This window comes from Larimichthys crocea, chromosome III (assembly GCF_000972845.2).
Source record: "Larimichthys crocea isolate SSNF chromosome III, L_crocea_2.0, whole genome shotgun sequence".
Taxonomy (NCBI): Eukaryota; Metazoa; Chordata; class Actinopteri; family Sciaenidae; genus Larimichthys; species Larimichthys crocea.
The window spans coordinates 27,654,553-27,724,577 of NC_040013.1; the positions used below are offsets into that span (position 1 = coordinate 27,654,553).

At 42.5% G+C, this 70,025-nt stretch overlaps 2 protein-coding genes across 3 annotated transcripts; both read left to right on the top strand.

The window, feature by feature from the left end:
• Nucleotides 1–3,663: 3,663 nt before the first annotated feature.
• setbp1 (SET binding protein 1) lies at nucleotides 3,664–38,598 on the top strand. Its single transcript, XM_019254916.2, has 7 exons — nucleotides 3,664–4,600; nucleotides 10,585–11,177; nucleotides 25,199–25,620; nucleotides 25,962–27,911; nucleotides 28,020–28,227; nucleotides 28,795–29,860; nucleotides 33,690–38,598. The coding sequence occupies exons 2-7, from the start codon at nucleotides 10,743–10,745 to the stop codon at nucleotides 34,193–34,195; spliced, it is 4,587 nt and encodes a 1,528-aa protein (XP_019110461.1). The 5' UTR covers nucleotides 3,664–4,600; nucleotides 10,585–10,742; the 3' UTR covers nucleotides 34,196–38,598.
• A 21,820-nt stretch (nucleotides 38,599–60,418) lies between these two features.
• slc14a2 (solute carrier family 14 member 2) lies at nucleotides 60,419–64,434 on the top strand. Of its 2 annotated transcripts, none has more exons than XM_010733676.3 (10): nucleotides 60,419–60,538; nucleotides 60,895–60,966; nucleotides 61,069–61,243; nucleotides 61,611–61,800; nucleotides 62,063–62,191; nucleotides 62,546–62,738; nucleotides 63,070–63,217; nucleotides 63,393–63,527; nucleotides 63,657–63,706; nucleotides 63,820–64,434. In XM_010733676.3, the coding sequence occupies exons 3-10, from the start codon at nucleotides 61,084–61,086 to the stop codon at nucleotides 64,210–64,212; spliced, it is 1,398 nt and encodes a 465-aa protein (XP_010731978.1). In that variant the 5' UTR covers nucleotides 60,419–60,538; nucleotides 60,895–60,966; nucleotides 61,069–61,083; the 3' UTR covers nucleotides 64,213–64,434. The 2 variants fall into 2 exon arrangements, with proteins under 2 accessions (XP_010731978.1, XP_010731977.1); XM_010733675.3 differs by having other exon boundaries at nucleotides 60,419–60,497.
• Nucleotides 64,435–70,025: the final 5,591 nt, after the last annotated feature.

The window sequence follows — 70,025 nt, forward strand, 5'->3', positions numbered from 1 at the left end:
CCTATATATAAATGTTATTTTATAGTGTAAAGCAGGGAAATACAAAAACATATGAAGATTACCAGTAGAAGATGTGTGCCATAATGCCATGGGTACAATGAATGTGTCTTATGCAACTGAGGGCAGCAAGGTGTTCAAGCCAACTGAAAAGTAAATGAGGGAGAAGAAAAGACCATCCTAGTTTATCTGAGTGTATCAGGAGGTGAAGATAGTCCCAGTGGTGTGATATCCAAGAAGTCATTTACTTCATTAACCCAGTCAGATCACTGAGGCCTCAGTAATCAACCTTGTCACACGTCCCATTAACTTTTCACTCCATCAGTACGGCCCTCGCTCCTTCCAACACACACTCACATATACACGAAAGCACGTTTGTTGCACGCCTCTGTATCCACAATGCACAAGTGCACGTTATACGTCACACACAATTGCGTGTTCCTTGCATGCTTTCACCGTCTCGCTCATCTCAGTGGAGACCTTTATGACCTGCACACACACACACACATACACACACATACACACTCCCTCTCCACCTCTCTCAGCTAACCCCATTACCTCTGTCAGTCCCAGGGGTCTTTCAGCTCTGATGAACCCTCTGCTGCCCTGTGAGATTAGTGGACTCCCTGAGAAAAGCCCTTCATTGATTGGACGTGAGTCTCTCCTGCTTGCAATGTCAGCTCAAGGTTAGCACATTGACTCTCAGTCAAGTGCTGTAGCTTTGTTATGAATATCAGTGTGTTATTATTATTCTAGCTCTGCTGACTCCACTGCTTATATTATTCATAAAGACAACAAACCAATTATTGACATTCACCTTCAGAATCTCTTTTCTTCCTCTCTCAGTCCATCTTCCTCTCCAGTGGTAGCACTTAAAACATTTGCCGAAGCATTTATTAATTGTTAAATCTCTTTTTTCTCCTCCGTCTTCACCTCTTCATCTTGGTCTCCTCTCTCTCCATTGATGAAACCACAGAGGAACTGTTGCCACATAAAAGCCTTAGCTTTTGGTAAAGTGGTTTCAACGAGGTTCACTTTTATGTATTGCAAATCAGGCACAGGGAAGCATTTACTTTGCGTTCCACTTGAGGGAATCTTCCAGACAAAAGGGCAGGGAGAGATGAAGGAATGGGAGCAGCTCTCAGTCTGTAATAGAGAGTTTAGATAAATGGCTGGATCAGGAAGACAGATTGATCTTTTTATGTTGAACTTGATGAACATGAATGATGCACCAGATTTCTTGTAGCGGTGAATAGAGATGAAAGGATTATCTAGATATTTAGATCATTCAGGCAGGAACGCTGCCCTGCACTGCTGTCTCTTTCCTCCCCATCATAATTCAATATTTACAGTTTAAGCTGGAAAACTGCTCCCTCTTGGCTGCCTGTATCTGGTATCCATGGCAACAGATTCGAGAACAGAGTGCCGTCTGTATGTGTCCGTGTGTGTGTGTGTGTGTGCGCGCGCGCATGTGTGTCTGTGTGTAATGTTTACTGATACACTGCAATTGATTGGTTGTTGGGGAGCAGCTGTTGACCCCTCACTCTCAGGGGTCTCTTTGTATTCTTCCACACATCCCAAATCAATAGACACACATTAATGTGAACACACACACACACCATACACACACTATTTTGGTATTCTATAATTGTGAGGTCTTAAATTATTTTAGAGTCAGATTCTATTTCTCTTTTCTAAAACCCTAAAGCCAAACCCTAAATTAAACCCAGCTGTAACTGTAGTCATTTATTGAACCTCAGAGAACTAAGACATAATTAACTTAAAAGCAAATAATAATGTTGTCATTTTAAATGTTTTTTTCTTTTTACTCAACTTACTATCATGTCAAGACATGTGGTTCTCATAAAGATAGATGTAAAATACACAAACAAACACATGCAGTAATATAATACTGGCCCCATAAGTGGAGATATTAGCAAATGGACAATAAAGTGTTGATATGAAAACACTCCCATTAAAACAGAAACTCTTGAAATACTATATATCTATATACGCACACTTACATGCACACACGCATGCACGTTACACATTTGTGAATCTAGACAATGTGCCACAGGAGGGGAAGTGAAAAGCAGAAACACCCAAACCACTGATGGTATTGCAGATTTTTAAATACAAGTTTGAAACTGTGCTGAGCACATAATCACAAATACTACCCTGGCTAATGAAATACTTCCTCGTGGGTGCTCCACACCCATACACACATACCAGGGATGAGTAACAGCGAGTAACTGTGGGGCACCAAGAGAGAAAGGTCACCTGACATCATTTGCATTGCTTGCTAATGTTAAAGGATGTTTTCCATACAGGGAAGGTCAAGGTTTGCATGGAGACACGATATAAACACAACTTCTGACAATGATGAATTAACGGAACAACTGTGGCTTGTTCGAGGTTGGTTGATGTGGGTTTTCCACTGTGCTGTAATTTGACATATTAAGGGGAAAGCACCAGCACACACAAATGCGAGCACACACACACACACACACACACACACACACACACACACACACACATGCACACACACAGATCCACACTTTAATCTCCCTTTATCCATCCACTCAGACCCACTCACACACCCACCTTGTCTTCCCTTGAATCAGATGTGTCAGCAGAGTGCGTTGTGGCAACTTTTGTCTCACTGAACACATGTTAAATTGGACTTCATTACACTGTGCCTGTCAAATAACATCATCACAAGTCATCCCAGTGGTTGTGGCTTATGGGCAAACCATTTCCTATTAAGACAAATGTGATAAACTTTATTTATAGTTTAGCCCACAGGTTTGCAAAATGTTTCATCTCAGAACTCCCCCGAGGATGTGCAATAGAGAAACATCTGATAAGATTTATGTATCTAGCTATGACTCAACACTGGTTTACATGGGTATAAAATGTAAATGAGGAGGATGAAACCGCTGATCATATTCTTTTTTATAGTTTAACTCTGTTCTCTTTGAACTGGAGGAAGCTGATCTAGCTCTCAGTGTTTCTAACAACAGGCCAGGCTAATTAGGATATTATTCATCCACTTTATGTATTTATTTTTTTTAAATGTATTAGGTTGATATCTTTGCAAGCTTATCTACTGCATTTTATCTTATATGGTCTCTTAAACTTCAACAGTATCTGAAGTTAAGTAAGGCACTTTCCTGGTTAAATAATAAGTACTAGTGGATTGTGCACATTTTTCTGGGATGTGTCTGGAATTTTACCATACCACCGATGTCTTGTACTACACTATTATCTGGTCAGTTTGGCAGCAAAGTGAGACCGACTTAAACCAAACTGACCGGGCTGAGTTGGTAGGCTCAACTGTCCTAAACAAACATCTAATATTATTTCTGTTTCTGCAATTTCAATTAAAAAAAATAAAAAATAAAAAAATAAGATTTAATATTCATAGATACACTTTATGTTGGAATAAATGTCAGTGTCATACTATAAAGGTTGTGCATGCAGTATCTAAAGTGCAAAACATTGTCTCTGTCCTTACAGCAGTGACTCAGTCAAAACAACAAACCTTTTGCCAGATGTTGTCCCCCCCCCTTTTTTTTGTTGCGTTACAGTCCCACAGGAGAAGGCCATGGGAATTAGGGGAAGGTTGCAAAAAAAAAAAGGAGACGCGCTAAGCGTGCGTGCTGCCAGGTGGAGGCGATGTCGCTCCTCCTCTCCTCTCTCCTCTCCTCTGACTGCCAGAGCTTTCAGTCTGCTGGGTGAGATCATTACCAGACACCAGGCTCCGGGACCTGACATTCACCGATCGGAAAAGCAGAGAGAGAGTGAGACACACACACACACAGAGAGAGAGAGAGAGAGCAAACCCTGATCCGATGCAACCGGCGAAGGAAAGCGACCTAAAACCACCGTCTCTCCTGCCTCGGCTCTCCAGTCTCCTGTACTGACGGCTGAACGCGCGGTCTTGTCGCTGACATTTTTTTCCCGCTGGATTTGGGCTTGTAAGTCGGATGCGGGCTTGTTTTGACTGCAGTAATAGTCCTACTCACCACCCCTCCTCCTTCACCTCCTCCTCCTCCTCCTCCCTTATACCAAACCGAGTAGCGGATTTGCAAAGGGATCTCAGCGCTGTGCAGCTCCCCGAGTGACCAGCGATCCTGCAAGGCATCGGAGACGCACTCTACACCGCCGCGTCTCTCTCCAACACCAACACCACCACCACCACCACCGCACGAGTCAATCCACCAGAGCCTCTGAAAGATCTTATTTCTGCGAGGAATTGGGAGAGAAGCGCCAAGTTTCCGATTGGATTTTTTTTTTTTTTTCCTGGTGCGGCTACCTTGCTTCTGTCATCAGATCGGCTGCAAATCCTATTTTCGCTTCTTTTTTTTTTTTTTTTTTTTTTTTTCCTCCTCTCCTCTCTTTCCAAAGCACCGTTGACGCCATTTTCCTCGGGGTTTTCTGTCAAAAAATATATATACATATATTCTGGCACCGTTTGACAGCTCCCCAGGAGGCTGTCATCCCATCCGTCGCTTGTGTAAAATGTGTCTAAATGGATTGTAAATGATCTTGATAAAATATTTACACGTTAGAGCCGAGTGTGTGACAACATTAGACATGGGTAAGTAGCCCCGGTTGACTGACCACATTCCACACCTGAATACACCTCTCCTGTAAATGTGTTAATGTTTTTATTAATTGTTATATTACTTGCAGTGTGTGTGTATGTATATCTCCTTTTCATATTTGCTTTTTGCATGCCACCTTTATAGATGTAGTTTCACAGATCATACCTGTGCTGTTTCTATCCTTTAATTGACATGAAATATGTGAAATCTCTTGCAGTCACATGCCAACAAAATCGACCAAACACACGCACATACTCCACACCACCATGCGCACATTCTGGCACGTACACACAGAATACCCCCAAACAATGCTGTACCACTCAGCCTGCATCCATTATTACTGTGTAATACCTTGGTAATTAGGTGGCAGTAAGATAAAACAGCTAATTAGGTCAATGGGATGAAGTGTCCACTACACATTGATCAAGGAGCAGCTAAACCACAGGCTGTTCACGCTCTTAGTTCAGATGTTTTTCTACTGGGGTGGACCTCCTGCATCTTCATTGACATTGATAGTCACACATCACATAGCATCACACTCAGTGACATGCATGCGGATGGTTGTTACGCCTTCAGTCTGGCTGGCATGAGTTATGTGAATGTATGGCTTTTTTTTCTGGTTGAGTTACAGAGGCTGCAGAGGGACACATGTTTCATGAAATGATGATGAAGTGCTGTGGAAGTTTCATGTTGAAGCACACTCAGTGCTGGAAGTGTGTTTCATTTCTCACTTTGACTTCATTCTACTTTATTTTTCATTTGTAGAAGCCCACACGTGCTGCAGGGATGCTAGAATACATGCAAATGTGGCTTTCACATTTTTATGTAGTGGGCTTGGTGGATGCCAGCGCTACTTCACTTTGATTGCATTTATCAATAGTTGATCGGTTTCACGTGGGTGTCAGTGTGGCCAAAAGTGATGGTCGTGCTTTGGCTGCATGTAAGGAACGTGAGGGCTGTAAGTGAATGGCAGTATGCCACTGTTATCAGCAGCCCCCAGAAACCTCAGTCACAAGCCCAACATCAGAAGATAAATAGACGAGACTGAATGAGTTAGAGAAAGTGTGGAAAAATAGTCAGGTCTCTTGGATATATGGGAATGAAGTGGAGTGGAAATGAGCACTGGATAAAAAAAACAACAACAAGGGCATGAGAAGAGAGGCAATTGTAAGAGAAGTGAGTGACTATGTGGAAAGAAATGGGGTTGAGAGATGGATAATAGAGGTGATTCAGACTCGGATGGAACCATCGATCTTGTCTTGTTAACAGGTTTGGGGGAGTGAAACTCTGGCAGCATTTTTGTGGCGTAAAAGTATGAAGCAGGCTATTAAAACCCCTATTAGGTAATGAGATGCCCATGCCACCTTTAAATTAAAGCATGAGAAATCGATTAGGTGTATCCCCTTCTGAGCTGGATACCTCGGGTCGAAATAGGATCACAGAGAGGGGGGAGGAGGGAATGTGAACGGGATCCAAGGACAAATCTAACTGTTGGCAGGCTCTCTTAACAGAATATCAGCACTGGAGCACCTTTTGGCAGAGCACACAGAAAGAGTGAGTGAGTGAGGGAGGGAGGGACGGAGGGAGGGGGGGAGAGGTAGGAGGTGGAGGGTAAAGGAAAGAGGTAGCACAGGGAAGAGGGGAGAGAACAGAGGTTGGGGGGGGAGGGTGGTGGGGGGGGGGGATGAGGTGAGGGGAAGGAGGAAGACAGTTGGGGAGAAGGGGAGGTGTTTTTGCTGACAGCCATTTTGTGGCTTCTGCTGCAGTTAAAATGGTTTAACATTCATCTGCTTCTGCGGGGTAGTTAGGTGAGGATGGTTTTTAGTGCTACCTGGCATATGGCTCATCCAGAGGAGTGTGTGCGTGTGGGACTGCACAGAATGGCTGCAAGGCCATCATTTTCTATTATAGCTGTCCCACACATGGTACTTTATGACTGTCCTTCTAGCTGCCCTATAGCTGAACACATGCTTGTGCCAGCCTTTCTGAACCGGAGAGAGAAAAGGTTTTATTATGTATTTTTATATCCAAATAGAAGAAAAAAAACGAATGCGCTCTTTGATATGGACAAGGTAAAAAGATGGCTGTGCGTACCTTACTCTGCTTTGAGGCAGAGGAGTAATAGATTTCCAGATTGGAAACTCATGCTTGCACCCACTGGATTTGGAAGTATTAGAAGGCTGGGGCCATGCCTTTTGATTTGTCTCCAACCAAAGATTGGATCATTCTAGAAACATTGGTTTACGTGATTGCCCCCTTCACTAGAGGGCTGGAATAAAAGAGAAAAGGAGATAAATGCAAAATGAAAATGGCAGACAGACAATGTTCACCATCCCTGTGAGATACTCATCTACAGCCAGGGATGGCCAAGCCTCTACTACGCTCTCACATCAAAGAAAAGGAGAAAAAAGACTCTTCACCTTGTGCAATCACACAGGCGTTCGGTGTGCTTGTGGATGTGTGAATATGTGTGTGTGTGTGTGCGCGCATCTGTCTGCATGTGTGTATGAGCTATTTGTGAGTCCACCTCAGGCAGTGGGCTGCTGGGTATGCAGCCTTAAAAGGTTGTGTTTCTGCTGCCATCCCTCTCTCTCTCTCTCTCTGTTTCTCACTCACATTCAGACTCTGTCTACCTCTGTTTTGTCTGTGCGTCTGTATCATTCACCATCTCTGTTCTGTCCATCTTTAGTCCATTATCGATGCTTTATCATAATTGTTTTTAAAGGACAAGGCAAAATGTTGGGAGGAGTGTCTCATTCACAGCCTTTCGCATCCAGCACAGGGAATGACCTTATGCTATTTGAGAGGGAAGCTGGTTAGCGCTGGTAGTTTTGAGAACATAATAAAGCTATTTATGCAGTGAGTCTGGCCTCTCACAATCACCCTGCTGTCTGAGGCTAGTCGAGGTGTGCATGTGTGTGTGTGTGTGTGTGTGTCAGTGTGTTTGTGTGTGTAAGAGAGAGAGAGAGAGGAGACAGTGAGGCTCAGGCTAGGCAAGGGAGGCCCGAGGAGGGGTCAGTCTTACATAAACTCTCAGCCTGTCTGCCAGTAACAGAGAACTAACACAGCTTAGGGCACCAAGCAGGGAGGGAGGAGGAATAGTCATGACCCAGCTAAGTAGTTTACACAGTAATGGCCCAGAATGAAGATTGTACTAATATATGACGCCATTTTGTTGTCATACTGTGTTATAGTTGTGAGGGGGCACTGACTCTTGAGAGCACCACCCAAAGTGGTTACTTTTTGATGAGTGTGTGTGTGTGATGTTGTAGTTGGCAGCTGTCTCTTTTTCCTGTCATTGTCCTCTGTCACATGACATACTGGGTGGCTTTCACACATGCCATGAGGGCGAGTCACCAAGCTGACATTAGGGACTGGGAGGTTCCTGGAGGGCCAAACATGGTCATGTGGGTACAGTATGATCAGGTCGTGACTAAGCCTGGACTCGCTATCTTTTCGTTATATTCCCCATAAAACTTTGAATACTTGAAAGAGAGACCAAAGTCACAGTGGTAGTTTTGCATGTTTTAGCCCATTAAATGCAAATTGTCTATACTGTACATTACTGCTGACCATGTTCCAAAGCATGCCATATGTTTTTCAATCAATGTTTTCTATTGATTCTAATAGGATATGAAATTCATCTTGCAGAGACTGTCCCGGGATAAGTAATCTATCAAGGTGCTGATTGATGCAACCCTTGTTGATGTATGATTGTATGCTAGTTAGTTAGTTAAAGAAGCCCTGTCATCTGGGATTTTCGACTGCTAAAAAGTATTGGGCTCAAAATCTCTGTTATCTTGAAGACAAACAATAACAGAGCAGAAAGAATAATGGGAATTTCTAGTTGTTGTTGGGAAGCTAACCTTAAAATTTCACTTTGGAAGATTTCCTGAAGGCAACAATAATTTTCAGAAATGTATTACCATGGGAGAATAATGTGACTATGACAATAAAACTAAAGCAGACTAAAGACTCCAGCAACTTTTTAAAGTTCCTTTTCATACCGCACTTAATGAATGAAAATCAATGACTTCCAGGAAGGTAGGAAATCAATCTGAAAACTTATTAGTGTGCTTTGGAAAATGGCTGGCAGTATACTGTTGGCTGTGTAGAGTATAAGCAAATTGGAGTTCATAAGCTTAAATATGTAAACCCACTGTTATGGTCCTTTTTCGTACTTAACCACCACAGGGATACCAGAACTTACATCAACAACCCTTATGAGTCAGCTTTGAAAGACTGTGGTTTCAGATTGGCAAACTTTACAGCTAAAGACAGGGTTCATAGAAATAGGCCTTTCATTTTTATTTAATCTTTAGAATGCAGAAGAAAAATATCTAACTAATGACTTTGACCTCATAGTTTGTGTGCAGTCTTACAGTTTGTCGCAATACCACCATGGATTATGGTTATTTAATCACACTGTAAGCATGGTGGTGCAATGGCATTATCTTCTCGCGGCGAGATGGTTCAAACCAGCAAGGGGTTTCTCCAGGTCTCCGGTTTCCTCTAAAGACATACAGGTTAGGCTAATTGGCGACTCCAAATTGCCCATAGGTGTGGTTGTGGAATGGTTGTCTGTCTGTGTGTCAGCCCTGTGATTGACTGGAGACCTGTACCCAGCACCATGCTAAAGGGATAAGCGGGTATAGCTGTAAGCATGTGCTGTACGGCATTATGATGGGGATCAGCTGTTAGTACAGTAGCGTGGGCTGGTACAGGCGTGTGCACAGAAAAAAACACATGGAGATAGTGTAAAATGCTGAGAGTTACCATGTCAGAGGATAATTCTATATTAGCCACCTCCGGTTGGGTAATAATACCATCTGTAGGTTTATATACTGTAAAGCTTTTGTGCTCTCGGGTCATTGTAAGTTTGCAGCAAGCAGTAGGCTTTTACTTGATTCATGTCCTCAGGTAGTGGTCTAGTCTGAGTTCACATCAGTGTAAATGGTGTCAGTCTAAACTCAGTGTGTGAGACAGCATTCCCCACTTCCAGCTCAGTCATGCCTCATGTCATATTGACTGATGGGATTCCCTGGAGCTATGTGAGAAGTGTAGTCCAGTGTTTGTTTTGGTTGCTTTCTGTTTATACGTCTGTGTGTAAGTGAGCTTGTGTAAGTGCATGTGTGTGTGTGTGCGTATTGATGTAAGTATGTAATATATATCTGTGCCTGCATGTGCAATGAAGGAAAACCTGAATCCTCTGACAAATGGCTACCACATCCTTTTCTCTAGGGAGTAGAAATAGCAGCAGGGGTGAACCAGTGTACTCAGTGACAGCAACGCTTCCATTTGTATGTGTATTTATGTGCAAGTGTATGGAGTTTTTCATGCATGTGTGTATCAATGCCACTGCATGTGTGTGTAAAACAGTTCAGACGCTGGTTTTTCCAGACCAGCTCGTAAACCACATCTGGGGAAAGAATTTAGATTCCTTCCCTCCGTCTTTCTCTGCTGCCTTCCCTTTTCCCCATGTGTGATTCCCTCCCTCCTTCCCTGCTCTGGTGAAAAGAAAAAAAAACAGAAGTCAGCTTCTTTCATTTTTTCTGTCTTGTGTCCTCAGGCTAACTTCAGCCTGGTTTTAGAGCAGAGAAGAGGAATGTCTTATTTTGCACTGATCACTTTAGTGTCTGCACGGCTCTGCTTCAGATCTGTCGTGGGGAATGGGGATGAAATGAGGGATAGAGGGAAGGAGAGAAGATTAGCAAAGAGTGATCAGAGAAGGGAGAGAGGAAAGCGAGTGTATGTCAAAATGAGTTTGTTTATGTGAGGTATAAAATGCAAATGAGAGCGTGGTAACATGCCTCCACAGCTCTGTGATGAGCTTGTGTTTGTCTCCATACATAGCAGGCAGTTAATGATGTTGATGACAGTGGACAGGCCTGTGCTGAGAGGCAGCAGTAGAATGAAGCTATGTAGATGACAGCACTCTTCTTTTCCTAATCATTTCATTCACCTGCTCTCTCCATAGATTGTCCCTGGCTTCCCTGTGTTCCTGTGGGACAATCGACCCAACCCCAGTAGCTGATTGACAACAACCAACCAGCCCGACAGACTACTGTTCTCTATCTTCCCATTGGCTGGCTGCCACAGCTTCCCCCATCCTGACTGGCTCTGGCGGGAGCGTGGATGGAGCCAAGGGATCTGGTTGGCTCGGCCCGACCCAAAGAGGCGGAGTTACAGGGAGGCAGGGTGGGGCCAAATGAAGAGGGCCAGCAAGGAGCAGCGGGCATCGGTTTGGCGCGCAGTGATGATGTGATTAACGGTGCCATCAGCGAAGGGGAGGGGCTAGAGGAGCAGGGGGAGGGGCTTCTGGAGGAGCAGGAGTTCTCCATCAAGGAAGCGAGTTTCCAGGAAGGAAGTCTAAAGCTGAAGATCCAGACCACCAAGCGCACCAAGAAGCCCCCCAAGAACCTTGAGAACTACATTTGCCCACCGGAGATCAGGATGACCATCAGACCTCCAGTTGGGGAGGGCAAAGGGGGGCGGCAGGGACGCACAGGAGGCGGGGCAGGATCAGGGCGGGGCCAGAAAGACGAAGAACGAGGACCGCCCAGGAAAAGGGTAAGGCACCATCCCTGGAAATGCTGCCGCTCGTGCGTACTTTCCATAGGTGTGCAGTATGTCTTTCATAAGTTTCACTGAGAAAACTCCCGTGGCTTCCTTCAACAACATCTCTGAACTGGCCGCTCCCTCTCTCACACTCTTACCTCTTTCTGTACCTCTCTCTCGCTCAGTAGCTCGTTTCCCTGCTTGGTTACACAGGGTCAAAGTTTGCTGGGTAATTGAAACCAGTCATGGCTAGCTGAGATCACACAGCGACACACACACACACATACACACACTCAACACACACACCCACATAGGAGCTGAGAATAGGGCTGACATAAGCAAGTGACAGCTGGTGTCTGCTCTCTCCATTTGTGGTCATATACACAGAGACCTTTCCTCTCTCCTCTCCTCTTCTCTCCTCTCCTTTAATGAAATCAACTCTTACGGGTCACGCTCCTTCTCCCCCTACCTCCCTCCCTACTCCATCACACCTTTTACACACTACACTGGTGTTTGGTGTGTGTGACACTGTGTATGTACAGGTCCTTTGGGGAATCTAGTGTTTGCAGTGTGTGTTGACCTACACAGTGGTGTGTGTGTCCAAACCTGACAGCCATCTCGATGTCATGGAGCTCGACAGGCCCAGCAGGAGCGAAGGCGTCATGTTGTCAACATGATGCTGGGCCGTGTTTTGTTCTGTTGTGCCTCAGCCATGATGTTTTAGTTTAAATTCAAGGGGCTCAAGAGGTAATAAAGCTGCATAATTGTTGTTTTACCAAAAACATTGTCTTGCATGGTCAGATGTACAATATATCGAGTCTGTCTGTGTTGAATCTGGATCTAATGCAACCCAAAAAATAATAATAATTGTGGCCTGTTCAAAATTTAAAACTATCTTGACATTTGTGCATGGCAGGCAGGAAGTTGTCTAAAATTAATAAATAAATAAATGAATAAAACTGTTTGTTTCAGACTTGCATCTTAATCGTTTTATAACGAATTACTGGATAATTTAATCTCTAAAAAAATGTTCAAATAATGAAAGGAATCCATGTTTTTGGTTGAATTGGTGACAAGTAGACAACTGGGGTTGCAAGTAGTCATCGCCTCCTTCACCACTGCTCTAAATGAATGTCTGTTGGGTTTTTCCAAAAACTGGTACATGGGGTAAAAACACAAATCTAATCTGTCACCTTGTGCTCTAAGTTTGAGCAGTGATTCAAATAGAAAATTGCAACCAAACTAGATTGAAACCTTGTAGGTGTTGCTTTGTAGTTTGCAGATCTTGACATCATCCATAGCCACGATTTCAGCTAGTCTGTCTGTAGTGTCTATTCTTACCACAAGTTAAATTATGAGTAAGTCTGACCTGCAGTCACCTTCTTGTAAATAAAGTATGGAAGGCATTTTTACTACGAAAAATGTTCAGTGTTTATATCCATCAGTGAGCTGAGTGAGCTGAACCCTGCACTCTGATGTTTGGGCAGCCATTGCTAATCCAGCGCCATCGGTCCCCATTTGGAAGCCCACTGCTTACAGGATGATTGACAGAGGTTGTCATAGTGACAGGGACAGCAAGCTGATCTCTATTGAGATTTGAGGTTTGGGGAGGGGAAGGGAGTGGAGGATGTGTTGGTGTTGATTCAGATCAGTTTCAGCCCTTCATCCCCTTCGTTCTGTCCCTCAATCACACCCCCATCCCCCTTTCCCTCTACACCCTGCTCCCCCCCCTCTACATCCTTTCCCTCCATCCACCCATCACCTGCCACCCCAAGGGTGTAATACAGGCAAGCTCACTGGAGAAGAACGGGTTAAAGAGAGAGGCTGGGTTGCTTTCTGTCTCTCTGTCTCCCTCTCATGTGTTTGTGTGTATATATGTGTGTGTGTGTGCGCGTGTGTGGTGTGTGTGTTGGGGTTAAATACTCTCTTTGTGGTGTGTGTGTGAGGCTGTGTGTCAGGAGGGGAGGCGGGAGGGGGAGCAGATGGACAGCCTCTCTGCTCTCTGCTGTATTGTGTCCACATCTACTCTTTCCCTCTTTCTCTCTTTATCTTTTATCTGTCCCTCTTTCTCTGCTTTTCCCCTCGGTCTTTTCTTCCCTCATGTCTTCCTCTTTTCACTCACTCTTTTTCACCACTCTTTTCTTCCTGTTCCTCCCGCTTTCACCCTCTGTTGTCTTGTAGCAGATGGCAGCGTGGGGCAGCAGCAACAGAGCAGAAGCCAGAGTGTGAGCAGGAGATGGGGAGAGGAGAAGGGGGTTGTGGAAAGAGGAGGAGGAGAAAGGAGGTGGGGGTCAGGCATATGGAGAGCCTGGTTAAGGGGCCCCCTCAGAGGGAGTGTGTATGTGCGTGTGGTAGTGTGATGAATAGAGGGAGTGGGGGCGACAGGATACAATAGATGCCTATTAAGACAGAGATTTGACTCTAATAGACAGAGAAGGGGAGAGACAGGCAGACAGATAAGTAGGCAAACATGTAGAACGGCGCAAAGAAAGACATGGAAATGGCGCTTTTTCTTCTATTTCTTTGTAGCAGCATAAGAAACTGCTGTCAAAACTTTGTTCTGCTTCTCCAACTTATACTAAAATTAGACTTTCAGTTTAAATGTGGTGAATTTGGCATGCTCCTGTTAAGAAATATTAGCAGCATGAACAGGAATAAACATTAAAAAGATGCAAGTAGGAGTTGTAAATATAAATGTTTGCAGCTGACTAATTCAACACCGGAGGCAAAGGCAGAGAAAACATATGAATTTAAAGCTCACCCTTTATTTACTACATGTAGTGCGCTATATTTACCCCCCCAAATTCTGTACAGTGTACAATGTGTGCAGCATGTAGTGCACGCAGTAATTCCCACAATGAAAAGAAATCAGTAATGTCCCTGACAGTGTAATGAGTTTATAGATGTCATGTGACTCCATAGCTGTCAGCGATACACAAAATGATTCATAAGTGTCTAAAATCTCAATCTACTGCTCACTGTCTATTAGGGAACGAGCGAGTGGTTTTAGATACACACATACTGAAGAGATGTTAAAATATGTATTTTCCCAGAATGTCACCCTTCTATCATCTTCATAGCAGGCATCCATAACCGGGAGGGTCAATGAGCAGGCGCCTTGTGTCAGAGGACAGACCCACACACACACATAAACGGGATATGATGGGCTCCCCTTCTCTGTCTCCAGCTGACATCACACACATGCTGAACGTCCCCTCACACACAGCTCTTTGTCTGGCCACGCTGTGTGTGTTTGGAAGATGAATGTGTGTGTTGTAACGGATTGGGTCCTGGGTCAACCACTGCATCACTCCTCCAGACACACATGCACACACACACACACATAGACACACACAGTTATTGGTCCAATGCCTACACATGGGGGAGCATACGCTAAGCAAGCTAAAATACATTCACATTCTGTATCTCTCTTACTCACACACACACACACACATAGACAAACACACACTCACAAATCATGTTGAGCAGTGATTGCAGTTAGAGAGAGTGTTTTCCTGGTTATCTGTCCAGTTCTCTGGACGTGCCAAATGTGGCTCTTAATCCATTTCACTATCTGTGGGGAGAGATAAGCCAGAGCTTTTCCAGGAGTCCAGGCCAGGCTTGTGTGTTGCTGTTGTTGTATGTGTGTATTAGTGTGTCTATGCGAAACCCTGACACTAGACACACACTTATCTTGTCTTGACAGCCCCTCTGCTTGGTGGTCCCCCTGGCTGTGTGTGTGTGTTGCTGCCTGGTGGTCTCCCAGTAGTGTTTGGGATTATTATGTGTTAGTCAAGTGCATTCACAAGGAAATTAATGCTGCCACAGTTGCCACGCCAAGTGTGTGTGCATGCGATGCGTGCACATGCGTGTGTGTGAAATGGTTAGCCTTTTGATGTGAGCTTTTTTATCCCAGGCTGAGATGGCGGTTGGTGACCTGAGGGACTTGATGAGCTCATAAAATAGGAGCGTGTATGTGTGTGTGTGTGTGTGACTGTGTGTGTGTGTGTCAGCTTGTGTGTATGTGTGCGAAGCGTTACCCACAGAGAGCAATTCTTGTCTGATTTATGAATGTGTATGAACATGAAATGATCACCGCTCTAATATGGCCTGACCAAACTGTCATATTGGACTTTTTTTGGTGTCTGTCATTTTGGTGGAACTAAGCAGGCTTTTATTTTGGTGTGTGTGTGTGTGTGTGTTTGTCCTCAGTGTGTAGAGAGTAAGAGCTGGGAATGCTTTAAGGGGCGTTTCCCTGTGGTTGATGGGGGATGGGACATGTGCATGTGTGTGTTTGTGTGTGTGTGTGTGTGTGTGTGTCTGTGTGCTTGCATGCTGGGGAGGGGTGAGTGATTTAGCACCGCTGAAACACCAGCTGTCCATCTGTGTCTGACCCCCATACACACCCTGTACACACTTGAAACACACACCGACACCCACACTGACACACACACACACACATCCTTGCATCTAACCTCTGATCTGCTCTTGAGTATCTCTCAAACCTGAAGAAAGTCCAGACATAACACAATCTGTTCATCTGTCTTTCTCCCACCAAACACACACTTGTACACAAAAACATACACACACTTTACATTACACTAGACAAGAAGGCTCCCTAATCAGCTCTGCAGTAGTGCTGGTGCTGCAGTGTATCCACAATGAATGACTCTGCAAGGTCACTCCTAGTGAGCACACACACACACACACACACACACACACACACACACACACAACCAGACACACACATCCACACAAAGGAACACTGGAGGCTGGCTGAAGAAGAGATGAACTTTGACCCTGCCGGACATTCAAAAGTCGAGGTGATAGCTGGACTCCACAGTTGTGTGTGTCTCCATGTGTGTGTGCGTGCTGAATTGTTTGTTTGTGCGAGTGGGTCAGGGTTGAGACAACTGGAGTCTGGCCTTTGCTTGCTTACCCTTAGGGCTGGATTTGGTGTGTGTGTGTGTGTGTGTGTATGTGTGTGTGTGCATGTGTGTGTTTGTGCTGACCATTTGGTTGGAACTGTAGCTAATTTCTCAATCAGGCACACACATACCATCTTCTCAATCTGTCCCAAAGGTCAAGCCCTATTCATTCACTATTGTGTCCAGTCCCAGTGGGTTGCTGTTCCTCTTCAGGCAGATGCAGGCGGACTATAATAGCTGGTCTAGCTCAAGTTACATTTTAATGAAGACCTGAGGCAGCTACTTGCACTTAAAGAAATGCCAATGACTCAGTCGGGGGGCAGCTACCAATGAACATGAAGGCAACAAATAAATAATAAAAGTCTTGTTTCAGCTTTGAAGCATCACAATAAGCAGTCATTCTTAAAATGACTACAAAACAGACTCTGTGTAGTAACAAGTCACCCTTCAGCTAAAAAGAAAACAACAAAAGGAAAACCTAAGTGGTCATGGTTTTGATATGGGAACATCAATATAAGTGTAGTCTCTATAAAAAAAACATATACAGGCCTGAATATGGTTTTTGGACAGCGGTTGACTCTGACTCACATAACTGTGGGATTATCTGGAGGGCGGCCATGTTTGATGTCCTCTGCGGTCACGGATGATGTTGAGTCACAGCATCATGTGTTCCTGGTGGCCGCTTTGTTAGTGTGGCTCCATCATGCCTCTGCCTCTGTGGTTAGTCAGTGTGCGTGTGTGCATGCATGTGCCTGTGTGTGTGTGTGTGTGTGTGTGTGTGTGCCTGTGTGCCTGTGTGCGTGCATGTGGTTTTTTTAGAGAAGGTCCAGCAGGGATAGAGGGTGATGTTTAGTGCAGGGAGGGGAGAAAAGGGGATGATGGGAGTCAAAGGAAAGGAGAAGCAGGGGCAGAGTATTGACTTTCACTGTGTCTCACTTGAAGCGTAAGTGTGTTTGTCAGTGAAATCTGATGGCCCCATCAGCTGTCTGGGACATGCCTGACAGAAGGGGTGTGTGTGTGTGTGTGTGTGTTTCTGTGTGTGTGTCTGAAACCAAGAGAGATGACAGTGTAGATGTGGTGTCCAACACTCCTCTTAGAAACATCTCAAGTTTTCAAGCTTTTTATTGGCATGACTGATGTATAGGACAACATTTTAAAATCATGTTTGTCTGGACACACAAACACCAATATGTGGTAAGAAACATCATACAAATTGTTAAAAGGCCTCTAAGCCTAGGCTTTTCAGACATTGTGTGTTTGTGTGTGTCATTCTGCCCAGCTCTCTGCTGCTTTTTTTTATGTCTTTGTATCGGGCTTTGTAAAATAATCTGTCTGTAGTTCTGCTGTTTATTTATGCTCATTGTCTCTTAAGTATGGATGCGGACATGAATAAATGATATAAATGTGTCTGTCTGTCCTTCTGTCTGTGTGTCTGTCCCTCGGGGCGGCTCAGACTAAACAAACAGCTGTGTTTATGAAGCCGGGAAGAGCCACAAGGGTCTTCTGTTTAGTGGTCCATTTCAGCACACACACATATGCTCACATGCACACTCGCCGAATACCCGGCGCTCCTCATCTTTTACCTGCCCTGTTCTGTTGCATTTTTGCCCCCTTGTGTTTTCTGCCCGGCTCAGTCTCTCTCCCTCTCTCTCTCTCTCTTTCCCTCCCTCTCTTTCTCTTGGCCCCCTTTGCTCAGTGTAATGCTCGCTTGCTCGCTCTCAGACCGAGAGGAATGCCACTCCGTGTGACCTCTCACCTACAACAAGGAGGGGTGCCGGTTTTGACAAGGGAGCGAGGGGGCAGCTGCAGTCATGTGCCCGGGCGTGGAAGGAAACACACACAGACACATGCACATAGGCTGAGGTTGTTAACTAAAATAAACCCACTCTAATTCTAGCATAGTTGTGTTTGCACTGATGCAGCATTGGATGTGGTGCACTGCTTCTCCCGCTTCTTTTTCTGACTCTGAGAAAGTGTAGGATGCTACGCTTTGGTTCGTGTGTGTCTCTGTGGGTGTATGTGAACGTGCGAGTGGAGTGCAGCCTCATACAAAGGCGTTATTGTTGGTGCGAGGGGGCCTGAGGGGAGGCGGGCAGTCTGATTGGTTAAGACTATTGTGTCTCACTTTGCCCATTCTCCCTGTCACTGAGGATGTCATTACAGTGGCCCTCTAACTCTCTCACTCTTGCAAGCTGGGGGATTATCTGAGGACTGGAGACATTCACAGAAATATGTAGACTAAGCAATGAAGGTGTTACTTTACAAGCTTTAAACTTGGAGTGCAGACTCTAGAGTCATCCTTCTAAACATAGTCTTCTGTCTGTCAGCAACTGTTTGTAAGCATCACTTGCTGGAACAATTTGCTCTCCAGTAGTGCTGCAAATAATGGTTCAGTTTAATTATTCTGTTGATTAGTAGGGAAAATGTCCATCTCAAGGTAACACCTTCAGATGTGTTCACATATTAATGAAATCACTGAACGATCAAGATTGTTCCTGTGGAGTGGTTTAAAATGATATACATCCACAGTTCGAGTCCCGCAGGTGACCTTTGCTGCATATGATTTCCTCTCTTTAAAGGCCTGTCCACATTAAGAACAATAACTATAACAATAAAGATGTGAGCATTCATACTGATGAACGATAACGTTCCGTAAACAAGTGGCCCCCAAGCATGTGTTACCTGTTCCAGCTGTGCAGGCAGATTAGGAAAATGGATGAAAATAATGACCAGCCTACTTCATCAATTATGAACAAGGACCTTTACTGTGAAAAGGGTTTTCCTATCAGTACGTTTTAATGTTTTTAGCACATGTACTTAGTAATAGGTTCTATTGTTGGAAAGTGTTTTTGTTTTTTTTAGTTTGTGCTTGACAGAGCCTACTTTGACAGCCACGAGGGGTTCATTCTTTTCAATTATCATTAGGCTACCTGAGTAAAAGCTAGATATCCTAATAGTTATTTGTAATCATCTCCAAATCTCTCTCAAAAATAATAATAATAATAATAAGGAGAAGAAAAAACTGATTCTGAGGGTGACCTAAGTTAGAACAGTTTCTAAAACAATATATTTATAGTGGTGTGGACAGCCCCTCATTTCACTTTAGGTCTCATATAGTAAAAAAAAAATTAATGAAATGAAATGTTAAGTTAATTCAACTTAATTTTCTGATAATTCATCAATTTCAGCAGCACAATTCAGTCTTATTAAGTCTTTTCTTTGCTATTTTCATTTGTCATATAACAGGACATAAGGTGGTAATGCGGGAGCGGTGACCTCTATGATGCTTACTTAAACGCCATCCAAATGTGTACAGAAACACACAGGTGACGTGGTTATTTCTTCCCGCGCACTGCCTCAATAACAATGCAATTGTTGCATTATTGTTTAACAACTAATCAGCGAGCGAGGCTTCACTCTTACACACCACTGTTTGCCAGAGAGGAAGTGTTTAATCTCTGCACAGCTTCTGTCTTGAATTACCCATCATTCCGCACAGGAAGTCATCCCTTAGGATTTAGAGCAGCTCATTGGCTGTTAATTGTTTCCTGTTGTACAGAAGTGGCATGATTGGGTCATATGGTGCACAGAGTACGGTGAACAACGCGCCCCTTTGGTTTCGTACTGTGTGTTGTGCACGTGTATGTATGGGTGTGTAATTTACTCTACCCAATAAACGTTTTGATTAAATGGCGTTCTGTCTATTCATGAAGCTCTCCAGCCTGTATTAGAGCTTATGCTTTCACATATATTCAGAGAAAGTGTGTGTGTGTGTGTGTGTGTGTGTGTGTGTGTGTGTGTGTGTGTGTGTGTGAGGCAAGCCTCTGTGCTTGTGTTTCTTTGTGTCGAGCATGTTGCTGACAGAAATGCATAATGCTGTCACTGGAGGTTCAGCCACGTCCATGAAAGGAGCAATAATCGCTGTAATAATCGCTATAAAAAAAATCTTTTAATGTGGTTCTTGGCGCTATTCACAAGCAGGACACACGTACCCACACACACACACACACACACACACCATTAATGCTAATAGCGGGGATTAGATGTATACTTTGTGTAGCATGTAAATGTGCCTGTCATTACTGAGCGGGTGAAAACCTCCAATTGCACCGTAATAATATGCTACGGTTCAGCCAATCACAGGCTTTTGTTCAGATTGAGTCATCTACGTCTGAGCGTGTCTGAGGAGACTGAGGTGACAAGGAGACTCTTGGGTGTTTTGCTGCTATCTTTAGGAGCACTCCAATCTGAAGGATTACTGCTGTGGACGTAGGAGGGAACGTTTTACTTGAGACCTACTGCTGTGCATTAAATCTGGCTTCTGCTTTACAGTTAGCTAAAGGACAAATGTACTGTAGATTGGATGCTTGATCGTGCTCAGCGGGGAGAGTACATAACAGCATGTAGAAAAGAGTTCTTGGCCCAAATAATCGAGCCCCCTTTTTTTTTTTTTTTTTTTTTTTGTTGCTAAACTGTAGCTGAAGGCTGAACACATAGTTTTAGAATTGCAGCATTAGTCCAAGAGTGGAAGTTTTGAATGGAGCCCAATTTCCAGACTTTCCCACCCAACTTTCCCAGAAGATGCATTGGCTGGCACAGATGCCACCAGATCTGAGATAGTAAAGCATGCTGAGTGAAAATAGACACACATACACACATTCACACAATTTTAGGCAGTAGGCCTGATCCCAGTGATCCACAAACTGTCCCACCTTGACACCCCCTCCTCTTTCCTCCTCCTTCTCCTCCCTCTTTTCTCTCCCCTGCTGTGGGTCTCCTCAGGCGCATGAATGGAAGTCTTTATTCCCGGGAGAACTGGTGGGAAGAACGAGAGAACGAGAAACAGGGATGAGGGGGTTGGCAGGGAGGGAGGTTGGAGGGGGGCTGGGGGTGGCGGGGGGAGGTCTGTGAGAGTGGCCACAAGATCAACACAGTGCCTCTTTTCTCCTCCATCGCTTTTCCCTCCTTTTCTCTGCAGCCTCCCCTCCTCCTCCTCCTCCCTCCCTCTCCTTCTACCCCGTTTTAAGTGCTGTGGACACAAAGCCGTGTTAGTATTCATGGTGTTTGTTTGCAGAGGAGCAGTGTGTGTCTATGTGTGTGTGTGTCTATGTGTGTGTGTGTGTGTGTGTGTGTGCGCGCGCGCAGAGCTGTCAGAAACACAGATCACAGCGAAGCAGCAGTCTGAATGGAGCTGGAGAGACGGGGGGGAGAAGGGGTAGTTCCCACAGGGGGAGAATGGTCAGCTCCAGAAAAGAGAAAAGAAGAAGAAAAGGAGGGATGAGATGAGGGGAGGAGGTGGAGGGGGGAGGCAGTGCACAAGGCCATAGGGGCAGAGGGAGACAGCATGGTGTCAAAGCCAAGGAGAGAGAGTGTGACCAGGAGAGAGAGAGAGAGGGGAAAAAGAGAGGATCATATCAATCATAAGGTTTTCAGAGTTGTTAACGGGTCTAGGCACCTCTCTTCTTGTTTTTCTGCTGGTCCTCTTCTTCCCTCCCTCTCCGCCGCTCTCATTCTTTCAGTAACCCCCTCCTCCCTCCTCATTTCTCCCTCTCTCTCCCTCTCTCTCTTTGTGTGTCTGCCTGGACAGCTGCCCAGTTCCATACACAGGGAAAAATGAAACACTCTAACCACCGGGCGTGCAGCCAAATAAAAGGCTGCGAAAAACTATTTGAAGGGCAGCGTGTTTGTGTGTGTGTGTGTGTGTGTGTCTGTGTTTGCGTGCATAGACTTTGTGTATATGTTTGCTGGTGTATATGTGTGCTGGGTTGTGAGATTTGGGTGTGCCTGTTTAGGGTGTTCTTTCCCAGTATAATGGTGCAGCCAGGGTGCTCTATGTGTGTGTGTGTGTGTGTGTGTGTGTGTGTGTGTGTGTGTGTGTGTGTGTGTGTGTGTGTGAGGGAGAAGTTCCAGTCAGTTTATTCAACAGTGGAAAACGAGAGGCTGCAGGAGAGGAGAGGAAAGGAAAGGACAGGAGGGGCTGTCACATACCTCCTCTCACGTCAAACTGAAGGAGAAAAGAGTAGAAATTTTAACTGCCTGCCGAGTGTGAATGTTACATTCGGACACACATGCGTGTATTTGTCGGTAAATACATGCTGACTCATTTGCAAAGTGCCTTTCAGCTGGGTGATTGCAGCACTTAGTCACATATTACCCATGACCTCCTCTGCTGCGCTCTGACCTTATCTGATGGTTACATCACCAGTGGAAAGGAATGTGCAGCTCCATATCTGTCTGCATTCTGGTGTTGGAGAGCCTTTGTGTGGCTAACTCACAGCAATGCATGTTGATACAGTGCTCGCCCAGAGGAAGACATCCTAGAAATGGTTGTTGACCTAGCTGTAGAGTACGACCCCTAACCCCTGAACACAGCCCTGAGAGCCCCAGGGGAGGTAGAGTGCATCAAATAGGTTGAGGACTAAACATGCTTTGGGTCTGGTTTGTGTTTCTCCTTATCTAGATTTGATCAGAGGGGACTCGTAGAAGAAGGACTGTGTTGAAAAGATTGAAGCCTCACAGCTCTTGTGCTTGTGGGTTGCTCCAGAGGGTCAGAGTCCATGTTAGTGCTGATTTCCTAACCGCTGCCCCCTGCTGCAGGCCAGCAGTAGCACAGGGAGATGGCAGTCCCTAGTCTACACAGCACATGACAAGAGCAGGGCAGTGTATATGCACATCTGGTAAATATAAGATTCAATTTGCCAAGTACAGCAGTGTTTTACTGTGGCCTTCATGTAGCCGTGCGGAGACTTTTGAGTATAGAGTTTTACAGTACATGAAGGACAGCGGGACCTCTAGTACAGCGACGAAAGGGCAATGTAAAACATGCAATAGAGAGTACACTACATATCAAAATGTTGAGTAATTATCATATGAAAAGCTGTCAAGTTGTATGAGTGACTAAGGTTGACCCTGTCTGGGAAAGGCAAGGAGAAAGAGTTCTTTTCATACTGTGTTGACTACAACAACCATGGGAGTACCTCGATCTATTTATATTTGCTTGTGTGAATATCAGACAGTGAGTGTATTTTCCCTGGAAATGCTTCATGGATTGTAAGAGGCAGAGAGGAGGGGAGAGGGAGGAGAGGGTGGTAGAAGGGCGGAAACTAAGAACAAAAAGCTGAACTGGTGCCAATAACCCAACCACAGCCAGAAAGGGGGAGGTGAGCTCCCTGTTTCTGTTTTTTTTTTCTTGTCTTTGGCTCTCCTATATCTAGTAGGAAAAGGGTCCATGCCTCCTCTCTTTATTATCTGTCTGTGGTTGCTTTGTGGTTAGTGGGGAGGATACATTTTATACGTGTGTGTGTGTGTGGGTGTGTATGTGCATGTGTGTCGGTGTCACTCTAACCACCTCCATCTCTTTGTCTGTCTTTTTCTGTGCCCTCCTTTAACCTGAAACAGCAGGTATTCTAGGACAGGTTAAATGAGAAAGCATGTGTGTATCAGGTGTCTGTCATCTTATCCCTCTGTGGACTCACAGTGTCTCTTCTCTAATGTCACCATGCGCACACACACATTCACACTTACATACACACAAACACACACACATACATCTCAGAGCTGAAAGGATACCATGGCAGTGAGTTCAGGAGATAAAAGAGAGTGTGCACGTGCATATAAGTGCATGCATTTTCTAGCATTGTTAATCATTTACACTGCTCAGCGTTTGCTTGCGCGTGTGTAGTGTGTGTTTCATCCATGTGCAGAGTGTTGCGTTACTTGGCGTTCACGTGCGTTTTTGTGCTTGTCAGTGTGTGCAGCTTGCATCTGGGTGATAAACCGCTTCTGCAGCCAGTGTTAAAGTACAGAATGAGTGGAAGTGCCTGACTGGGACAGCAGAAAGAGAAAGGTTAAATAGTGATTGAGAAAGGAGAGAGGCGTTTAAAATTGACTAATGAAATAAAAAGCAGAACGGGACGTTGTCAGGGTATAAGATGGAAGAGATCAAGCGCTTGTTCTTGCAAATATGAGCACCGTACATTATGTATTTCATTATTCAAGTGTGTGTGTGCATGTGTATTTTTAAAGAGCAAATAATCTGGCAAGCCACTGATACTTTGAGACTAAAATTAGTTGCTGATTGTGTTCCTACATAGCGTACTATGTGTGAAAGCAGAACTTTGTTAAGCCTTTGAAATGTGTACTTCTACTGTATGCATGTGCGAGTGTGTGTGTGTGCGTGTGTGCGTATGCACTTGCACGCCTGTGTGTATATGCTTAGAGGCAGGCCTGTGGTTAGGTTACATCTCCCTGCAGCGCAGCAGAACAGTGTCTTGTTGCGTCATACTGAGTCTGTTAATAACAGGCTAAACCACAAAGGCCATCCGCTGCTCTATTTCTCATCTTCCAGCAGTACGCTGATCACGCAGCAGTGATACATAAAGCAGGGTTCTGTTCATAAAATCACGTTTTAACATTTTAAGTGTTAAATGTAAACTAGTGACTGAGTGATGGTTGACTTTAGATTTGTGGCCCTTTGCTGGAAATATTTAGATAAAATGTGCCATGTTTTATTGTATGAGCAGTTTGTGGGTTGACAGTTTGACAATATAAGTTACTTTTGTGTACAGGAGAGTCAACAAAATAAAGAAAATATATAGCCTAGTAAATAATCCTGAGTCTAGGGCAGTCAGGGACACGGCTGAACTAGGCTACTGTGTTTAATACTGTGTGCAGTCAGACACCCCCAGCTCCATCCCCCCAGCTCTCACAGCATGAAACATCCTTGCCACAGGAATTTAATTACTCTGTAAACAAGCCTTTTGTTTTGTGGCACACTGTTTGCTCATGCACACAAGATGTATTAAAAGCCTCAGTCCTGCCATGAAAAGACAAGAATGTCATATCAGATCACAACAAATCACTGATTTGATATGTGACGACAAAAAGAAACTGTATGCCAAACTGGATGCTGCGCAACACATGTACCGCATTATCTCTGAGAAGATAGGCTGATGTCATGAAGACAGGAAATAGAGAAGTCAAAGTTTTATGATCACATTATCATTATCATATCATTTGTCTATCCCTGCAGCTATATAAAGCAGTCTTGTGATTGCAGTTTGTGTGTAGTAACCAGTCTTTGTTTCTCTTTTCTCTCTTTCCCAGACATACGAGCGCCAGTTCAGAATGTCTGAGCAGAGAGAGGGAGGCCTGCTGCAACTACTGGGAGATCACACTCCGCCCAAACACCAGCTTCGCAGCTCCCTCCTCCCTGCACACACACTCTCACACACACAGCAAACGCAGCACACCCTCACGCAACAATTCCAACACACTCATGCACACCAACACCAAATCAATCCAGACTGGATCACGTCTACAGCACCTTCTGCATCCCCAGCCAATCCTGCAGATTCTGAGCCAGCCAGAGAACTGGCAGGAGCCGGTAGGAGCTCTTTGCTCGACCCAAACCAACCTTTCTCACGAACAGCAGCACGAAGCCCCTCACCTCAGAGATCCTTGACTCCGGACCTGCAGTTGCCAGTGGTTACAGATGCTAGTATTCTCAACCTGACCTCTCTCAGCAGGTATGGTACATTTTCTTGGTAGTGGCGGCACTGGGGATTGGTGAAGTCAGTACAATATTGTATTGTGATATTTTGTGTAGCAATGTTATATATTTTTATGACAATGTTTCATTTTTTTATATTGACTCAATATGACTTATATATGACTCAATATAAAACTCATTTGCTGCAATAATGATACTTTCCAAGAGTAATTGAATTAGAGTTTAAGAGCCCTCTGGTGATACCCACCCCTATGTATTGTGACACACAAACAGTAAATGTTCATACGGGATTTTATAGTATTGGTGAAATAAAAAACCATCTTGTCATAATGTTTTTCTCTGTATGCATCTCTCTAGGGGGAGGGGGTTGCAAGAGGTCAGTGAACAGCTCTTTGGGAACATCAAGAGGAAGTACGGCAGGAAGGATTCCCAGAGGATGCTCTGTAATCCCCACAGTGCTGATACACCTTGGGGAAGACAGCCAGAGAAAGGATCGGAAAGCCCAACTAATTCAGAGGAGAGGCAGAAGTACAGGCAAGAGGAGGTATCTGAGCGGTTTCATGAAGAACGAGAGGAAAGGAGAAAAGAGGAAAGAGAGCGAGCAATTGCTGGGAGGAGAGGAGATGAAGAAGACAAAGGGATGCCCATGCTGACAGAGGAAGGGAAAGGAAGAAAGAGGCGGAGGAGGCCTTCGTTTGACGAGTCATTTTCTGTAGAGGAGCAATCACAGCAACGGCAGGACTCTGACACTACAGAGAAGCACCAGCCCGGGCCTCCAGAACCCAAAGTAGCACATAAGATGGACACTCACAGAAATGATTCTCGACTCTCAAATCAGGCCGATGTCAGTAGAGAGAGGATAGAAAAAGCAGAGAGAGCAGATAAAGGTGATAAAAGAGAAAAGGGAGAGAGGGGGGTAGACAGGGCAGAAAGAGGAGAGACAGCTACAAGTGGGTCAGACCTAGAGTTGGCTTTGAGTGCAAACAGAATTAAAAAGAACCCTGTGGGTCGTCCTAGAATCAGCACAGACACCCTTAAACACAGAGAGCCTATTCACAATCACATCAACAAACCTAATCTTAACCCAAACCCAAGACTCCCGAGCCCAAACCCCAGTCCCAGCCCCAGGAGTAGTATCAGTCCTAGCCCCAGTCCTAAACCCAGGGCTAACCTTAGCCCCAGTCCCAGCCCTAGACCTAGGGTTGCCCTGAGTCCAAGCCCCAGCCACAGCACCAGCTCCACAGCCAGTTCCAGACCAACAAAGGCCAAGGACAGATGGTCCTACCTGAAAGCTAAAAGCCATGCCAGCCTCACCTCACCCCAGAGAGATAACCGTGGCAGCCCCTCAACCTTAGCTGACCCACCTTCAGCCTTCCCCATCACCCCCTCTAGCCCTCTGTACACCAACACTGACAGCCTGACCGTCCACACACCCATCAAGAGGAAACGAGGGCGCCCCAAGAAACAGCCGCTCCTGACAGTGGAGACCATCCACGAGGGCACGTCCACCTCACCTCCAAGCCCGCTGGCACAGGAAACCTCTGCAGGGCTAAATCGTAGGAGGAAGACACACACACTAAACACATTAGTGCAAATGGCCTCCGTGAACACCGCCGCCAATTCTAACAGCCTGAAACTAAAGCGTGGCAGGGGCCATTGCAGGCCAGTGAATAAGATGAAGCTTGGGAAAATGCAGAGCATCCTGAATGAGATCCTCTCAGGTTCCAGTCAGAACGGCACTCTGGCTCTGAAGTCTGCTTCTGCCCCTGTTACCTCAGCTATGAGTGCCATGGCATCCACCATTGAGGCCCGGCTGGGAAAACAGATAAATGTTAGTAAGAGAGGAACCATCTACATTGGTAAGAAGAGAGGGCGTAAACCCAGAGCAGAAACCCAAGGCTCCAACACTCCCAAAGCCACTAGGGACAAGCCCCCACTGTCTGTCTCTGCATCAAGTCTCTATGAGAGCCCTGCAGTGCCTTCCACAACCTCGTCTCCCAGCTCCAGTGTTCCATCCATAAGAGCCAACCACTCTGATGCCACTATGCCCAGTTTGCAGCCCATATCAGCCCTGCCCTCCAAGCCACCAGGCAGGGGCTTCCTCTCCGGGGGATGGAAGCTATCTCCTCCACGTCTTCTGGCTAATTCACCTTCCCACTTGTCAGAGGGGGCATCCGTGAAAGAGGTGACTCTGTCCCCCATCAGCGAGTCCCACAGTGAGGAGACTATTCCTAGTGACAGCGGGATTGGGACAGACAACAACAGCACCTCAGATCAAACTGAGAAGGGCCCCGCATCTCGACGCAGGTGCAGTACCCTGATACTACACTTCTTGATTTATAGTCCTCTGTTGTTTCCTATTATATTCATATTTTCATAAAGGATCAAAGGAAATTTCATGTCGTCTTCTTACAGGTACTCATTTGATCTGTGTGGGTTTGAGGCTGCGGAGGCAGCAGCCCTGGAAGCATCCAACAGGGGCAGCAGGGCACGCTGTGAACGGCAAGGGACTGTTGTTGACAACTTCCTGTCACAACAGGAAAAGAAGCAAAAACATCATCGGCGGAAGAGGAAGTGCCTACAGAGCCGGGATCATCTTCACTTTCTCTCTGAATTGGAGGAGGTTAGAAACACTATTAGAAATTCTTTACCTGAAATTCCACCGGGCACAGATGTGCCACGCTTGCATGTGTGCCGCGCCTGCTGGAGCTATACATGGCGCTCATCAATGTTTCAAACCCTACCGGCTCCACCACGGCCCGTTTTAGAAGCGTCCCAGAAGTGGGCCGCCATTCAGCTCTGCGGGGAATACACGGCTGTTCTATTTTTGACAGATACTGCGAGCCGCCTGCATCAATCTATGCAGTGAAAATAAAGCAAAACAAATTAACTACGTAGTATATTTAGAAGCATATTTGGAAGCACAAAAACCAAGAAAGACAACCAAATTTGAGCAAGTAAATAAAAGTAATTAAATAAATAATAAAAGTCTGACAGGCTAAATGCTCTTCTGAAACGCTCCCGGTGAGGTTTGAAGTCGCGTAGAGGACAGACCAAAACAGCATTACGGCCGAGATGCCCGGTGGAATTCTGGGGTTATGTAATCTTTGACCAAGCACTGTGACGTCCAAGTATAATTATATATATGTTGTGTTTACCTAAATATTTCTTCTTTTCCACCGTCCTGTAGGTTGTGTTAAAGCTCCAGCAGCTACGAGTGTCTCACAGACGATACACCTGCTACCCCCAGCAGCCATATCCCTCAATTTTCCGCCTCAACTTCCATCATTACTACCCTGTTACCTACGACTCCTATTCCTGTGACTCCAGTTCGTACATCCGCAGGAGTGCCGATCTAAAAGCTAAGAGGAGACGTGGCCGTCCAGCCAAAGCCAGCGAGCCAATCACATCGAAGCTGCCTTTTGTTCAAGGATATGGTTATCCACTGGCTGGGGGAAATTACTATGCAGCACCGTATGCGATGCCTTACGCACCTCCTCTGAGTCTGGGCTACTTTCCCCCTGCACCCCAATTTTACCTGCCCCATCACTCACTTGGACCTGCACCTCCATCTCCTTTCATGAGGCCTGCTGTCCCCCCTCCCAAGGCTTTCCACCCCAGTGGACACTCAAAGCTCCAGCCAGGGGCCAAGCTTCGCAGCGCCAGTGGCCCACTCCAGGGGCCCTCTGTAAGAGGAGAAGGCCTTGGATCTCTTGGCAGTGGCAGTGCAGGTAGTCTTGCAGGGGTTCGTCTCCATAAGAGGAAGCACAAGCACAAACATAAGCACAAGGATGAGCCCCTTCTTTCACTGAGAGACCGACAGGAGTTGGGTGGGCTCTTCAGCGGAGCTAAGACCAATGCACGTCTCAGTATGCTGAATGACAGGAGGGACTTGGCCAGTCAGGGCTCTTCAAAGCATCTGGAGAAGCAGAGGGCCAGTGGCAGAGGCTCAGGCCTGGGATCCAGCTTAGGGATGTTTGAGTCGGACCAGCTGTCCACACACTCGCTCACTGACAGCCAGTTCCACTCCCGTCAGACTCGGCAGCCAATAAACAGCTTCATGAACAGCTACAGTACCCAATCACAGCGGTCAGAGTCAGCGTCTGACCTGTTTTTGGGGTTACGTGAGGACGAGTGTGGTGCGAGGAGCAGGAAGACAAGGCTCAATGTGTTTGGAGATCAGGGCTTAATGTCATTTCAAACTGCCAGGCAGGAGCCAGGACAGATGAACACGTGCTCCAGTCCCTCCCTTACTGGTAAGAATGACTTAAAATGACCTGTTTATTTATAATCTAAACTGTGTATTTAAAAGAGAGTGTGGTGCCCTTTTGCCATCGTCGGGGCATGTTTAAATGTATTGCCTACTTTGATGATGTGTTGAAGGTTTGAGATTAGCTCAAACTGCAAAAACTGTTGCCTGTCGCTTCCTTTTTTTTTTATCTAACCAGTTCACTTATGGCTATCTGTGGCTACCTCACAATAAAAGCTTCTGATAAAAAAGCATCAGCGGGAAGTGTTGAGCTGACATTAACAGCTTAACACAGTAATGGGCCTCATTACAGATCCAGTTGCAGGGCAAAGAAGACAGGTCATTAAACAGACAGTGAGAGTCCTATCTGTCAGAGAAAAGTGGAGTAGTGAAGCAAAACTACAGCCGATAGTAACTTCTACTTTACACAGGTGATTAAAAAAAACAGTTGGAAGCTTGACAGAGGTAGCCTTTTAAAATGTGTTTTTCTTTTTAGTCACCTTTGTGGCCACAGATTCAGCTAATGAGTTCACCATGATATTGACATAGCATGGACAAGGGCTGCTGCGTGCACGTTCAGTGATTCTCGCTGTGAGGGGACACTGGGTGTGCGTGCTGTACAGTAAACCACAAAATGCTACACTTGTGCTTTATGATCCAGTTATGTGTAATCTTAACCTGCCAAGGTTGTAGAACTGTTAACATAGCTAAATCTGGAGCATGTTTGCAAAAAATAATTGTCCAATATATTATTCCATTCCCTAGTGATAATGGACTTGTTGGTGTAGGCACTTAATCACATATTTAGTCAGTGTTAACAGGGCTTTCCCCATTTTAAATGTACGTGGCAGCGTACTCGTCAAGGTGATTTCTATTTATAAATATGCTATGTGCAGCATTATCGGGGACTTAAAGCTGATAAAGAGGCAGGGTAGTCTCACATTCTCACTACCAAACTAATGTGTATTTTGGTACATTCTGTATTCCGCTGTCTTTGAGCACATCTGGCTGGGGATAGAGAGAACGTAATGCATGGATGGAGACGACTATAATTCACCAATCTCTCCTTCCTCCCCTCCCTTCCTCCTCTCCTGCCAATGCCTTTGCCAAAGATATATTATTCACACAGTGTGATTTATTTTCTACAGACACGCCGTAAAAGGCCCTTGCCTGTGTTAAAAGAGCTGGCTGGCAGCCAGGGGTTTAATGACTGGGGCCTAGTCCAGTGGCGGGGAGGAGAAGCCAGGGGCTCAGTTAGAATACCCCCCCCCCCCCACCCCAGGGGATCTAGGACGGATGACTCATATACACGCCACCACCACCACCACAACCCCCCACTCCCACCCTTCCCAACACCCCTTCCATGTTATCCCTCTAGTGTTGTTATGCCTCTTCTACCTTCCATGTCCTTCCCTTTTTGCAGTTCTTGCCCTTGCTTTCCTTTTGCCTCTCTCCCGCAATCCCCACATCCATACACAGACTTCCCCTCGTTTCTCCGCCTCTTCCTCCCCTCCCCCCTTCCATCTCTCCTTCCCTTTCCCCCCTTTCTCTTTCTGCTTTTCTCCCCCTTATCCCCCCTCCCCCCTCGTTCCCCCATTACCCCTCGCTTTTCCCCCCACTCCCCCTGCCCCTCCTCTAGCATGACTTACTGCCTCACTTCACAGCTTTAGCCCAATTAAAACACAGGCGCGTGTGCATACACATGCATGCCGCACAGCCATACATGTACATATGCACATACAGGCACCCTAGATAGATCCCCATGCACGCTCTGGTACAGACACAAAATTCATATTATCTGAGCACGCAACTGTGAGTTTTTAAATGATTCATTAATAGAACTAGTTTGTAGTGATTTAAACCGTTTTGTATATCTGTGTGTGTGTGTGTGTGTGTGTGTGTGTGCTTGTGTGTGCATGTCTTCACTAATCAGCAGGTCTCACTGCAGCTGACAGCAATCTCTCTTTGCATATTTGCATAAAAGCAGGTCATCTTCTACTGAATTACAGATAATAATTTTCTCTAATGACTTGTTCAAACACACACATTCACTTTCGTGCAGAGAAACAACACTCTCACTAAATAATAATACATTAAGGATCACTTTATCCTGTCTCTCAGCCACCACCACAGAGGCAGCAGATAAGTGAGCACGTATCTCTGTGTAGTAGTGACTTCCTATTCCACAGAGAAACAGGTCTTCAGTGCTATATGGCACCTCACACTGCTGAAGGTCACCGGTTTTATGTTCCGTGTATGCAGCTCATAAATTTCTGCTACTTTGTAGTGTGTGTGTGTGTGTGTGTGTGCAAGAGAGAGAAAGCTGAGCATGTGCACACTTCTTTGCAGCTCATAAACTACTGCTACTTAGTGCTTTCTGCATTAGACTAATTTCACTGTCTGCCCTGAATTCTTGAGCAACAATAGAGTGAGATGTTCTGCTGAGCTTTAAATGGAGGGCGGTCAGGCCTCTCTTTATCTTCCCTTCCTCTTAGTTGATTAGCAAGCACCTTACCATGGAGCTCTACACTCTCAAACTCTTAAATTTTCTCTTAATATTCCCATTTGTCTTCTTTAAATGTTAACAATCGCTCTACAACATTTTCAAATATACGTTGCGTATCTGCTTGTTGCAACACTTCATTTGAGTTCTTAAAAACCTACAAGTGAATTATTCTAACACACAATAAATAGAAATATATTTCATTGTGATGTGCACTGCTTTTTAGGCATTATCCTGCGAACCAGCCCACCATTTTTGGTGTATAAAATTCAGAGCTGTTTTGGTGTAATCATGTGTCAGAAGACTGCAGAGACCCGCTACATTGTATCAGCAGGATTCTGGAGGGAAAGAAGAAAAGAGATGGTTAGGGAATCCAGGAATAGGAGTAAAAGCTCAAGAAAAAGAGACCAAACATGTTGTATGCACACTGCTTGGGGACTGGTGGCTGATTGTGCTTTTCCTCCATTTTGGCTGTGGCTCAGTCTGAGCCTCGGGAACAGTGCCCAGGCAGAGAGGAGGGGAGGGAGGGAGCTAAGAAATGGGACAGAGATGGGAAACAAAAAGAATGACAGAGACAGACCAAGACCAGGAAGCCGTTTCTGAAATAGAGACGGAAATGAAATGGTGCTGTGTTACCAGTTTAATTGAAAATTAGAGAGTAGCTTATTGCTGCCCGTGAAGACTAGAGTGGAAAAGAGAATGAGAGTGATGGGGAAAGGGGGGGAGAAGAAAGGATAGAACAGCATGTAAAGGGCATACTGCCCAGTTCACCAGTGTGAAGGAAACAATATGGCTCCAGTTTCTTCTGCTCAGCCATTCTGAACTGCTGAATTCATTATTTGTGCATGTGCATGTATGCACGTGTGTGTTTTTGTGTTTGTGTCTGTGTGAGTATTTGCATGTGGATAAATGTGTCGATATGTGTGTGTGTGTGTGTAAGTGTTTGGCTTTTTGGCAGCCTGTGCTCCAGATGCAAAGGGTTGTTATTGTGTAGCGACATATTAAATGGTTGAAGGAGACATTTCTGTGGGTTTCCTGCTAGCAGAATGGGATCTCCTCCTCTCCCCTCTCCTCTCTGCTCTCTAGTAGACAATTACAGGATAGGATCTGCTCTCCTGGCTCAGCTGGGCTTTGAAAGGCTTACATGAATATGTCAAAATTAGCAGGAAGCTCTTGAAGCAGGAGAAAGACATTCTCTCCATGAGTTAAATTGGCATAATGTCTTTCCTGGCCTTTCCAAGGCTGCTCATTTGACTTCTCTTTATCGACTTTGTAGACTATTATTTACCTTATGATATCTCACCTTGATGATGTTCAATCTCTCTTCTTCCAGGTGTTTCCAGTAAGCGGAGGTATAAGCGACGTGAGGTGGAACAGATCCAGAAGGACGTGAGGAGGATGCATTCTTTGAACTTTGAGCATGTGCAGAAGATCCTCCGTGCCAAGCGCCTGCAGCGACAAGCCAAAACAGGAAACAATGTCATTAAAAGACGGCCTGGGCGGCCCCGAAAACAACCCATTGAAGAGTCAGAGCCGACCAACAGGAGGGAGGAAGATCGGGTTGATGGTCGGGTTGTGGACATGTTGGCTAGTAGGAGAGGTGATGGGAGGACTCTGGGGATGCCTGTCCTGGAGAGGTGTGATGACCTGCCAGGTAGGCAGGGCCTCAGGCCAAGCTTGACCCCCGAGCCTCTGGAGTTCTCAAATCACGATTCCATCTCAGCAACAATTGAGACCGTGGTCCATCAAGCACGATCTGTGCCTCCGCTGGCCAAAGTCGGGAAACGCAGAGGCAGGGGCCACAGCAGGGACGAGTTATGGGCTCCCTCCAGTCAATAGACCTGCACGGGAGAGCAACTGCATAACTGGATGGAGAGCAGTTATTGGAGACAGTGCTGTTTCAGGCAGATGCAGTGCCCTTAATTCTGGGAGTCCTCGGTGCACTTTGACTTGTTTCTTCTCTCTGATTTGTGAGGACTACAGTGGGTCAGTGGAGGAGCAGGAGGAGGGAACTTTTCCGGTGCCATCCCTCTGTTTGCTGAACCCAACCATGAGCCTTTCAAGGATTCATTGGACCTTCATTTACAATGGCACTATATGGTACTATTTGATACTGAATCTGATGCTATAAAAATGTGTGGTACTTATGATAGTGTAGGATATTATGTGATTCTTAATGTATCTGATACAGTGATGTGTATGGTACTTTATGATACTGTATCTGAATGTGGCTTTAGCCATATATTTACCAGCAAGGGGAGGGGGAATGGTTAATATTAAACTGTGCAGCTCTGCTTATTTTTGCCTTTCTGAGGAAGCTTGTCAAAGACGTGGAATAATATAGCAGTAATTAAGCCACCTTACCCTATTACTTATCCCTGTTCTTTGCTCCCACCCCACCCCCATCCGTAACCTTCCTTGTTTTATTGCTCTCCCTGAGAAGTAACTGATACTTGCTGGCAGCTCCTCACCCCTTGTCCCCCTCCCTGCTCGGCACTCACCCCAATTCTTTAGCCCTCCCTGGTGCCTGTCGCTCAACTTCATCTCCCTTTGTCCTCCCATCTACTCCTAATCATGTTTTACATCTCCCGTTGCTTGCGCTCCCTCAACCTACCCCTCTGTTTCATTTATTTCTCCCTCCCTGCTCAGGCCTGTCCCGAGCAGTGGCATAAAGGCAATACGGTGGATCAGACTGTCCCAGACTGTACATAGAAACAAAGTCCACTGTTGCCTGCCTTGTACAATGAGAAACCAGCTCATAGACATGTACTGGCATACAGTATATCAAATAGAATTGTTGTACCATAGACAATGAAAGTTGTGTATTGTTTTATAACCAAAAACAGACATGGGTGCGACTCAAGACAAGTTTGTTTTCAGACAGAAAGAACCACATATATTCATTCATACACTCATTATTGTGTTTATATCCAGGGGGCATTGCATACAGGAGGAATATCAGGTGTGTTTTTGGTAAACCTTAAAATTGGTTTAATGCACTATGAAAAACCATACACTTGCATCAATCAAATGCAGCACTTACATGCTTGTTCCAGCCTTATGTTTTGGCCTTTGATGGTGTGGATATCCATTCCAGAGAGCATGCATTATTTTAATCAATTTGTATATGCAGGCTGCGCAGCCAAAAGCGTCAAACCGAAGCCCAAGTCTGAATCGTGATTGGACAGTTCAGCTGAAGAGGGCTCACAGTCAGTGTTTTGAAAAGCTAATCCCAGTCTTTCTACTTAACATGATTTTCAATCCATATCCTTGGAAATATTTTTTCTTTGAAAGTAAATCCAGTATTTAGATTTAGAAACCAAAGTCTCAGTATTCAGTGTAAGGATGTATTATTTAAAAGAATCTAAATCAGAGTTTGACAAACTCTCCACCATGTTGGCACCAATGTAAAGCATTCCTATGTGCACTCTAGAATGTAGCCATCTCGGATTTTCTTGTGTCAATATGTTAAGCCTTTGTTAAACTCTATCTACAGTATATGTGGCTTTGGGTAGTGGACGGTATTTTCTCAAATAAGTATTTCAGAATATAAGCAATGGATCAGTGTTTCTTTGGCAACTTTATTTTGTTTCAGGAGATTCTGTCTTCTTTGGGTTGGGTGGGATTCTCAGTTGCAGCAGTTCAACTTGTGCCTTATGTTTCTTTCTCTCACCAATTACATTTGACCTGAGAAATATCAAATGGCAAAGAGTGCCCCAGAAATTGACCCAAAATATTCATGATTGTGCATATGACACATGTGTCTTAGTCATCAGAACCCTGACACTGCCTGTGTCCCTTCACAGCTTCCATAGTCAGCATCCTCTGTCACAGGGCACTGAGTCTGTCTCCTAGCTTCCTCCTAGTTTTCTGACCCATATCACCATGACAGAACTAGAAGGGCTGGACTGATGAATATAATATTACTGTATTAAATACACATCATGTATTGGCATACACACTGCTTTACAGCAGTGGTGGAAACAGAAAGGTCCACTGTATCAGATGTGTTTATATCCAGAGATATTGATTGTACTCTATGTCCTAGGTATAATTGAAGATCATGTACTCTGCCCAGTATTTAACCAGTTATTGACAACATATAATTGGTTATGTACTGGAGCAAAGAAAGGACAGAGGAGGTTGTCATGGAAACCACATTCTCGTACATTGTTTGCTATGCATCAGGCCATGCCTGGCAATGACCTTAAAACGAATTTCTGTTCTGGGTCCACCCTTCAACAAAGAGAAATAAGTGGTCTTATTTACTGAATAAAATTAATTCATGTAACAAGAATTGTGAATAATACCAGTAATAATTTGTAATAAGTTGTGCAGAAAGTGACTATCATTTCATGAAAACTATAGTTACTGCAGCTCTATGCAGTACAGCCTTAACCAGATGTAAAACTACAGTATTGAAGTGTTTGTTGTAAATAGTGTTAGTATGTCCATCCTGCATGGATACCGGTTGGGCTCGGCTATGCTGGGACTGTCTCCTAAAAACCACAGTAGACCTTCTCTCTCTAGTAAGACTGCTAAAGACCCAATAAAAAACACAGAAATGACTTCCCTAAATTAATTTCCCATTGATTCTACAAATTCTGCTGTACAATGTTAGTCATTGTTCCAGTCCTTTAAATTACAATGCTCAAATAATTTGCCTTATATCACACCTTTAAAAGTTCTTGGAGGATACAAGCCCCACTGTAGTGTACTCGACCAAAAATAGGAATCCCAGCTGACTTACAGCTATTTCGCCTGCAGCCGGTTGGGGCAGTGCAGTAGCATAAAGAGTAAGCAAAAGGGTTGTGTGTAGGGGGAGTTCTCAGAGGAAATAGCCAAAAATATACTCGTCCTAACGTTAGTGAGCTTAACCTTGCTTTGCTAGATGACTTTCGATGGGTCTGCAGTCTGTTGTGGTGAAGATGAGGTCTAGCTATGTGGTCCGCGAGGTGTAGAGACTACACGCTTGGCAGCTTACTCCTCCATTCTGTGGTCAGTCAGCGGTCTCTGATGTTAGAGTTAAAGACCCCAGGTGTTGTCTGTCCTGTCTGTCTCTCCTACCAGCCAATGCTCCGGTGCCTTCTAACACTGACAAGTATTGTCCTAATCCAGAGCTTTCACTCTACACAGAGACTGCAGAGGGGATGTGGCTGTGAGAAGGGTTCAAGGTCACTGTTGTTGTATTGTATTTAGCAGCCAATCTGAACCAGTGGCTACAGGAGGCCCCCAAGCACTGATGTAAGGATCTTTTACCTTTGTCTTTGGTCTCAGCATCAAGGGCAGCGCAGCAGTGTTTGACCTTAAATCAGTGTTTGGGGTGTATTTACTGTAGTCCACACTTACCAGTTCACTACAGCAACTAGGATGGGATATAATGGCACCTAAATTTTGATCACCCCTCATTCCCTTTGTAGCATGCTGTGATGAGTGTCCTACACATGGAGTGAGGGGTCATGTGAGACAGAGCCTCATAAATGTACATGTAGTCATCCTCACAGCATATGTTACAGTTCTAAGCTATAATGTTGTTCAAAGCTGAAAGTGCAGATGAAGCATTGAGAAAACCAATAAATGTACTTTAGAGCACAAAGTGAGCTCTTCTAACAGTGTGGGCATATTTTAGTTTGTATACATAGTGTATTTGAACCTTTTTCTAGAGTGGGTTTCCTTTATTTGCATGCTCAACTTGATTGTATGCATAAATATTTTAGACAAGCCGAAAGTTGAATTTCAATTGAATTTGGAGCAAGACTTGTACATTGTTTGATATGTTTCTTTTTGTAATGAATTTTTTAATTCATGAAGCATTTTTGTACATTGTATGAATATTAAAAACTGCAAATATTTGACATATAGAGTAAATACTTAGATGCGCATGCATATGCATATATCCTTCACAGTATGTATGTGTAAATGTACACATATATTTTGTATTTGCATTTGCTGGCATACAGATATATGTCTTAAGCACATATATACATGCAATATATATGTATATCCATGTCCGCTGGCATGCTTTTGGTCATGTTTATCTTTCATGATCTTGTAGGTTCATTTTTTTGTTTTGTTTTTTGTTTGTTTTTGTTTTTTTTATTTCTCTTTCCTCAGAAAGAAAAGCTCATTCTTTTGCTACCCTTCTGTTGGCTGGCAGCGTTGAGCACTTATTAAGAAGAACTACAGTTGAAGTTGTTCATGTTATCCATTGTGTGAAATAATAAATGACTTTATTGACAGCTGATTGTTGCATGAGTTTTCTTAATTCTGGTTAAGATTAGATATTTGAAAACTGCTTTATTACCGGCCGAGATAAGGCTGATATTTTCAAGAGTCAGTTGATACTGTGTGTGTGTGTGTGTGTGTGTGTGTGTGTGCGTGTGTGTGTGTGTGGAGCATGCATGTGAATATGTGTGGGAGCGAGATGACAGGAGGATTTGCTGCACTGTTGGTGCTGAATATCAGATGGTCTCAGTGAATGAGTACTACCCCAGAATGTGTCCGCTTGTTGCGGTTAAAAAAGAGAGAGAATCCTCTCATCAGATTATGCCACAGCCTCACTCAGTCACACTCACACATGCATACCTACACACTCTTACGCTCGTACTTGTTCATTAGCCAAGCCTACATCTCTAAATCCTGCCTGCACTAGCCCATCAGTGTCAGTTCTAGGTGGGCTGGGCTGCAGGCTGCTCTGTTATTGGACAGAGCTGAGTGGGAAGTGCCCCACTATTGGTTGCTGCCAACTAGTAAAATTCTTCTGTTACCATGGTTGCAGGGTGAGCTGCCCAAATGTGTCTCAGTGTATCTAGTGGTGCTGATGGAACCATTGGCATCACCGGTGTTATGCTGAAAAAATACCCCCTCTGATGGAAGTCGGGGCTGCAGTGGAGCTGCACCCAAATCACTCCGTACTGATGCCTGTAAATGAGCCCACATGGCCCCACTCCACCTCCAGCACAGAAGAGAGAATGAGATGGATCACCAGGGCTGTGATCACGATGAAACAGCACAGCAAAGCAGATCCTGCATGAAGGATGATGAGCCAGAGCTACACTTAAAAGGGAAAAACTGGATCATCAATCTGATGTGTAATGTGTGGATTTTCTCACCAGGTTCAGTGTCATGTGTAGTTTCCTCTAAGACAGTGATCGCTGCGCAAGCTCCAGGTGCATAGAAACACATACAACAACATCACTAATGAGATGAAGATTGAAAGACATGGAGTGAGCACACCATAATCACAGTGACATTATTTCAGAGATAAACAAGATTTTTCACATATAAAAAGTTATGTAAAAAATAAGCAGCACATTTCATGATAATATACAGTAAAGGTTCAATATATTCCACCTGGTCAGTAGGTGGAGCCCCCATGCTGGACAAAAGAAAGGAAAGCACTGAAAGTGAACTGAATTTAAACTCTCAGGTATTGTTTTGTCTTCTTTTTGTTGCTCCGCAAAATCTTTCCCCAAATTTTTTAATCTTTATACAACAATATTATGAAATCTTATAAATCTCACCCTCTGTCATGTGTGTATGGTAGAAATATTTCAGCACAATTATAGAAGTGCATATCAGTGTTATGATATGGTATCTGGAGATACTGACCGTAATGGAACTGTAGTTGAGGAGGTTTGGATAAATTTGCTTCGTGTAGGAGGAGGACAGGGCTTATAAATTGTGATGCTCAGCTGGGGCCTGTTACTGTTTCCAAACCTAAACAACCTGCTTTTTAAGGAAAACGTTCCAAAAAATTTGGGATGAGCTTCCCCCTCAATCCTCTGTGGACCTACCTCCCTTGGAATGCAGGATTTAGGGTTGAGGAAACCTGACAGTGTGTGGATCTAAAAATATGGTCCAAGCTGATCAGTCACAGTTCTTGTGTTCTATGTAACACGAGACACATGATGACATTTTTGAAGACGTACATGTCAGCTGCAGGACCAGTGAGTATAATTATAGTCACCGCTTATCGATTGCCAGTTGAAATCCTCTGAATTCATTATGGAGACTTATTGAGTTGGCTAGTGTGCTGAGTTCTGATGTCTTTTAAACGTTATGATATGTACCTTTCCTTTCCTCAGAAAGGTAAAGACACACTAAAAAACCCAGATTGCATTGTTGCCATAAATTCTGAATAGTTTGTTGTTTTCACAGGTGACTTCTCTCATGTTACAAATTCACAAGAGCTGTTTTTGTTATTTATGGATTATCAATCTGTCATAAAAGTTTAACTCGTTTGTGCCTGTACATCTTATGTATACAGTAAGTTTATTTCTGTTGCCATTCTGGGCTGCTCATTTTGTTTTCCCCTGATAAGAGCCAACAAAAGGCAGCAGTACTGGACACACTACAAACACTAAAGGCAATGGCTGGGCACTGACATTCAATTACAGTCCAACAACAGCGCGACGATGGCCCAACAACAACCAACAGTATCCGTAACATTGCTCCCAGCCACGACTATGAGCTTCCTTTGGTGGGAGAGTCTTTGAAGGAGCTTTGAAGAGTATCATAGATGGAGTGGGCGGCCCTTTGGTGATTATACTCTCAAATTGTTGATTCTTCCTCCCAAATTCTGCCCACTTCATCAAACCAGCATAAATCAGCATTTTACCAGCATATGTCCTGTTAGCACATTCTGGAAGACAAAAGAACAAGTTTGTGGAAAGAAACCAGAGCCCCCGCTTTGCTGTTGGTCTCTGCCCAGTCTCATATCAACATCTGCAGCACAACCGTCTCAAGTAGCTATAAATTATCGCAATTGTTTGTGTTGACTTTTGGCAATTCATCACAGCCTCTATGCCAATAAATTCTCCCATGAATAAGTTCAACACTACCTTACAGTCCACAGACACTATGAAGCCTCAGGAAGTCTACAAAAGTGACTATGCAACACTATGTTTGTCGTTCATCTCTGTGATCGTTATTTTTTCCTATGGGTGCAGAATGCCATCCCAATGTCACCTTTGTTAGTTTATTACCGTGACAGCTTGATTCCTAAACGCTGCCGTGTCCCTTCAGCGCAGTGTGCAAAAATAAGAATCTCAAAAACATGTTTTAAACAATTCTGTCACTAACTGTTTACGAAATTCTAACAGTGATTAAAATTTGAGTCAGGATGCATGAATGAGTGCCAATGAATATCAGTGACTGTTTGAGGTACGTCCAAAGCCACACAGACCATCAACAACAGACAGAGGCACAAATTTACAACAGACAGCCCTGCAGGCCAGGCCAACTAACCAGGAAGTCTGCCATGTAACCAAGCATCCCCTCAATTTATCTCTGTTGGTGTTTTCAGAGGATGACTATTGCTTGTGTTTATGAAGATGGATAGAGCAGGCAACATCTAAACGGCCTCCCCTCCTCCTCCTCCTCTTCCTCCTCTCTCCCTCCTCTCTTTCTCCACTGCGCTGTGATGGCAGGGATGGGAGACACCATCTGGTGGTGAAATGTATCACTGCGACTCAAAGCCCTTAAAACCCCTCATGTCACGTCCAGAGGACAGCGCATCATCACTCACTCGCAGTCAACGCAGTAAATATGACAGATACACAAATGCAATTTTTTTTTTTCCCAGCTTGGGAAGACGGAAGATGAAATGTTTTTTTATGGATGTGAATGATAAAAATCTGAACTATGACCTGAAGCAGTCAAACCTACACACCCCAGTGCTTTATTCATTGATCCACTTGAGAGATCGGTGTAGGAAATATTGTAGCTGAAAGTTGGTTATGTCTGCATGTGGTGCAAGGAGAAAAAAAAAAAAAAGAAAAACACCAGAGATATAACAGAATGTGTTCTGCATGGAGCCGGCCACTGTTGCCACGGTGACAGTGTGACTCATGGCAGTTTGATTTGGATTTAGAGCGGTGCCCTGTTTTGTGTGTGAATGTGTGATTTGTGTGTGTGTATGTGCATGAGCATGTGCTAAAATGTACCTACCTGTATATATGTAAATATGTGCACATTATTATAGGCTTATGTTTTTTTTGTGCTGGTGGGATGAGGGAGAATTTCCTCTGCGCAGTAGTATAGAGTAATTGTCCACCTCTCTCATGTCTCCTCGGCCACAGTTAGAGCCTTTGTTAGCAGATTGGCTCTGCCTTAGTCTTATTAATGATGCCAACACTTAGGTAATGCGCCTTTTTGATGAGAGTAGGCCACTTAATCTCTCTATTCAGGCTTCATCTCTCACACACTCTCTTTCTCACACACACTCAAACACACACACACACACACCTCCCCCTCAATCCTCCTAATAAGCTGTCTCTCTGTCTCCTGTAATTTGGCAGACGAGTCTATTATATGATACAGTCATATTTTATTAATGGACCCCCGTAGCGAACACACACACCCCATAGTGGATGAGATTATGTGACGCACAGGGAGCGTGTCTCTGTGTTAAAAATGATTTCAACTCCACGGTTAGTTTTCATCTGCACCGTTTGTCTGCTGTGTTGTTAGTATTGGGCTGGAAGGCAGAACCACAGGCATTTCTGCTGAAGTTGGCACTGTTCCTCCACACTTCATTACACTTCCATCAGCTCAGTGATAGCATGGAACAGTGCAACTTCAAAAGGCCGAAAACAGCAAAATAAAAGGCAACGTTCAATTATTGAGTTAAACATTTTGTGGAAATATTCTTCTTGTCTCTGTCTCTCTCTGTCTCTTTCTCTTCCTCAGTGTTGTACAGATAATTCATCCCATATGTTTCAGCAGTGCCAGGCATTTCAAGCTCTGCGGTGAAGTGCACTCCTCCAAAACTAATTTGCTCATATATTGTATAGCTTTAATGATACATCAACCCAAAAATTCTTATTGTTTTATTGCATTTTGCATTTATCTGCAAATTCTAAACCTTATTTACTTTTCTAACTGAATAGTTTCATCAATAAATGATTTAACTGAGCAAAAACACAAAGAGTCTGCAGCTCTATGTGACCGTACATGCCAACATCACGATGACTATGCCAACATGTTAATGGATGAATGCAAATTTTGACCAATGATGGCACTAGTTGAAAACTTAATCACCAAAGCGATTACAATTCATCCTGAGGTAACATGAATGTCTGCACCAAATTTCAGAGAAAACGTCAAAGGATCACCAAAGTCATTAAGATTCATCCACCACAATGGAGCCCTGCACAGAGATTTTCATCTCAATCCTGTATTTGTTGAGGTGATTTTATGTTTCTCTAGATTTGCCTCTGTGCCGGATGTTGACTGATTTTCATTTCATTCCATCTGTAATTTACAATTTTATACACAGACTGTTTAGTATTGATTGTAATCTGTAGGTTTTGCTTTAAAGTCCGCGTAAAGTCAGAATAACTTTGTGTTCTGAGTTTGTCAGACAAAAGAAGAAAGTGTTAGTAACCACCCAGCCAAATTTGAATGATCAAAAATTTCGACAAGTTTATGAAATTAGGTTTTAAAATCAGCTAAAAATGAGCAGCGCTCTCCCAGACTGTGTGTCCACTGAATGCGCTGAAGCCACACCCACTGATTGGAGCAGTCAAGCTGAAAATTTGAAGTGACTGAAACGTGTCAGATGAGTTCAGAAAGTGACATAACTAACTTTGAAACACTCTGAGCAAGATGAATTAGTCTCTATCTCTCTGCTTGGGGTGCAGGGGTATATTCAGGGTGGCCTCAGCGTGTCATCGAGCCACCCTTTAAGGACCGCCCAAAAAATCCTGGACTGAAAACTGGTGAAAAACTGTTTTAACCTCTAACTCCACATTTCAGTAATATATCATTCAAAGTCTTTTTACATGTTTACTAACAACTATTTCCCAACATATTTAATGCATTCTGAAATGAATCTCAGAATTGCCTTACCACAGACTTTAATAACAGCATTTTTCATTTGAACAAATCTACTATTGTCCCTTTGTCAACTTTTGATTTGTTTAACAATACCCAGCCTCACTTTCTCTCTCTCAAACGCGCACACACACACACACACACACACACACACACACACACACACACACTCCTTAGGCCGTCTAAAAGATTCTGTGTGCTCAAAGGATAAAAAGGGGATTCTTCAACAGCATACACTCAGTAGCTTTTTCACATTTACATATTCATAGAATCATTTCATTCACAGTGAGGGCAGACATATATGCTATTAAGCCATTTTCTAGTAGTTTATTCAAAACGTTAGCTGGAAATTCTGTAGTGCAATCAACACATCATCATTCAATATTAATATGGTATTATGACAGAGCACAATGTAATATTTCAAAGGGCTTCAAATATGTGTGGAGGGGTTCTGTGACTGTAAGCATCTGCATCACCCCCATAGCTCTTTAATCTGCAGTTTTATTCGTCTCTGAATAAAAACTTCCTCCAAACAAGCCGAGGCAAACTGTCAGCACAGTGGACGACTGCTCTTGTTGTCTGGTCTTGTTGGAACAGATGAATGGATTAAGTTCTTTATCAGACTGTTTTATGTATTTTTTTTTTCCTTTCCCTTCTTTTATGCTTGCAGTGGCTTGTCTTCATTGGGCCGACAACAATGAAATATTATCTGATTGTTGCTGCTCCAGGAAATAGTCAGAACAGAACAGCAACAAAGATAATCGGATATCCATTGCAACACCTGTATGTTTGTGCATATAATCTTATCCAAGAGAATCTTCACATTTCTGAACATATGCACAGACATGCACACGTGTGCATGTGTCCACATAATGATGAAGAGTGAAGCTTTGAGCTGTCAGGCAACACTTGAAGGTTTGACACCATGTGACAGTCAAAAGTAACATGCTGAGAACAAACGACTGATTAGAGTCAGCAGACTGAAACTGAGTGGCTGCTCATTAGATGCATTTTGACAATATTTGGTTATGTGCCAACATATAGAACTATTCTCTGACAGTCATTAGATAAAAACACCTGTGCAGATACTTTAGTGTGTCAACAGTAGTGTGTGTGAGAATGAAAAAAGACAAACAGCTCTCAACAACTCCCAACTCAGGACCCCCCAGGCAGCTTTGAGAGGTTCGCCAAATGATTTATGTTATGAGAAAAATACTTGGATTGCATAAATTTATGATCATGTTTTTAATCCTTGTGATGAATGCCTCATGTTTGAGAAATAATGAATATTTACAGCCTTCGGGCTCACACCAATAATTAATCAAGTGGAATGGGAATAAAAGAGAAAAAAAAAAAGAAACAGTGTCCAGCGTCAAAGTTCACAATTTGGTCCTGTAAAAGTGGGTCGTGTAGTTTTTGGAGGTCCAGTGGTAGAAAATGTTCAGTGCCACTACTATAGAGAACAGTTGGTACAGTCTGACCTCTGCTGCACCTCTGCGTGGAACCAGTGGTGTGTTTTTTTTTTCTCTGTTTCAGTTCCAGCCCTCCAAGGCACATTACATAACTACACTATTATTTTTCCATCCCCTGCCTCTCTCTGTCTGACTGACATAGCCGGGGAAATACAGATCCAAACAAGGCAATGATAATGACTTGCTCCTCTCTTTTGATCAGTCTATTTGTCACACCCTGTCTCTCTATTCTCTGTCTTTTCTTCTGCCTTTTGCCTCACCAAGCTCTCTCTCTCCGTCTGTCTCTCTCTCTTTCTCTGCACCACCAGAAGTTGGTTTGCTTTTGCACCCAATGTGGTACGCTGGCTTTCCATTAGTTCATTTCCTTCAGCTTTGAGAATGCGCTTGCATGTTGCATGTATGTGTGTGTGTGTGTGTGTCTCATGCACATGTGTGTGTGTGTCTCCAGAGTCTTAGAACAGTATTATTGTAAACATATCATTTGATGGGGAGAGTGGTTCAGGTTGTTGGCCGGCTGCCCTGCTTTCATTTGGAACAGAGCTGCCAACATCTGGACTGTGTCAACACTCACTGACAGTGTTTGTGTGTGTGTGTATTGGGGTCCCTGCCTCGGCCCCAGAGCTGTCAGCCATTGGATGGGGAACAGATCTGCTCAGATTAATCAAAGGTGTAGCATTAATAAAAGGAGCCCTATTTCTCCATGCCTCCAGGCGGCCATTTTAAGAGCCTGGGAGAGCAGCCTTGCATCCTCCAGGTCGAGCTTCAGTCACACACAAGCCATGCAAAGGCACGCAGGTACTTATGCACAGCCTGGGATGGGTGTTCAACCAAAATACAATCTAACTAAAAATGTGAACACTTGAAAGGTGAAAATGATCTTTCCCTTGTTTTGCGGTTTGTTTGTCCGTTCACACGCTGTAAGGTGGAGTAACAGTGCAGTGTTCCCTCTGGACGGGATGCTGTATTTGATACTGTAGTGAATGTAAAAGAAACCCAGATCAGAATCTGTGGCCACCCTGTATGAAAAACCCACAAATCCAACAGAGACTCAGAAAATACATGTTTTTCATATGGTGAGAAATGTGTAGCAACGTCCTTCATTCATTTATTTAAACCCAGGTCAGGACGTGCAGCCACAAGAGTTACAGGACTCGCAAAACCTTCAGAGACGAATTTTATTGCTGAGTGGGACTACAAGAAAAGAAAAAGTATCCACCTCATTAATTTAGGTAAACTGACAGCAGATGTACAGATTAAGGGGGAAAGAGAGAAAATTATATTAACTATAGGCTAGTTATTCTAACATTTGCCCCATTATGCCTCTTACAGTAGTTTCAACTGTTATTTGTGCAAAGCCGAGGCTAGAGTTTCCTTCCTTTTGTGGTGGAGTAACTACATCTTAAAACACACACATACACACACATCATACAAGAACTTTATAATCTTGTGGTTTTTCAAACCATGAAACAAACGCTTTGGTCTCTGCAAAACATTCAATCCCCTCTTCTCTTTTTTTTCCCTCACTAAACTTTATCTGTGACAGCTTCTGTGTTGATATTTATGCATGCATTTTGTGCAAGTAAGTCTTTCTGTGCATACATGCTCAATGCATATGAGTAAATCTGTGTATAAATACAGACACTGCTGTGAGAAAGGCTAATAATCTCCCCTTTGGTTAAGTTTAAAATCTCTGTCCAGCCTTCTGTGAGTCACCCAGCAGTCTGGGCTGTTGGCTCTGGCAGGCCATTTGATCCGGCCTCACTGGGCTAAAGATATTTGGGTGTAGTGAGCACTAATGTTATTGCTGAGCTCTGGGCAGTACTCGGCTGAGATGTATTTGGGTTGGCTGGCTGAGGGATGAAGCCTGTTTGCCTACCGGGGCCGAAGACTCTGCAGGGGGCCTGCCTAATCTGCTGCACCATCCGACAGCTTAATTAGTGTTTCACTGCTACACTCACATACAGTGTGTGCACACAGACACACACACACATTTTTTTCATACACATACACACTGGGGCATAGCTTGTTAGTCTAATAAAGAGCCATTAGAAGGTTAAATGTGGGTCTCATTAAAGATTAGTCATTTACTAGCATGCATAATAAGACTCTCTTGTGCGATTCTGATAACTGCTCATATTGCTGCGAAAGTGAAGACCACAGTCAACTCGTGCAATGTTAATTTACCATGCCATAGCCTGGGATTTAGTCTGTCTCCTGCTGAGGGCATAAACACCAAGAGAAAAGGATACAGTCACTTCCAGTCAGTATCTGTGGGCTTAAATGTCATTACACAATGGTGTCTTTATGTTGTGGGTGCACTCAAACACTGTAAATTGTTTGAGATGATTTTGACGAGCAGTGATCCAAGGGGCTTAAAGAGGAAGAGTCTTGAGGAGGATAAGCTGTGTGAAGAGGGGTCTAGATTAGCTTGAATGGATTTGGAAGTCCTTGTGGAAGCTTGGACTAAAGGCTGTATTGAAATGTCAGAGATAATAATTTTACTTCTCTCGTTTCTGAAGATCCCCGTCTTAATGCCTCTACCATCTGTTTGAGAGCAGAGCAGTGGACGTCCATCAATGCAAGAGAGGGAGAGGGTGAAAGAGAAATTTGGCGTGCCACAAAGATATGTTTACTTACTCTTTCCAGCCCTCATCAGGCTCTATCTGATCCAAACAGTGTTCTTGTCTTTACTTGGACTCTAATAACATTATTCTCCTGGTCATGGCCACATAAAAAACAGATGAGCATGAACCATAAAGGGAAAAAATCAGTTTTCAAAAAGGAATTAAAATATTGGAGCTGCCAATGTTTTGACTTAGTGGATAAAGCCTCCAGGCAACTAGGGTTGGAGGAAGAGAGAGCAAGAAGCTGTGAGAATGTCAAACAGCAGACGGCTTTACTGACTCAAGACATGGATTAGCCATCTGAAGCCTTGTTTCAGGAGTTACAGTATTACTGAACATCCCACGTAAAACCGACAGTGTAAAACAAAGTGTTAGCTGAATATCAATTAGAGAGATTCTCTTCGGAGATAGACATTAGAGCTGAAAATGGGCTGTTAAACTGGTCGGCAAATTCACCTCCTCCCCATCTCTCTCCTAATAAATATTTAAGCTAGATCACAAGAAAAAAAAAAAAGTCGTATTTAATGATTTCTGCTCTTTGTGTGTTTGTCAGGTTTTCAAAGTCATTTGTAAGAACATTCATGACAGTTAATTTGCATTTTGAAGATGCTACGAACAGTAAAAAAAAAAAAAAAGTTCTTTAATTGGAAACACCAACATCAATCCCTGTGAGGCATAATGGGAGCCGTTCATGGCTATCATGTTTGGATTCTTACAATATGCAGTGATTTAATTTTAGTTTCCTTTATTTGCCTTGCCTGATTGGTAATTTAACACTGTCATAACTTTTTGTGCTTGTGTGTGTGTTTTTCTTGACAAGTTAAAGCTAATTTTCTGTGTTTTCTTTTTCTTTAATTATGTGAATCATAATTCATTTTGATCGTTTGTTGACAGGCTTTGTAAGTTGTAAAATTGTTAACATGGGTGTTAATCTGTCGCTCTCTCTCCAGCTACACAGCCGTGATTTGTCCCCGAGTTATTTATCATGTTTCCACTATTTAATGTTTATGATAGCTTGTGCGATGACTGTGTGGTTAAGTTGTGCTGTGCACTCTTTATGAGCAACTGTGTGTGTGTGTTTGTGTGTATATAAGCAATTTGTTTTGAGTGACACTCTGTCGCTTGGAAACTTGCTAATTTACTATCTCTCCAACAGATGCCACATTATGCTTCCAACACTCACATACACGCAAACATACATCACCATCAAACCCGTTCACATCTGCCCATATGTGCCTAAATCAGTTGTCAGTGAATCTCCACCATTCACAGTAGCATTTATAAGAGCATCTAACAAGCTGCAAGTTATTTATCAGTGCACATAAGTGACTGTTTTCTATCTTTATTTGCGTTAAACTAAAGATCATGTAGATGTGAAATATTATTTACTTTGTAGCACAGCATGCCACTGTGGTCCCCGGTCTTCTGCACCCCAGTGGTAGCTGCTGTAATTTCTCAAATGGCTCTGCTGCAGAGGTACATATCTTTAAAAAATAAATAAATAAATAAATAAAGCCACTATGAACAAACTCACATGTATATTTATGCTATACATTTGCAGCCACCAGAACAGGAAGAAAGTATTGGAAGTAACAGGTCATTATTTCAATCTCAAAATGGATTTTTCACGTTGAGCAACCGAGCATGTCACAGTTGCTAACATATATTGTCAGAAACTACCGAGATCTTATGTTTATGGTGCTCTACTGACTTGAAGTGAGTGTGTGTATGTGTGTGCGTGCGTGTCATGAAGAGTTGGTTTGGCCGAGTGCCATGCAGCTGGAAGCCATCATAGAACCAATTACTTTCTGTCTTTTGCTCTCCTTCGCTCTCCCTCTTTCTTCCCTTCTCTCTCTTTCTCTCTGTCGTTCTCTTCATCTCTCTCTTCTGTTCCCATTTTCTCTGTCTGTCTGATTTTAATTCTGCAGGCCTGTCTCTTTGTGAGCCAAGACTTGGCTTCACAGTTAACCCCTTAATTTTGCACTCACTCACATCTTCCTTGCACCAACTGATATAACCCATCACCACCGAAACGTGCCTCCTCCTCCACCATCATCTCCATTCCCTTCTTTCAACTACTTTAGCTCATCATTCTCTTAAAAAAACGTCGGCCTTTCAGCCTCATCTTCTTCTTCTCCTCCTCATCTTGTTCAGTGACTCTGGTTATTGATTCAGATGTGAAATGTTTGTAAGCTTGCACGTCCTGCCAACATGGCGTAGGGACCAATTTACAGTAACATGTTTGAGCTGCAGCTCATGTCATGAGTGAAGGGCGGCAAGAGTGTAAACACTGATTACAGATCGTGTACTGAATGAATGTGTCACCAGAGGGAAACACACACACACACACACATACACAGACAGAGAGGGAGGCTGTGAAGGATGGAGGAAGTGGGAGAGTTAACAGTGTAAACAAATGAGGAGTGTAATGAGGATAAAGCACTGCTGTGAACAAGTGAGCCTTTGTCTTCACACATACCTGCTCTCTCTCTCTCGCCTCTCTTGCTGTCTGCCTCTCTCTCTCACACACACACACACGCACACACACACACACATACACACACATAAACGGCTGTATCATGTTTGGGTTTCTGGGAAGTGCAGTTTATTGAATGTTTAAGAAGGGAAACAGAAACCAGCATTTCATTGAAAGTGAGTGAGTGAGACACTTAATGATGTTTTTCAAGTGGCGATGCCAATGCTGAGTTTTTTTTTTTTTTCCCCTTCAATATTCTCAACCTGGCTATTACTTTTGCAAAGCAAGAGGCGAAAACAAATATATATATACACAAACATTTATTTTCCCAGTAGCTGGTGAAAAGTCTAATTTTTTTTTCCACCAGCACAGCTCCTCTTAATTCACGTCTAAAAACGATTTATCTAACTGCTTGTTTTGTTTAACGCAGACGTTCACATTGCATAAAAAGCCTGCTAAGTGAAACCATCAACTACAGGTTAATCTTTGTAATTTGACCAAGGTAAGCTTCTAAGTTCCTCTAACAGTTGTTGGCTTAAAGCCCCATACCACAACCGCATTGGGTTTTATATTGTTAGATTTAGTTTCAGACTATTGCTACAGTATTAATTCGGTGCCATATAATACGTTGGGGGTTGTCATTTTATTTAGCTAATTGTATGGTCATCCTCAGAAGAAAGCGGGAAAAACAGTGCATAGATCCTTAATATTTTCAGTGGTTCTACTGGACTCTGACTCCAGGGATGACACAGCAGAAGAAAGGCAGTAACAGTGGAAATCAATGGCTGTCTGTAAGTGCAAGATAAATATATTCATATATCTAAAGCTGTATAGCATACATATGGAAATGTAAAGTCAGCAGAAATGTAAAGAAAATGAGTTAAAGTCCATGTAAAGGCAGTTCTGAGATTTCTTTCAAAATACATTAAATATGTTGGAAAATAGTTGCGGAAAACATGTGAAAAGATTTTGATTTGGATTTTTTGGGCGGTCCTAAAGGGTGGCTCGATGACACGCTGAGGCCACCCTGAGCATAGCCCTGCACCACCAGCAGAGAGACAAAGATTAATTCATCTCACTCAGAGTATTTCAAATTTAATTTCATTTTCTGACACATTTCAGTCATTTCAAAATGGCTGCTTGACTGCTCCCAAGAGTGGGTGTGACTTCAGCCCCACAGACCTGGAGCTGCCCCTGCTCATTTTTACCTGATTTTGACACCTAATTTCATAAACTTGTCGCTATTTTTAATCATTCAAGTTTGGCTGGATGTTTACACTTCTTTCTTTATTCTGATAAACTCAGAACACATATTTATTCTTATTTTACACAAACTTTAAGGAACCAAAACTTTAAGGAACCACTGCTTTGGTCCTTAAGACAAGGAACAGTTGAAATCATTGAATTAGTGTGAGTGTCTTTTTTATCGTTTGTTGTTTGCATTGTTTAAGTCTGTTTGAAAAGAATATATAAGGATAGAAATGTGGCAAATGTGGCAATATTGTACAGTTTAGGATTAAAACACGGTGGCAGATAAGGAGATTTATTTCAGTTTTTAACATACTGTAACATTCCCTTGTTCCCATGGAAAGATTGATGGCTAAATGTTAAATTTCTCTGTGATTTAAAAGCGACATAAAAAGCAGCTCTGCAGATAGTGAACTGAGCCACTATGGTGCCATTATTACATCTGGAAGACATGTGACATATAATATGGAAGGAGAAATTATGTTTTTCTTTTTATGTTCAGATCATGAGGGCTTACGTTTGACATTGTTTTGAAAATGTTTAACTTTATGATACAGGTGTTTTACAGCATTAAAAAAATGTTTATTCTATTGAAAAAGGTTTTTTCGGCAGCAGACATCTATCCTCTCCACTGTCAGTGTGTTTAAAGAAACTGGCTACATGACAGATTTTATGTTGAAGCTCCTTCAGAGGAAAAGGCGGCCAAAATATTTGACCATTTTTGGCCATTTATGTCAAAATTTATAAAGTGCAAAAATGCAGAGAATTTGCTAAGAGTGCTGACAAGTAGTTGTGTTGAGCAAACAAGCTCGCCCGCACACACACACACACACAGGTGTTGATTAAAAAGAAGAGGAGGGATATCACATTAACTGGCCCTGTGTTACCTAATTATTTCGAGCAAATTATGTTTTTAAACTGAACATCTCTTAATGGCACTGATTTCAGAACAAAAATAATGCAATATCAGCTACTTCATGTAGAATATTAGAGCAACAAGATTATTTACGTCCTTATGAATAGAAACTGTATCTTAAACTTTTCCTTTCGCACATGCACTTTAATCTTGATTTAATGACCAATGTCCTTGCAGTATTGTGGTGTTAAACCGCATCTCACATGAAGTTAAAGAGTAACCTATCAGGTTGAAAAGAGGAGCTTCGCTGCCCTCTTTGGTGGAAAGTATGCTCTGTTTTACCTGGTGATGTTACAGTGTACTGTAATACACCCCAAAGTACACTTCTACATCACCGAAGCAAGTTATAACCACTGGGGGTCAGCACAAACCTCCCTCTGTCCAAGAAGTTTCCTGTGACACTTAAAAAACTTCTGACCATGAAATTACACTTGTGTGGGTTGGAAACAGTAACAGCAATTAATGAGTATCAGCTCATTTCAATCCTGTTGTTGTTTGTATGTTGCAGTTTGTTTATGTCCCCTGCAGCTTTAAACCTGATACCAGAAAGTTACGAATGAAAGTGACAGCACATAAGCAAGAAGACTAACAAAACAAATCAGACAACCATCATACAAAGAATGTCTCACTGTGCTGAAAGAGGCCACTCATTCTGAAAAAGGGGCAAATAGTAACAAGTAACACACTTCTACACACACACACACACAAACACACACAGATGGAGATGTGGCCGGGCGTCAGTCCAGATGCTCCAAGAGAAGGAAACTCACATTCTTGTGATGGGGAGTCATCAAGTATCAGGTTCCATAGACTCTGGCAGAGGCTGGAGAGCCCCCTCACCACCTACCACCCCACACACACACACTCACACATACACACACAGAAACAAACACATAGGGGCATACTTTGTAGCCCCATCCTTTTTGTGTGTGTGCATGAGGGTGGGTTGGCTGTATGAAAACACAGAATTGCTGCCTTTTCTAATCTTGTCAGATCTGTCTCTGTAGAAGAAAGAAGTGTCTGAACCAGCGTGCAGCTTGGTCTGATTAGTTTCCTTTCGTGAGAGTTTGAGAAAACCTCCTCAGCAGTGAAGAAGCTGCTTAAATAGAACTGATCTATAAAAATGTGTTGGTTCGATCCAACGTGAGGTCTACAGGTCAAGTGATCATGGAGATAAATCAAGACGCATGTAATATTTTTATGCTTCCACTAGATGTCCCTGTCAACCTGCTCTCTTTGAGGCGACTGATGTTCAAGTCTCTGAGACCATTGTTCTAAAAACATCAGTGTATCGACTGATTCCTGGTTATGTGTAATTAGTTACTACCCAGCTGATTTAAAAATACAAATCACTCCAATGAAAGATACTTTTACCACTACATCACTTTAGCTCAATGCACTGTAACTCAGTGAATATGAACTGACCTGTTAGGTAAAGCAAATACAGGAAGACAATGAATGAGAAACATGTAACTTTGCATCATGAAAGATTGTACCCGGATGCTAACTGGAAGAAGTGGTAAAATCTTTTCACTTGGAAAAACGATGAGCACTCAACAACATCAGCAGAGCTGTTATATACAAACCTAAAGATAGAATTTCACACTGATACTTTGAGGATGTTGAAGTGTTGCTTCATGTGTTCATGTTATCCAAGTGGACCAACATGTGAAACTACACTATTTGATCATTAAAACTATGAAAGTATTTGTCTCTTTTAAGGGGAAATATTGAGTTATAAATGGTAAAACATAACTATGTAACATCAATCAGACTTTATTTGTATTACACTTTTCCTTTTATGTACATGTAACACAACACAAAGGCTTCACACAAAAAACACCCACTGCCTAAACCTCTGCTCCAATAATATAATAATAAAATATACAGATTGCTAAAAAATAAAGGTTAAGAATAATTCAATCAAACACTCTGACCTTAACCTTAGGAGAATAAGAAGGAGTGGAAGAAATGGGATGGGAGTTGTGCAAGAAATAAAGATGATTGATGACTGATGATTCATAGGAATGTCAGAACTAGCATGATTTAGGTGTGGTCCTTCATTAATGATCACATGAAAAGGTAGGCCATGATGTCTCATGCTGAAAGATTTATTGAAGCTTCAAAGAAGATTGAGAAATTATCAATACAGTTCACAGTCTCCACCTCTGGCTTGCCCTCAGAATAGTGCTACAATTGTTCTATGTCCCTAAATGGTCAATAATCTACAAACCAGGAAATATGTTCATACTTTTAGTGGCCGAACATTGTTATCTGACTCTGTAGAGACTTCTGCGTTATCTGTTGGAGTGACCCAGCCCTATCCTGTGACCTCAGTTACCATAGCAATGATCAGAAAGGCGCCTGCTTTCCTAAACACAAACATGTTGCTTTGTATCTCAAAGCAACATGTTTGCATCCCTAACACTGCATCCCTACAGTGACCTCAAGACATATGGTTGACGCTGGTTAAGCCACATTTCTGACTCACTAGAATACAGTTTTTTCCATTTGCTTAAACACAATTTTGCAAACTAGGCTGTTTTTTTTTATCAAAACAATAACACAATTCACCAAACCACACACCCAAACTGCAAAACACCTCATGCAGTATATCCCGCAAAATGAAGCACTGCAACCAAAATCAAACTTTTGCACCAGATGGCACACACTTCATTCGTATTCGTAGATTTTTCTCTAACCAACTACACACTGTCGGGCATAATGAAAAGCACTCTCATCTTTAGTATGCTTTGCCATAATACTAACATAGTTCAAACTGTAGAGAATTCTTCAGATTGTTCACATGCACAGAAATATTTGCAGATACACACACGTGCTATTGAAATATTTATTTTATTTATTTTTCACCAAACAAGTCAGTGCAACGTATGCACAGCAGATATATTTACATTGGAGTGAGCTAAAATATGCTCACAAAACAGTGAGCTGAAAAATACAATTGCAGAAAAAATGTCAGAATAAATAAATAAATAAAGAGGAAAGCAAAATAATTTGACAACACTGCTCTACCCCGACCTCTCACTCTTCCTCCCCCTCTCATTCAAACCCTCCCTCTTCCTCTTCCTCTCTCAGCAATGTCTTGCAAAGATGCTCACCTATGGTCTTTTATTGCTTACTTCCTGATTGAAGTGTTACAGTTTTGTCCAGTTGCTAACACACTGAAATGACATGGATAGCACAAATATTTAAACTGACACACAGGGAGCAAAACCTCATCTCAAATCTCCAAAACTTTAAACACATTTTCTGCTTTACACACATTTTGCAATTCGAAGTGGCTCTTTTTAAGTGTACTGAACGGAAGGAAAGGAAGAGTGAGAGGTAGGTGTAGAGCAGTGTTGTCTATTGTTGTGTTTTTTATTTTTCATTTTTTCTGCAATTGTGTTTTTTAGCTTACTGTTTTGTGAGCATATTTTAGTTCACTCCAATGTAAATATATATCTGCTGTGCATACGTTGCACTGACTTGTTAGGTGAAAAATAAATAAAATAAATATTTCAATAGCACGTGTGTGTATCTGCAAATATTTCTGTGCATGTGGACAATCTGAAGAATTCTCTACAGTTTGAACTATGTTAGTATTATGGCAAAGCATACTAAAGATGAGAGTGCTTTTCATTATGCCCAACAGTGTGTAGTTGGTTAGACAGAAATCAGTAATACGAATGAAGTGTGTGCCATCTGGTGCAAAAGTTTGATTTTGGTTGCAGTGCTTCATTTTGCAGGATATATGAGGTGTTTTGCAGTTTGGGTGTGTGGTTTGGTGAATTGTGTTAGTGTTTTGATAAAACCAGCCTAGTTTGCAAAATTGTGTTTACAGTTTTTTCTGATAGCTAAGACGCAATTTTTGAAACTTTTGGCTTTTTTTGCAAAACTCTACACACAAATCGCAAAACCTTTCACCCAAATAGCAAAACACAGTAGATCACTTGCAAAAGCATGTTTTTGTACTGTTGCATAAGCACTTTTTGCTAAACTGTTCACACTCTTTTAAAAATAGTTATTTTTGTATCCGACGGTGCACACAACTCATAATATCAGTAAGCACACAAAGCAGCCACTGCACACTGACAGTAACAATGAAAAACTCATTTGGCTTTTGCTTATCCTGTGTGCAGGGCATATCGGTTTTCAGTACCTTTTACAGTAACACACAGGGGTCAAAGTGAATGGATATTTATTTACACACATCCAAATACATAAACATAAAGTGTGTTTTTCAGGTCAAGGCACAAAAAAAAAAAAAAAAACATAAAATGACAATCATTGAGGGAAAAAAATCAGTCTTGTCTTCTTACTGGGTCTGGCCACAAAATCTCGTTCACATCACATGCAATGTCTTCCATTGCTAGGCACCGGGGAAAATATCTCCTGGAGTGTCGTATCCAGGCCTGACATGACACCTGGTCAATGTCTCCGCATGCCTCCTCCATTGCCTGTAGAAGGGCTATGCGCTGATGGGGGTGACGGTCATAAACCTTCCAGCGCCAAGCAGAGAAAAACTCTTCAATGGGATTTAGGAATGGAGAGTAAGGGGGGAGGTAGACCACAATGAATTCCGGGAGATCGGTAAACCAGTTGCGGACCAGAACAGCGCGGTGGAAACTAACATTGTCCCATATGATGACATATCTGGTCGGCTCTGGTCTCTGAACGAGAGTGAATATGTCATGCAGGGTGTCCAGGAATGTAAGAATGTGTGCAGTGTTGTATGGGCCCAGAGTTGCATGATGGTGAACAACACCGTTTTGACTGATGGCTGCACACATGGTAATGTTTCCACCGCACTGTCCTGGGACATTGATTAAGGCACGGTGTCCAATAATGTTCCTTCCCCGTCTTCTGGTTTTGCTGAGGTTAAAGCCTGCCTCATCCACAAAGACCAGCTCATGACCCATGGCATCTGCCTCTAGGCCTAGGGCCATCACTCTCTGGAAAAGACAAAACAAATGCAGCACAGCAGGCCCATGCACAGCACACAGATTGAGTACCAATGATACAGTAAGCTTACCTGCACAAATTCATATCGCAGTTGTTTCACACGTTCACTGTTTCTTTGAAATGGGACCCTATAGACCTGCTTCATCCTAACACCATGTGCTACCTGTTTGGCCAGGTGGCACATGTAGTGGCCAATGAGCTCATGTAGTGTTATTTTATTTTATAGCGTGTTTTGAAATTGCAAACATGTGACTTTATGTCAGATTGTTGTGTCTTATGCAGAGAACAAGCGTTCAGTACACTTAAAAAGAGCCACTTCGAATTGCAAAATGTGTGTAAAGCAGAAAATGTGTTTAAAGTTTTGGAAATTTGAGATGAGGTTTTGCTCCCTGTGTGTCAGTTTAAATATTTGTGCTATCCATGTCATTTCAGTGTGTTAGCAACTGGACAAAACTGTAGAAAATTTGCTCACAGTCCGACTCCTGAAATGCGTGTATGAGTTTTCAAGAGAAGGTGTGGCCAGTTGCTTACCAGGAATAACTCTCAAAAAACCATTCCTGGAAACCTTGATTTATCTTTCTGGACACAGGTTTGTTTTTCATTCCATTCTCAAGTCTAAAATAATCACTCGAAATCTTTTTGGCCATAACCCTCTTATTCAGACTCATCCTCTCTTCATCAGTGATGACTAGATGTCTATAGCAGCAATCAATGTGATCATCTGCTCTGTAACTGTACTGTAATTGTATTTGATGACTAAATAAATGCTAAAGGGACAAACACACCCTTATCCATTGTCCATCTGTAAGTGTGTGTGTGTGAGTGTGTGTGTGTGTGTGTGTGTGTGTGTGTGTGTGTGTGTGTGTGTCTGCTGATATCATGGATATCATGTGATGATGTGCAAAAAAAAACAACCCAAAAAACGATATTTACAAATGTTACCTACAGAAACTGAAATACAGGGGTGGAAAGTAATTAAGTACAGTGATACAAGTACTATACTTAAAGGTCCAGTGTGTAAGATTCAGGGTGCTCTATTTACACGATATTCCAGAATATACTGTAATAGTAAATTCAATCAACCACTAGAGACGCACAAGCTCCCCCCCTTCTTAACAGATACCAGATCCCTTTTGTCTTTGTAACTTGTGATGCCTAGGCTCAATTTTGCAATTGTAGTAGTAAATTCAATCAACCACTACAGACGCACAACTTCTTTGACCGCTCACGTGTTGAATTGACCTTTTCTTTGCAAAGAAAATAAAAACCTTGTCCCTATTTCATTCTTCACCAGCAACAGAGAATTTCCACAACAATACAATGAACATTTTTATTGACACATAATCCCCAGAAAGTTTGCACATTTCTCAACCACTGTTGTTCTACAAGCAGAGGGTGAGGTGTTGGTTGCAACTACACGGTTAGATGCCACTAAATCCTACACACTGGTCATTGTCGGAGGGAAATATTGAGCGTTGTACTCCATTTCACATGAATGGCCGGTATGTATGAACATCATTCTTGACTTTGTTTGTTGTACATTAACTTGAAACGTTGCGCGCCTCAAATGTAAATTAATGATCTGTGACATCCTTATGTAAGAGAATTGTTGGTTCAAGCTAAATGTAAATGTGAGTATTTTTTTAAAACTGAAACAAATTTACAAATCATTCAAAATGATGAATAATCAGATAACCCTTTAATCTCTCGTGATTATTGGTTTCTGATAAATTTGATGTTATTCTAAAGATTCATGTAATTAATCAGTCTTTAATGATTCAATTAAAAAGTCCCAATAGGCCCTTTTCTTTGTAAATATAGGGAAACAGGCCTTTTTCAAAGCAGGCATTTTCACTATTGTCATGGTAGGAAAAGGTGTTGCTGACAACATTAAGAATGGCTCTAAGCGCTTTGAGTGGTCAGAGGACTAGAAAGATGCTATATAAGTACAGTCCATTTGCCATTTACTATATTTTGATCCAGGAACTCAAACTAAAACCAAAATCAAATGCCCAAAGATGATGATTATGAAGGTCAAAACAATGATATTAAATCAATCCTGATATAAACTAGAGAAAAGCTAAAAGCAAAAAGCAAAATCCTCAAAACCATCAAGCTGGAAATGGAGAATGTTTGGCATTTACACAAACATTGCTGAAATCACTGTGCATTTTATTTCTTTGTCAGAATCTATTGCACCTACAATGCAGCTTGATTGCTAACAGGTCAGTCTAAGATTCAGATGTTATGCTCGAAGCAGCTAATGAATCTTTAGCTGCTAGTTTCAGGCAGAAAAAGGATGACAGCAGATCTAACCTGAACCACTCACAAATCAGAGAGCAACACCAATACATGTGGAATGCAACCCCACAGTGTTAAGTGTTAATTTCGTCAGTGTCAGTTTGGAGTGTGCCTAGAGAGACCTGGGTGTGGCAAAGATTATCATCATGGTCTTCCTGCAGAAGAAAGGGTGGGGTTTTCTCTGTTTCTGTTGCTATAAAAGCCTTCAGTGGAAATCTCGGTTGTGCAGCCTGAGAGAAGCTGGCAACTCACGCAACCTATGCCTATTCTCGTACATATGCTTGGATCACACTCCACAAAGGTAGGAGCACTTAGAATTGACTGTTAAAGACCCTGGACGAGGTTAGTAAAATTATGTTGATTGATGAATAATTCAAATTCAGTTCATTCAACTTAATTGATCATAGTGAAGCAATATACTGTAGTAACTTAATGATGTTTTCTATAATAATCAATATTTAGTGGCTGTCAGTTGATTTTGAAGTCTTGTCTGTCTCATATGGTTTTTAATATATTTTAGATTTTCTTTCAAATTGATTTTTCATGCAAGTTGATAGAATAAGTGCATACTAAAATGTGCAGTTTAGCATAATTTAAATTGAACGATTAATATTTTTTAAATTGAAAATATTGTAAACAAATCTATGAACTTATAAGTAGTGATAATGTTCTGCTGAGTGACGCCTTCTCTCCTTCAGGATATTCAGCAGAATATCAACAGTTCCACTTCTGTTGCACTTACCACCACCTCTCCTGCCACCACCTCTGTTGTAAGTTACACAGTCTAGACGTGCATTATAAGTAAAATGCTGTGTGTCCTCACAATTAAATTCTCTATTTAAAAAAAAAAAAAAACATAATGGTGGTTGCAGGAGCTCCAGCCCCTCATGGCACAGACTGACCTGCCGTCTGAACATGACAACACCCAGGAGGACAGGAAGGAAAAGGAGCCTGTGCAGCCAAGACTGCAGAGGGCCAGAGCCTGTCTCTTGAAGGGAGTCTCCTACTTCTCTGGAGACATGGAGGTGTTTGGAAAATGGATGGAAAGTAAGCTGACAAAGATTAATTTCACTGAGAAAATTCTATCCTGATCCACACATACACATACACTTTATGACACTCACTGTACCTTGCTTATGTATAATTATAAACCACTGGCCACATGATGTCTTTGTCAGATTATTAGTTGAATTATGATAAAATAACAAGAATGTGCTGCATAATTTATATGCACAAATGATTATGCCTTTTTGACAGTTTTTAAATAATGTAAAGTAGTTTCAGCACAGAGTCAAATTGATTTTTTTGCTGCAGAGAAGAGTACAACTCACACAATATTCAGTGTAGGAAGGCTGTTAATCAGCACTAGGAAAATTTTAATGCTTTCTGTCTGCTCACTCTCTCCATCCCCCAGAGCAGTTTTTCTTGCTGCAGTTGCTCGACTGGGTTTTGCGCGGAGCTGCTCAGGTGATGTTTGTTAACAATCCTCTGAGCGGCCTCATCATTTTCGCTGGCCTCATTCTCCAGAACTACTGGTGGGCTCTCAACGGATTTGTGGGAACGCTCTTTGCCACCATTTCTGCACTGATTCTGCAACAGAACAGGTGTGAATACTACTTTTTCACAAAAAATACTATTTTAATAATACATGAATTTATTCAGAATCAAATGTTACGGTATATATCAAACGTTTGAAACATTATGAGTCCCATACCTTATTGATAATGTGTGTACCAAACTTAATTTGGGACATGCTATAAATAACATTGCTCTGACAGGAAAATGTAAACTGGTAATGTAGAATGTGTTTACTGTAAAGGGTTGTACAACAGGAAAATTTTCATTTTTTATTTTTTATTTTTTCAGGGGTGCAATAGCAGCAGGCCTGTATGGTTATAATGGCATCCTGGTGGGTCTGCTGATGGCTGTGTTCTCCAAAGCGGGAAACTGGTACTGGTGGCTCCTGCTACCCAACATCTTCATGTCCATGATGTGGTAAGCAACTAGACTGACCAATTGTTAAATGATACGGTAGATTCATATTATGAAATGAGATGTAGATGTAAGAAAGTTGATAAATGAACTAAACCATGACTTAAATGTCAAAACTGATCACAATGTCCAAATAAATGTCATGATTTTAAATGTCTCAGCTCAGGTTTAAAGAAGGTTTAAAGAAGGTTTGTGCTTCTAGATCCAGTAGCTTCAGTCAATCATCGCTTATCCAGTTATCCACAAAGCAAACCCATGATTAATTAATTAATTATGTCAGTTAACTTGAAAGAACAGACATCACAGTCAAATGTGAGTTAAATGTGATACCTGTGATATTTTATCCTTGTCTTTCAGCCCAGTTGTGTCCAGTGCCCTAGCATCTATTAATAGTCGCTGGGATCTGCCAGTGTTCACGCTGCCCTTCAACATCCTGGTGTGTCTCCACATGGTTGCCACTGGCCACTTCAACCACCACTTCCCCCAAGTCCTCATTCAGCCTCGCTCAGAGCTGCCCAACATTACCTGGTCTGAAATCGATGTGCCCAAGGTAAGTGACAGACCAGGATTTATGTGCGTTACCTCTCTTAACATATCTCTCCGTGGGCTGGCATGGTCCACGGTCCAAGCATTACTAATTTAGACAGGTTCCTCAGCTGTTTCCATGTCAGAAAAGGTCCTCTGTTCTTTGATCTCTGTCCAACAACAGTAAATCATTTCAAGGTACTCACCCGGATGTCACTCTTTGGTTAAGGTTGTTAACTATGCTAGGTATGTGGTGTGTAAATTGTTTTGTACAGGTGCATCATTAGTAATGGGATTGACTGAGATCTAAGTCAACCTATCAATCAATCTTAACCTCTCTGTCTGTACTTTACCAGCTGTTCATGTCAGTGCCTGTGGGAATTGGCCAAGTCTACGGCTGTGACAACCCCTGGACAGGAGGAATCTTCATCATCTCACTCTTCATCTCCTCCCCTATCACCTGCGCTCATGCCGTCCTGGGATCTGCTGTTGGCATGGTTTCTGGTAAGAGGAGCAGACACTTCCTTGTCAGGCAGTCAATATAGGAAGGGTTACAATAACAAACACAAAAGTAAAAGTAATCCTGCTTACAGAACAAATTTAAGCCATCTTAAGGAGATAAGATCATCTAAATTTAAATTTGACACTTTCCTGATGGCTGTAAATGAATATTTTGCAGGCCTGGCTCTGGCAGCTCCTTTTGGAGACATTTACTTTGGCCTCTGGGGATACAACTGTGTGTTAGCCTGCATTGCCATTGGAGGAATGTTTTATGCCCTCACCTGGCAGGTGCACCTGCTTGCCATCACATGTGGTAAGTAGACACCTGTAAGATAAAAGCATGAAAATGATCTATTCAAGACAGAAAGATTACATTCCATGCAACCACGTGCAACATTGGCATGCACATGAACGCCATGTGACATTATCGCTTCCTTTGCAGCCTTTTTCTGTGCATACCTCAGCTCTGCCATTGCAAATATTATGTCTGCGGTAAGTACACATTTTCTCCCATTTACATGTCTGCTCATGATATAAAAGTGTATATAAAAGTTCAATAAACATACTAACATTACTAACTTCAACGTGATATTTTTCACCTACAGTTTGGTCTTCCAGCCTGCACCTGGCCTTTCTGTCTCTCTGCCCTTACTTTCCTCCTATTGACCACGGGGACCAAAAGGATTTTCAAGTTGCCTCTGGCCAAAGTCACCTACCCCGAGAAAAACCTACGCTTCTTCTGGAAGCTGAAGAAGCAGGAGAAAATGGAGAAGGCTGAGAAAGAGAGGAAAGAGAGAGAGGAGCAGCAGAAAGTCACAGAAGAAGAGATAATACTAAACGAGAAAGAGAAACTGAGGATAGAGATTGAAAGAATGGAAAAAGGAGGAGTAGCAAGTGAGGCATCAGAGGGTAAAAATGGTGAGACACATGGCAAAGACCAGGCACCTGGGGTAGAACAACAGAGCACTGAAGAAGAAGTTCTCACTGATTATGTTTAATAGCTACATTCCTGCAGAGAGAGAGAGATGATACACCAATGGCACTTAACTGTATGAAGTATGAGTCTGTATTAATACTTTAAAATGAAAAACTGGCAGTGCTTTCTTCTTTCCGAGTCCAGCTGATGTGTTACTGGATGATTTGTTAAACCTATTATGTCTGTCTATATAATAAATGTAAATATTTTGTAAATATTTTCTAAAATATAAAGCATTTTCTCATCACCAGTTTGCTTCATGGTGTTTTATTCAGTGAAAATACATGAATTGAAATTGAATACTGAATAATTCCAAATAATTTGTGAAAATATAATAATCTATAATCTGCTGCTTTATACTGTATGCCATTAAGTTAAAAGGCAACAAAAGGCAACCTCTAAATCACTTCAAGGGACTTGACCTGCTCACTTACCTAGATGTCACTCTGGCTAATAGCTCTTGGGTTAGGGTTAACTATGCTACATATGTGGTATGTTTTGTTCGGTAACAGGGGATTGACTGAGACAACATCCAACCTACCAATCAGGTTGAGGGGAACATGAGGGGAAAAGGCTGTCGTGGGGGTAGAAATGATGAGACACATGGTGAAGATCAGGCCCCTGGGGTAGAACAATAGGCATTTGTCTCTCTGGTCTGGTGATGCTGGTTCAGTTTCACAATGTGCTGTAACATTCCAGCTCTTAATGAAGCGTGTGGTTCCTGATTTGAAAGATTGTACAGTTTACTTGGATAATATAATCTACAACCCTGTAAGCATCCAGTATATTGAGCAGATTTAAGCTTTAGTTTACTTTTAAGCATGGTTACCTCTGTCTACAATCCCTCAGTCAAAATGTGAGTTTGCAAAAACCATAGTTACATATTTATATGTGATGTTTGGGAAAGGAAAGTGACGTTTATCTGTCACCATGAAAAAACTGGTTTATGTTTTTCACAGATATTGTGGATTACTATTGCCCCTTTGACTCCTTTGACGTCTTGTTAAAAGCGAATATATATGGTCCAATGTTAAGACACCTCCCACAAACATAGCACCATGTTTTTGTTGTGCTGTGCTGCTGCAAACTCATGATCTGGAGAATGATAAACCAGTTTTTAACAATACTTTATTAAAGATGACAGTGCTTTATTGAAGAAGGAAGTATATATACAAATAGAAAAGTAGGCCAATAGGTAGGTGGGACATGATTTCAGGAAATGTTTCACACGTGTACGTGTCGGACGTGATTTCAGGAAATGTTGTATTTTTAACCAGTTCGTTATGTAACCAGGATTAAAAACATTTTTTGGCCAAGACAGACAGCAGCACAAACTAAGAACAGGTTAGACCAAAACAGACAAAAGACACACTATTACAACACATAGTAGCCTAAAAAATGCTAAAAGTACAATACAATACAAGGGTTAAGCATATTTAATGTGAATAGCAAAGCCATGTTGGCCAATATTATGGTGATGTTATGTGCCTGCATGCGCAGAATAAACGGTTGCAGTTTCTCCCGGACCAAACAAGTGATGGCGGTCGATTCGTTTTCACAGCTACTAGTAAAGGGACTAAGAGAGAAATTAGACAAAAAGAGAAATGTCTAATCCTACAACAAGCCATAAAATCAACATCAGCTAAAACAACAACACCTCAATGATTTATTGTCTAGGTCTTTCGATATGGATTACAAAGCATTCAAAGAGATCTGATCTTTGAGTATTACATTACAACATTCTGTAAAACATTCCAGTCAGAGGGTGCCGAGTATCCAAACGCCCTCTTCCCCAGTACGAACACACTTTCTTCTCTAGCTCTTTTCCTTGTCTCTTGGCATGACCTCTGGTTCCCTCACACCTGCCTGAAAACCACACCTGCTCCTCATCAACTAATCCTACCCGTGCTGCATAACAACCTGGTTCAGCCTTCCAGAACATCCAGTCTCCCTGGTGGTAACAATGTTTTTTTGGGGAACTTTGCTACTCTGAGATTTTTTTTTTTTACCTTTTTAAACTAATTGCAGACACCGCCACCGGCTCTCTCAGCTGCACTGCACATCCCCTTGGTGTTACTTTTTAAAACGAGATTCAGTCTACTGTTAGTGTTTGCACCTTAGTCTGCTAACATTCTCATGAACATCTACATGTGAAGAGGTTGGGCTTCAGGCCCATCAAATGGCTTTGCCATGAAGATCAGTCTCTCTCTCTCTGTGTCTTTCTTTCTTGTATTGCAGTTTTGTGTCCTGTTCCAACACATTTACACTTATTCTCATCCAATCATTATCTATAATAGGTGCAAGCAGGTCAGGCTGGTAGCTTACTGCAGGAAACGTCTCCATGATATTACATTTTAGTGTACTGTGACTCTAGCTGTGTGCTTTCAAAATGTTTAGACGTGAAAATTTGTGTGGTATTTATAAAAATCATCTCATAATAGCTTATGATATATGCACACAGTCAAGCTACAAACTAGGCTACTTCCCATAGTTCCTGAAAATATATTAAATATGAGATACAAGGTTTTCTGCAGTGAGATTATGTAACCCTGACCTTTCTAGAAGCTTGCAGAGCCTTCTCCTCCTCAATCCAACTGGGTGAGATATGGTATGAAGATAATTGTTGATCTGATAACCACGTACAAAACAACTTTCCAGAAGTTTCCTGACCTGAGTGTCCAAAAAAAGCTGCAAAGTTGTACATCTATGAATGATGTGTAGCAGTGTGGCAGATTTTTAACCTCACCCAGCCCTGAACAGCATGACTAAGTCTGACTAAGGTGAGAACTATTGAGCAAGAGTCAATTTATAATGTGCAAACTGGGGGCGCAGGTTAGCTCAACGGGTAGAGTGTGCGCCCCATGTATGAAGGCTCAGTCCTTGCCACAGTGCACCAAAAAAGATGTGCAAACAGAAGTCATGGATATTAACATGAAGAATATTATATAAGAATCATTTTAACACTGGATGCAGATAACAGCTTGTCCTGCATGTTTGGAGTCACGCAGTCATACTTAGACTGCTTTATCATGATGTGGCTCCTTTTCAACAAACAAACATTCAAATAGTTATGTGCTGCTCCTTCTGAAATTCTGTTCCTAAAGTGACAATGTTTAAATCACAGTTCTGATCTTATGAATGCTTCCACAGTATTTATGGACCACTGACCTATTTCATTAGTGTTGATATACAGTAATTACAGGGTCATGTCTTGGACATTGACTGTGTTCCTATCCTAATATCTCTGTCACATGCAGGTTATCACAAAATCAGAGAGTCTGCCGGCCTTATCAGACCGTACTTTTGTAAAAGTGGTAAGACCGAAATTAAATGGCCAGATAGACTGAAAATGTGCCAACTCAGATTAGAAATCTCATGACGACATGGCACATGGTCAGAAATGAATAGCAACTGATGATTCGATTCTTCAGCAATAAAAATAACTTAATCCTATTGTAAAGCTTATCAAGATTTAGTGTACTTGGTCTATGACTATGACACCTAAAATTGTATTTTACACAGACTACATCACTGTGGTTTTGCATCACAGAGGTCAAAGCTGAACCTCCAGTCGCACACTGTGGTTCAGATGGTCTGCACTCTAACAAAACATGTTCCCACATCATCACCTGACTCTGCGGGCTTGAAATGCAGCCACTGACAGGCTCATTTCCACTAAACTAAAAACTTTAGCAGCCACATTTCCATTCACATTTCTGGCCTAACAGCCAGCATTCAATGCTAGCAGTGTGTTGTGACGCATGTGAAAAGTCACACTCCTCATCTGTCGATCATGTTTCCTCATTCAAGGACTTCATCAGAAGGCTTTGCATATCAGCTATCGCGTGTCATGAAATGTGTCATCTCACTGATCAATCTGATTTCCACAGAGTTGGAGTTGCTCAGGTAGGTGACTGTGACCATGACATGCTTTGCTGATTGTGTCAACCTGACCTCTTTAGTAAGGCTGCATTGTTCAAATGGTTGTTGTGATTCTAATAAGGGTTGTGACTAAATGGAGCCAAGAAGTATTGACTGATCGTTTGGCATCTACGCACATGCCCAGGTATTTTGTTGTACACGTGACTTGGCCTGATACAAGCACCTGTGCGGCGACAACAGCCCTGTTGCCACACAGCAAGAAGGCTCCTGGTTTTAACCTTGGGGCATCTCTGTGTGAAATTTGCATGTTCTCCTCGTGTCTGCGTGGGTTCTTACCGGATACTCAGCTGGGATGGGAGGAGTTTGCAGCACAGGATAGAGGTGTAAAGTAACTAAGTGAATTTACTCAAGTACTGCATTTACAGTTTTGAGCAAAACCTCATCTCAAATCTCCAAAACTTTAAACACATTTTCTGCTTTACACACATTTTGCAATTCGAAGTGGCTCTTTTTAAGTGTACTGAACGCAGTTCTCTGCATAAGACACAACAATCTGACATAAAGTTACATGTTTGCAATTTTTTTTAAAAATGACATAAAATAAAATGACACTACATGAGCTCATTGGACACTACATGTGCTACCTGGCCAAACATGGTGTTATGTAATTGTTAACACTTCAATCAGGAAGTAAGCAATAAAAGAGAACAGGTGAGCATCTTTTTTTCTTTTACAACAACAATGGAAGACATTGCTGAGAGAGGAAGAGAAAGAGGGAGGGTGAGAATAAGAGGGAGAGGAAGAGTGAGAGGTCGGGGTAGAGCAGTGTTGTCTAATTATTTTCCTTTCCTCTTTATTTATTTTTTTCTGACATTTTTTCTGCAATTGTATTTTTCAGCTCACTGTTTCACTGTGTGAGCATATTTTAGTTCACTCCAATGTAAATATATCTGCTGTGCATATGTTGCACTGACTTGTTTGGTAAAATAAAAAAATAAAAAAATAAAAATTTCAATAGCACGTGTGTGTATCTGCAAATATTTCTGTGCATGTGAACAATCTGAAGAATTCTCTACAGTTTGAACTATGTTAGTATTATGGCAAAGCATACTAAAGATGAGAGTGCTTTTCATTATGCCCAACAGTGTGTAGTTGGTTAGACAAAAATCTGTAATACGAATGAAGTGTGTGCCATCTGGTGCAAAAGTTTGATTTTGGTTGCAGTGCTTCATTTTGCGGGATATATGAGGTGTTTTGCAGTTTGGGTGTATGAAATGTCTTAGTGTTTTGATAAAAACCAACCTAGTTTGCAAAATTGTGTTTAAGCAAATGGAAAAAACTGTAACTTAGGTTTCAGCTGTATCTCAGCTATACCTGTACATGTATGAGAGCTCCACCCTTCTATATAATCCTTTCCTGCTGTTTGTACCTTGTAGTTCCAAATTTAAGAAGAAAACAAAGATCGCAATAGCTGGGACACTAAACATAAACAAAAATGGTTATGTAGTGTAGATGTACACATCTAATCTGTATTATTTGGTAATTCCTGCATAAAAAATGCAATGTGCAAACATTTTTCTAAAAAATAGCCTCAAGAAAAGATAAATAATTTAAAGAAAGTTGAGTTCTAAAAAAATGTATTAGAGAACGTTACATACAAGAAATACCACAGAAGTGATCTTTAAGAAAAAATATTATGTCTCCATGTTCATGAGTGAGTCTCAGAAGTGTCTCATCATGGCTCTGTATACTGTGAACTTTGTCCAGAATGTGCTATGGATCCTAAAAAATGAGAGTAATGTTGGGAATAATGACAAAATACCACAAAAAAAAAAAAATCCATTTTATGGCAATTAAGGAAAAGTAACTGAGAGTAGACATTTGGCCTCTGTGGTGTCTGTCAGGTCTCATACTGCATACAGCATATTTTTCTTCTTTCATTTGAATACAAAG

Coding starts and splice junctions, on each gene's coding strand:
- setbp1 (XM_019254916.2), top strand. CDS start 10,743: ATGGAGCCAAGGGATCTGGTTGGCTCGGCCCGACCCAAAGAGGCGGAG. Junction 11,178..25,198: donor GAGGACCGCCCAGGAAAAGG/GTAAGGCACCAT, acceptor TCTCTTTCCCAG/ACATACGAGCGCCAGTTCAG. Junction 29,861..33,689: donor CTCCAGTCCCTCCCTTACTG/GTAAGAATGACT, acceptor CTCTTCTTCCAG/GTGTTTCCAGTAAGCGGAGG.
- slc14a2 (XM_010733675.3), top strand. CDS start 60,456: ATGCCTATTCTCGTACATATGCTTGGATCACACTCCACAAAG. Junction 61,244..61,610: donor GTTTGGAAAATGGATGGAAA/GTAAGCTGACAA, acceptor TCCATCCCCCAG/AGCAGTTTTTCTTGCTGCAG. Junction 62,739..63,069: donor CTGAAATCGATGTGCCCAAG/GTAAGTGACAGA, acceptor GTACTTTACCAG/CTGTTCATGTCAGTGCCTGT.